Source organism: Humulus lupulus, chromosome 2 (assembly GCF_963169125.1).
Source record: "Humulus lupulus chromosome 2, drHumLupu1.1, whole genome shotgun sequence".
Taxonomy (NCBI): domain Eukaryota; kingdom Viridiplantae; phylum Streptophyta; class Magnoliopsida; order Rosales; family Cannabaceae; genus Humulus; species Humulus lupulus.
The window spans coordinates 62,855,026-62,927,114 of record NC_084794.1 but is presented as its reverse complement, the minus strand read 5'-3'; the positions used below and the strand labels follow the sequence as shown (position 1 = coordinate 62,927,114).

The window sequence follows — 72,089 nt, the reverse complement described above, 5'->3', positions numbered from 1 at the left end:
TGTAAAATAGTTCAAATAGACCCCTAAACTCGATTTTGGTCAAAAAATTTTGAGCTAAAATCACAAATATTCTACCAAACTAACAATTCAAAAGAAACGTACAATCATTATGCCTAGTATCTGCATTGTCATATTCATTTTTTTCTTTATCAAAATTGGATTTAAGGGTCTATTTGAATCATTTTACAAACACATAGTCTAAGAAATAATTTATCAAAATATATGGTCCAAACAAGTAATGAGACAAGATATATGACCCAAAAAAGTATAAATCTAATAATATAGAGAGAGTAATATTTGTAGACTCCCAATACACGCACCTATTTTTCTAAAAGATAGTGAGATTTCATAATTATTCTCAATAAAAATATAAACTTTTAAATCTTTTAATTTCATTTATAAAATTTGATTTTCGAAAAAAAATTTAAGTAACATTTTAATTAAAAAAAATTAATGATAGCATTTTGTTTTACAAAAATCTACCAATATAATCCCTATGCTAGAATTTGGGGTTTTTAAATAAAATTATTTTACCTTTTTAATTATTATTATTAATATAACTTTAATTAATTATAATTTTTTATGCAAAAATAAATTAATAATAATAAAAAAGAAATATTAGTTAAAGTATTTAAAAAAAGTTTGACTAAAAGAATTAATTTTGGTAGGTATTGTAAAATAAATGATTTTTATTAGAATTTATGAAAAAATAAAAGTCAAATTTGGCATATAATTAAAACATAGGTAAGGGACCAATTTAATTTTTTTCATTTAATATAAGCTTCTTTAATCCCTAAAACTCATATTCATCAATAGAATAATACAAAGATTAAATCTCAGTATTGGAATAATCATCTAAGGTGTTAATAAGATTGGTGTATTTTTTCAATTACTTTATATGAATTTATATTTGAATTTGATTAAATCCTGGTATCCATTCACCTCAATATGCCAATTTATTTAGTTAAAAAAATCACGTGTCTTTAAAAAATCTTATTTTTCAATCCTCAATACGTAGAGTGCTTATTTACTTTTCTATTTCTCTCCGGTGATATTAGAATCTCATTATCTCTCATTCTAGCTCCAACTCTAGTGCATATTTTGCATTGATGTAGTAATGTTGTTCATAAACTAGCTAAATTTGCACTTATGACTAAAAATGAGTTTACTCGGTACAATGTTATTTCGCCTTGTATCTTGACTGATGTACTTAACGATTTTTATCAGTGAGCATCAGTCTTTATGTAAAAAAAGGTATAAATTTGAAAATTTGAGATGCTATGTTTCATGCAGCCTCCTAATAAAAGAAAGTACCCCATATGATTCACATTTAAATTATATTTTATTATTTGTGAAATTCCCCAAAATACCCCTCCCAAAATTTGTGCTTGCTCTCTCTTTCTTCACTACTATTCTCCCTTATTCTCTCAATTACCCAGGCCCCAAAGGAGTACCCTATCCCCCAAGCTCTCGGTTTCTTCATCCCTCCCCCGCCTCTCATCTCTGAAGCATTAATGACACCTACAAAATCAAAGCTAACGAAGCTCGAAATCTCAAAACCCCCATATACCCAAGTCTCGATTTCTTCATCCCTCCCCCTCTCTTACAATCACAATCCCACGACGACGCTGTAACAGAAGCCCAGAGCAACATCATAACAAGATCCCAAATCCACGACCATCGCCGTACCTAGAAACCCACGAAATCAAAGGTTAGGGCTTGATTTTTCTTTTTATTTTTGAATGTTTGTAGTGTTAGAATGTATGATTTTGCAGCATTGTTTATGATTGATTTTGATATGGGTTTCGACATTGTTAGGTCTGTGTTTTCTTAGGATTTTTCTTCAATTTTGTTCGATTTCTAGCTCAATGGGCTTGATAAATGTTCAATAAGGGGCTCGATGTTTGTTTAATTAGTATGTTATCTGGTTTTTCTTGAAGAGTTTGATAGATGCTTAATAAGGGCTCGATGGTTGTTTAATTGATATATGTTATATGGTTTTGCTTGATAGGCTTGATAAGTGCTCAATGGTTGTTTAATTGATATGTTATCTTGTTTTGGTTGATGGTTGTTAAATTTATATGTTATATGGTTTTGCTTCATAGGCTAGATAGGAGCTCGATTATATGTTAAATTATTTATATTGTTTTTTGTTCGACAGTGCTCGATGGGGATCTATTATATGTTAAATTATTTATATTGTGTTTTGCTCGATAGGGCTCAATAATATTCCTATTTTTTTTTTTCAAATTTTTTCTTGTTTTTACACTAACTCTTTTTATTGTTGTATTCGTTTTGCCGATGTCAAAGTTGCTAATTCCATTTAAAGATCACTTTCTCAGTCGTGTCACCTATACGGGAAGTGCTCATATGACTACAATTAAAATTAAGTTTCAGGAACACGGTTTGATAGAAAAGGCAAAGGAAACCCATTTCAAACAGTTCTTCATGGCTAGGGAATTACAGTTGATTATGTGAAAGATCAATAAAAAGAAAAAAGACAAAGTTCACTTCTATTTGGGCTTTACTTTCTGTAGATTCAGCAGATGGGAGTTTGCTTTGGTGACGGCTTTGGACTTTAGTGTCAGACCGACAAAGATTTGGACCAGTGATCGCTTAATAAATGAGTATTTCAATGATTCTCCTAAAATTAAGTTGTCTCAGCTAGAGCACAAATTTAAAACCTGCTGAATTGTTGAAGATGTGTATAAGTTGGTTGAAGGGGTTTTATATGCACGAAAGGGAAAGAAAGGCACATGGGCAGATATACTAAAGATGGCTATGGACGTTGGCTTGTTCTTCAAGCATCCTTAGGGGAAGTTGTCTTTCAATAAGTTGATTAATGTGTGTCACAAAGACACGCAACACCAAAATATGATGTACGACTAGAATAAGGAAGTTAAAGGGCAACAAAAAGAATCAAAGTACAAGTTGTATGGTTATATCCCTGTGTTACAGTATTGGGCATATGAGGTTGTTTAGTAGGTTGTCTAGGAGTATGGTTTAAACCACAAATACGAGGTCCCCCAGATGCACAGCTGGTCAAGCAACAACAAGAACCATATTTCAAAGGCCGACATTTCACCATTGTTCATGAAGACGACTGTAAGTTCTTATATATTTATGTCATTTTAAATACATTTTTTACTAGATTGAAACCCACATACACAGAATGAAACTTAACTTAATGCTTTCTATTAGTAGCAGTTGGTTGTGTTACCTTTTTTGAAGCCCCATCTTGAAAAGATGAAATATTACAACAACTTGACTGAGGTTGATGCGCCTCTTTATCCTAGGATAGGTAAAGATGCCTCAGATGGAGAGGTCAACGATGAAAAATCCCCTGATAGTAGAAAAGAGGCTGACAAATTGGCTGAGGTTGCTAGAGCAGCCAATATTGATGATGACCCTAAGGAGGAGACTGCTCTGTTCATAGTTCCTACCCCATCCCTAGGCCCATCCACAACCCTAGGCCTAGCTAAGTATCCCAACTACCAGCAGTAGGTAGATAAGTTGGAAAGGGAGGATGGTCAATGGGTAACCCTCCTCAAAATCCAAAACACAATCTTGAAGAATTAGTCGATGATCATGGATTAGTTAAGTAAGATTGTGACATTGGTAGAAGATCGTCCAACAACATAGTCATCAGATACAGATTCAGACGTTTTACCAAATGATTATGAAGTTGAAGTCGATCTATCTACTCTTTTGACTGTGGTTGTCTCAGGTGCTCCTGATACACCTGGCATAGCTATTGTCGAGCCTAGTGATGTCACTAGGGTTGAATTTAAGCAGAAGAGACGTCGTCCACAAAATTTTGATGACTACACTTACCTTACAAAGAAATGAGGTTGTCGAGATGTAGTTGAGGGGACTTTAGTTCTCGACCCTCTGAAGAAGCCAAATCATAGAGAATACAAGAAATTTTGCAAGTGGTTGATCAGAGACATTAGCTGTGGATCAAAAATCCACAACGAAAAATATATGATCTCGCGTTGAAATGAGTAAGGGTCTGCGAACATGAAATAATTTACCCAACGAGCAACACAAGCTAAGTAATAGAGTTTGAGCTAGCCTAGAGCCTAAGGCCTTAATGCTTATATAAGGATGGGCCTCATTGTGCAAGATAACCTTTGTGGATGCCAAAAGAAAATGTAACACATCCCCGAGGTAGTCCCAGGAGACCACGGGTCAAATGATGGAACCTTCGATCCTCACAATCTTGGCTCCATCCTAGACATGCCCACACCGCGCACATGCAAGACCCTTCACCTCGCGCATGTGCTCCAGCTGCCTCACACCTCGCGAAGCCACACCTCTGTCTCGCGAGTCTCGCGCATGTGCACCATGTTTCACCACGCCTCACGAAGTCATGACCCCCCTAGCGAGACACTCCATCTCGTACATGTGCACCATGCTGCACCACACCTCGCGAAGCCACGACCCCCATCTCGCGAGTCTCACGCATGTGTACCATGCTGCACCATGCCTCACGACGCCACGACCCCCCTCGCGAGACACTCCATATCGCGCATGTGCACCATGCCTCGCGAAGCCACGACCCCCCTCACGAGACACTCTGCCTCGCGCATGTGCTCTAGCTGCCTCGCACCTTGCGAAGCCACGACCCCCATCTTGCGAGTCTTGTGCATGTGCACCATGCCTCACGAAGCCACGACCTCCCTCGCGAGACACTCTGTCTCGCGCATGTGATCCAGTTGCCTCGCGCCTCGCGAAGCCGTGACCCCCCTCGCGAGACACTTTGTCTCGCGCTTGTGCTCTAGCTGCCTCGCGCCTGGAAGGTGTCTCGTGCCTGGAGGGGACCTCACGGCCTCGTACCAAGAAGGCGCCTTATACATGGAAGGCGCCTCGTGCCTGAAGGGTGTCCCGCACCATGAGCGTTTTGCGCATGGAGACTGCGGGGCATTTGTCTCGCGAAGTGAGACCCTTGACTCACACATGGTCATCATGTGTCATCGCATACGTAGCAGGCATCATTGAAGAGGACTTATCTATCTCCCTGATATAAGCGCCACCAATGGGGCACCTCTCTCCCTGTGGGTTTCATGAGATGTAGAGTCAAGGACCTCTTGAACATGCTTTCAAGGAGGGTTAAGGAAGGCCTCACAATGATTCGATATGAAGTCAGAGAGGTGCAGAATGCACTTACAAACCAGGAGGAGTTAGAGTACGGACACAATGCCCATGCCAGACAAGTAGTGGCAGTAATAGAATGGTACATTGCAAAGACTCTCCAAGCACGCCTATGACGTCAAACACCACTACCACCTATAGTATGGATATGTTGCTCCTTGTCTCTTCAGGACCACAATGTACCAAGAGCCATTAGAGCTCACCAATAAATAGAGCCTTACTTCATCATTGAAGGGGGTTGGAAAATTCATTGTATACAGAGGTTATCAAACAATATACAAGTTTTTACTCCATTGTTGATCTCCATTTATCTCAGCAGCAGCTGTTGCAGGAATTAAGGATTTTAGATGAATACATTTATTATAGGATAGATCTAGAATATCTAGAACCTTCCTGCAACTGTTAGGATCACGTTTTACTTAGCCAAAATGATTTAAACAAATTCAAGTACGCTGAAAGTGTGCAAAAACGTGTTTAAAATATCAGCGTATGCCGATATATTACAACTATAGGGGCCGATATGTCGCCTATGATTGATACGGAAAACACATCGACTTCGCACGAACAAAACCACAGACCCTCGGTATAATGGTAGGGGAGATATATTGCCTACCCTAGGCGATATATCAGTTCCAATGGCCAAATTTGAATTTTCGTAGAATTCTGAACTAGAAACAACCCTCAACAACTTTGACTCATTCCTGAACGTTTTTGATCGAGTTCTGGGCATCTGTTGAACAAATAATTCAAATTTATTCAATTTTTAATCATTTATTTATTCATTGAAATGGGAGTTAGTTTCACTCCTTGAACTCTATAAATAAGACCTTTCACTCAGCCATTTTCATCATCATTCAAGCACAGTTCAGAGCCTCCAAGCTGCTAAGTTCATTCTAGAGAGAAACACTAGGGTTTTGGGGTTAAAGCTTTTCAATCTAAGCTTTTCTAAACACTTGGGAAGTAAGTTTTTGTGTGATTTCGGTGTTCGAGGTATAGAATGAGGTTTTAAGCTATCCAAGGTATTCTTTATCTTCAGGTTTAGTTCATTATAGTTTCTATTATTCTTTCATTTTTCTTCAAATCCTAACTTGTGATAGTTACTTTTGGTGTTCAATTTCTTTGAAACATAAGTTTTCGGTAAGTTCTTATCCCGATGGTTTAGATCTTCTCTTCATCTTAATTTTTTTTAGGAAACTTATGGTTTCTTTATGTTTGGTTTTAGGAATTTCAATCCTGCTCTTGTCTCCAATATTCTGGTTTTTGGTAAGGAAAATTAGGTAGTTTAGTATTATGACTTAGTTATTTAGTTTATGATATAGTTTATGTTTGTATGACCTAACATTTCAGGTACAATAAAGGGGTAAGCGTGTCTGGACCTAAGGTGTCCAATGATGTATGACAGACTTATGTCTGGTAGGCTCATTTGCCAAAACTTTATGACGGACCTAAGTGATGTCCGGTGTATGACAAACTATTTTCTGGGGCTTAATTGCCACCCCCTGTATAAGCACCTATCTTTTTATTATATCTGACTTGTTATTATGATCTATGACCTATAGTTATGATTATGACTTATGACTTGTGACCTATGACCTATAGTTATGATTATGAATTATGACCTATGATTTATGATCTATGACTTATGATTTATGGCTATGACTTAGATTATGATTTATGATATGATTTAGGTTATGATATGACCCTAGGGTTTATTGTTGTATGATTAATATTAATAAGTTTTGGTATGACTTTTTGTGAAATTTATGTTTGATTATATGGTTATATGACTAACTTTTGTTTGTATTTTCCTTACTGGGCATAGAAGCTCACTCCTTATGATGTTGTTATTTCAGACAATTAAGGATAGAAAGGCTGATAGCGAGTGGGACCTAAGAGCTTCGTGATGTACTCGTGGGGACCATATAGTCGAGGAAGATCAAGCGGGCCTATTTATTTGTTTTTATTAAAAAATGTTTTCTTTTGAAGGTTTATTAAAATGTTGCTCATTTTAAAGACAATTATTTTATTTTTGTAAAGTCATGGATCCATGTAATTATTTTCAAGTTTTCATTCAATAAAAGAGAAATATTTATGAATTATGATCCAACGTTGTGTTCTCGGTAATCTATGAGAAATTAGGGCGTTACAGGAAATTATGGTTCAACCTAGTTTCCACAACTTAATACACTCCAAGCATGGCTCAATGATGGTGTAAGTTATTTATTCATTTGTAGCATTTAAATGTTGGCTTTTGGGTAGTATTTTTGTGTTTTTTTGGGTTATATGTCTTCCCTTAGGAATCTGCTTGATAAAGGCACAAGATTGTTCGGTAGAGGCTTGCTAAGCATTCAAATTTATTAATATGGGTTGCTCTATAAGGGTTTGGTAGGTATCTTTGACCTAATAATTCAAGTGGTTGCTTGATATGGGGTTCGATAGGGGGCTCGATAGGCACTCAAAACTATTAATATAGGGGCTCGATAAGGGCTTTATAGGTATCTTTGATCTATGGCTGCTTGATGGGCTCAATATATGCTTGATGATACTCGATAAGTTGCTCGATAGAGCTCGATTATAGCTAGATAAGGGCTCGATATATATGCAGTTTGAAATTTTTAATATTTTTTGTAGAATTTTCATGAGTTTATATTGATAACATATTTATTATATGTTTTTCTTTGCAACATATAGATGCGGTTGAGCACATGATGCGGAGGCGTCGCCATTTCCTCCCAGAGATTTATTGCCAGGATGTTGTTGTGTTGATTATTATGTTCTCTCAGGTGATAACTACTCACATTGAGGCGTATCAGAGAAATAAAGATGAGTTTTTGTGGGAGCAAGACATTCTTTCATTGGTCACTGGTATCCCAAAACAGTTTCTTGCATCTTAGGAGGGAGTGGAGGTTGTATACTGGTGACAAAACTATGGCGGGGCTTATTGGTTTGCAATTGAGGTGTCCATTATGAATTGGACATTGTGTTGGGGTTTTATGCCCTAATTAAAACCCAATTTCTTTGTAATCTCATTTTATTATCAATAAAAGAATATAAATCATTTTTTGACTTGGTCAATCACTTTGCTCACATGTTTTATTTTCATGATTATTTGTTTAATATAAACTTCTATTAAATCCCGAGCATATAGCTAATCGTATTTATAGTGAAGTAATCACAATGGAATATAAATATGATTAAATGTTCAAAATAAGTTAGTCCTAAGATTAGTCAGTGCACATGATTTACACTGACTTGCCAATCTACGATATGATCTACTTACACATTAGAGTGTTATGTTCTTTCCAGAACACTAGCAAAGTAGATAAGATTGGATGTATTTGTTACATCAGACAGGACCGATATTGACAGTTGATAAGATAAGTAAACATACTGTTATTATCTATTCTAGTCATATCGTATAGTTGACCATAGGTCAATTCAATCTCAATTCTGAGTGGTTCGTATTCTAACTGATTGTATTATTTGAGTTCTTTGACTTGTTCGTTACTAGCTTACCCTACGGACTAACCCATACTTACATCTTGGGAACTCGGTAGTATAATTTAGTGGGAGTGTTAATCATAGATATGAACAGCTATAGCTTCTGATGAAGAAGTGAAACGATGGTTTCCTTTTAGTTTGGTTCAAGGTGCTAAATGATAGAGATCTCATTTCAGTAATTAATATTTGTTTACTCAAATATCATTTACAAGGAACTAAGCGTTTTAAGGATAAAATACAATGAGGGGTAAAACGATATTTTATTCCCATCTCATTGTAGACTGTCTATAGATGATTAAGTGACAATTATGATTGTATCAATGGATGATTAGTAACGTATCTATATTACTTATAGAGCATTCTATGAATTCAAGAATGCAATTTCGAGTCTTTAGTGGAGTCACAAGGAATTAATAAGTTAGTAAATTTATTTGTTAGATTTATAATAACTTATTGGAGCTTGATTTCATAGGCCCATGGTCCCCATTGTACCTTGGATAAAATCATCTAGACATTCTCAATTTATTGATTTGATTATCAATTAGAATTATAAAAGTTGACCATGTCAATTTTGAATAGTTTCACAGAGTTATGTAATTTAGAGAAGAAAAGAGAAATTAGGGCAGATTTATTAATTAAGATAAATTGGTGTCTAAATTCATAAATAAGTTTAAATTATAAATAATTAATTTGATAAAGGATTTGAATAATTATTTAATTAATTAATCAATAGAAAATAATACAGGCCTTGATTTTAAGTCTAGCGGGCTTATAATAAAATGGGAAATTTCACGGGCCTAAAGCCCATGATAATTTCGACCTAGGGCTGATATTATATATTATTTTATTTATTTTTTAATTAAATTAAATGGCCTAATTGAGTCTATAAAAGGAGTGCTAAGTGAGAGATGACAGAAAAAAGTTTCTAAGAATATCAGAAGATCTAGTAGGTTTTAGATTCTCTCTACAAACATCAGTCCTTTTCTAAGTCTCAATATTCTTTTCTATTCTTTTTTTTGTATCTAACTCATGTGTTGATAATTTCCCACCCTAGTCTAGGTGATTCTTATGGATACTTTTGAAGGATGTGAAGAAAATTAAGGAACGGTTCAGTTTCTTGGTAATACTCTGCAATAGAAAGGATACAAGGGTTAGAGAAACTGAAAGAAAGACTCATCCATTCCGTTGCGTATAATGTAAGTGTTCTTATCATTATTTGTTTTTTAATTCAATTTTAGAAATATGTTCTAGGTTATCTTATATTAAAATGTTTAATATATGATTTACATGAAAATAAACAAGATCCTATATAAGATTTCCCAACAAATAGTCGAATGCTATAAACAGAAAGAATAAATTTATTACTCGAATAGATACCTTCTACTGTAACCAAGCTTAAATCTGTTTACATACTCTTATCCATTGCTTTTTGTATGAATTATGAAATTTATTAAAATGGATGTCTAAATAATCTTTTCTGAATGGCTCACATGACAAAACCGTTTGAAGATCTCAAGCAGAAAGATTCGAAATAAAAGATCAAAAGCAAAGTTTTTTGCAAGGCATATTAAATCCACCTTTGGATTTTAATGAGTCATCAGATCTTAAATATCTTTGATTTAATCAAAGATTCTATTGTGATTTTTATTCTTCATGTTGATAACATTCTGATAATTGGGAGTGATGTAGAGAAATTATCAAAAGTAAAGAAATGGCTAGCTGAACATTTCTAAATATTAGATTTGGAAAAACCAAATATATTCTATACATTCAAATTGTTAGAGATTGAAAGAAAAATCTTTTGGTACTGTCTCAAGCAACTTATATAGATAAAAATCTTAGACACTTCAGTTTGCAAAAATCCAAGAAAGGTTTTTGGCCTTCCTGGTCAGGAGGATGTATTATCTAAATAATAATTTCCATTTATTCTCTTACAAGAAAAGAAGGAGATGAGACAATATTCCTACAACTCAATAATGGACTGTTTAATGTATCGAATGTTATGTGTTCAAATTGACATTTGTTAAACAGTGGGAATAGTCAGCAGTTGACAATCCAATGTTGTATTGAGTCATTGAATAATTATAAGGACTTGATTTTCTGAGTATCTTGAATATAATAGAAATTATATGTTTGTGTATTTAGGCAGTGACCTAAAATCCCAAAAGATGAACTGACTTTCAATCAGATAGAAATCTTCAAAGATTGATATCAGAATCAGTTTCTATAACTGTGGAGGAAACACATTAATCTGGAAATGTGTTGGACATTTCAGAATTGTAAATTGCACCATAGAAGCCGAAATGTAATAACTTTTGAGCAGTTAAATAAGCTATTTGATTTAGATCAGTTCTTTACCATTCTGCAAAGGGTTTTAGACTTGACTAAGTTACAAGTACCTTATTGCGAAAGCAATGGAGATAAAACTATCCTAGAAGATTTGAGAAATTATGAGAGGGGAAAAGCACCTGAAATGAAGTATCATATAATTCGAGACAATATTACATAATTGATGTAACGATTGGAAGATAGCTTCAAAACAATTTCTTACAAAATTGTTTACAAAGATTTTGTTAGACAGTTTCGTTCAGGATAATGTGAGTGACACATTGAGAGAGATGCCTCAACTTTCTTTAGGGCAAGTGAGAGATTGTTGGGAATAGTGACCTTAAAGAAATTGTAGTTGACAAATATTTTAAATGAAATAAATAATTGAATTGAATTATTATATATATAGACTATGTCTGATATTATGTTGATAATATTAAGTAAATATAAAAAAGATTCCAAAGTTCATCAATGTGGTCTTAATCTCATATTGGTATGAGAGGATCGAGATTGAGATAATGAACTTGAAACAGTTCATAGTAAAATAAAGTTATGGAATCTTTAGATTAATTACTGCTAGCACGGTTCACTTGTATTATGAATACAAGTGACCTAGATCCGGGTTAGTAGTGTAGTAGGACACTTTAGTGAATGTACTTTATATATGGTGATATATAGAACTGGACCAGATGTGATTTGTGAATACATGTTTAACACCGTTTCGTAGTATTAATCAAACACATCAAATGATGATCATATACACAATGATCTTAAAAATCCTGAGGTTACTATGAACTCCTATGTATGTCATCTGATCCTTTGATTCATGCGTTAAGGTTTGTCGGAATGATCAGGTTGAGAACAATTTTTTTGGGGACTCAATGATATATATGGTTGGGGACATAGTTTAACAGATTTGGAATCTATACATTCTTATAGATTGAATAATGGTTTCCTATTGGGTTGTCTTTTGGAACTAAAAAGGTTATGAGTGCTCACGTCGCAAACTTGTTGTGACACAACCTTCACTAGTAAAGTCAATGGTACACTAGGAACTAGATATAGTTAAAAGGGTCAAATAGTAATTTTATTCCTTTTTAACCATGAATCATTAATAGAGGATTAACGTTGTATGTAATGATTATATTAATGGACACTTTGTTCTTTAATAAAGTACTCTGTAAATATATGTCTATAATTATTAAGAGTTCAATCTCATATTTATAGTGGAATAATCATGAGATTAATAAATATAATTATTTAATCAAAGTGCGTTAATTAATAATTTAATATTTATTGGAGCTTGAAATTATAGGTCCATAGGTCCCTAGGGTGGCTCTATCAACACCATATCAAGGTAAGAGTTGATACAAGGATAAAAACTGTAATTTATAAATTTGAGAAGAATTTAATTTTTTGGGTAAAATATACAATTATATGATAATTGAGGTTGAATAATTAATTTGAAATTAATTATTAAAATTTGAAAATATATTGATTTATTTAAATATTAAAATTTTGAAATATATATAATAATAAATTAATTATTTTATTTGAGTGGGAGAAAATAAAAATGGTAAGTCAAAATAATTTTGATTTATTAATTTTTAAAAGGATGATGATCATTAATTTGAATTATGGTTGTGATCTTTTCCTTAAAAAGATGATACCATATTTTATGGGAGGGATTTATTTAAATAAATAAATAAAAGAAAATAAGAAGAATGCAACATTACCTGAATGAGAATAGTGCTACACGCATAACACAGTCCAATGACTGTGCCATGCATGCGTGTGGTACTAATAAAGTATATGTATTTGTTTTTCATATTTTTTTATTTATTTAATTAATAATTTGAAAATAGATTTTTCAAATTTGGTAAGTTATATATTACCTAAATCTATTCCCATTCTCATTCCTATTATTATTATTATTATTATTATTATTATTATGAATAATGGTGTAATATACAACCTATATATATATTATGTGATAATAAGAAAAAAAAATAGCGATTCAGAAGAGAATCAGAAAATTGTCAGACAAGAAATTATTCATCTTCTTCTCTTATTATTCCAACATTTCTCAAGCCATAATCCAAGTCATGTGTTGAGATAAACTTGTGAATTCTAAATTACAAACATTTGTTCTTTATATGCCCACCCACATCTTGAGGTGTAGAGAACACTCTGGAAAATTGTGGTCTGAGTACTTAAAGCGTTGGATAGGAAGATCATTATTTATACGAAAAGACTCAAGGACACTTGATAGGCTTCAAAAGGTAAATATTTCTGTCCTTAAATATTTGCATACATGTACATGTAATATATAGTTTTGAGTATATATATATTTATGCGTGTATATCTATGTTTATATATACATGTATGGGTGTGAGTATATATATGTTGCATGATTAATGATATTGTATATTAATGGCTCTTGCATGTATTCTTGAACGTATAAACTGTTTATATGAGCAGTGGAAATTTTTGTTGTTGTTAATCAACGAGGCCACTGTTCAATTTTCCTGCGCACTCTGGATGTTTTTCCAACAGTTTGAAGACTTTGAGATGAATCGGCTGAGTGCATCAATACGTCCAATTAACTTCTTTACATCTTTTATGCATGTTTGAGAGGGGGTCTTTTTGTTAGGAGTGTGTCCTAAAAGCATGTAAAAGTCATTTATTTTTTCTGTGAATAAATAAATACATTAGTTTATTATTATTGTTATATTTAGATTGTTAAATTATTGTTTGAATAATTTTGTAAATATCAGAAAAATTCCATATTTATTATTGAGGATGTGATCTTGTATTAGTACGAGAGAATTAAGATCACATGAATGAATAAAAATTGTCAACAACAACAAATTATAGTTAAGGAATTCTTTAATTGGGGTTGTAAGTATGGTTTGCTGAGTATCATAATGATACAAATAATCTAGATTCGGATCATTGATGTGGAAAGACATCTCGGTAAAGGTGCTTTATATAATATGATTATATATGACATGGACCGATATGAATAAAAGACTTTATCCAAAAACCATTTAACAATAAAGACTTGTAATTCATATCATAACTGATGATCATTTATAGATCAACCTAAATCCTGAGTGTTCGTGAACTCTTGTTCATGTTTATTAAATCTTTTGATTCATTCGTTAAGGTCTCTTCATAGAATGAGGCTAATGACTTTTGTTTTGGAGATTTAATATCATGGATGGCTGGGAGCATGTATCAACAATACGGAATCTAATATTTCCTAACAGATCGTATATTAGTTCCCTTAAGGGTTAATTCTGAAATTGAATGATTTTGAGCTCAAATCTATAATTAGATTATAGATTAAATATTCACTAGTGAATTAATAGTACTTAAGGAATAAGAAGTAAATTAGAAATGTAAAATGGTAATTCTTCCATTCTAATTTATGATCTAATTAATTAGAGGGTTGAACTATTGTAAGATGGTTGTATCAATGGACAACTTAAGATAAGATTTCTGTAAAAGTATATCTATAACATAAAGAGTACAATTCTGAATTTATAGTGGAGAAATATTAGAATTAATAAATTAACTATTATAATTGAAGAGTTTAATTATTTAGTTTCAATTTATTGGAGCTTAATGTTATAGGTCCATGGTCCCGGAAATGGCTCAAACAAACACTGACAAAGGTAAATACAAAAATAGGCAAAATGACTTATTTGATAAGTAAAATATTTTTCTATGTATCAAACATAATTATTGTATAATTATGTGTAATTAATTAATTGAGGATTAATTAATTATTTGATTTAACAAAAATATAATTAATTTTGAATTAATTTATTTTTGGATTTTTTGGTATTTAAATAATAAGAAAAAGTTGGGAAAAATCACATGCCATCCCTGACATGTGGTACACGTGTAGCACAGTGCACAGTCACTGTGCTACACGCATAAGAGACTCTGAGGAGTTTCTCTGTTCCACAATTTTAGTTATTTAAATATTAAATAAATAATGAGATATTGTAATATGATTAAAATATTATTATTTAAACATAATCTGATAACTGATTAGTTATTTTCAAATTGTTTAAAATAACTAGTATTTTATTTTTAATATATTGGATATATTAAATATAGGATATCAGTCTTTTAGAACGTAACTTTTCAGGGATAGAAAAATATCTTGAAATCTCTCTGAGAGAAAGAGAACAGTGATACAAGCAAATGTCAATGTTCTTCACAAACCCTAGGTCCAAACTTTATCAGATCTCATGTGTTGAGAACATCTGATAAATAGATTTTGCCTATTATTTTGTATAGCGAGCCCACAGTCGTTCTTTGTGTGCTGAGAACATTTTGGAAGATCTTGGTGTGAGATCTCAAGGATTTTTTTCATACAAAAAGATAACAGCAAGGAAGGACCTGAGGTAATTTTCTATTCATGTCTTTGATTCAATATATATATATATGCATGTGAAGAAGTAGATCTAGAAATCTCGTGGGATTAAATTAACAATTTGATTGTTGTTTCGCTGCATATAATCTCTGATTTGATCAATAAAAACCAACACTTTTTGATTGACTCTATTTGTGTCGTATCAGCCTTGATCCCCCTTTGAGTTACTAGGTATCCAAGGAAATTTCCTGCAGTCATACCAAATGAGAATTTAGTTGGATTCAATTTCATGTTATATTTCCTAAGTATATCAAATGATTGTTTTAAATGACTGATGTGGTCCTCTACAATGAGGGATTTGACGAGCATGTCATAGATATAGACTTCCATCGTCTTCTCCAGCAATTAAGCAAATATTTTGTTGACTAATCATTTGTAAGTCGCCCCTGCATTCTTTAGTCCGAATGACATGTCCTTGTAGCAAAATAAGCCCAAGTTGGTCATGAAGGCTATTTTCTCTTGGTTGTCTGGGTGCAGTAGGATCTAGTTGTATCCTGAGTATGTGTCCATGAAGCTAAGGAGTTCATGACCAGCTCTGGCGTCTACCAACTTGTCTATGTGTGGTGATGGGAGTGAATCCTCAGGACACGCCTTGTTGAGGTCTGTGAAGTTGATGCAGACTCACCATTCACCATTCTTTTTCTTCACAATGACCATGTTGGCCAGCCAGTCGGGGTAATGCACCTCCCTCATGAACCCGTTATCAATGAGCTTCTTGACTTCTTCATTGACGGCCTTGTTCCTTTCAAGGGAGAATTTTCTTCTTTTTTGTTTCCTTGGTGGGTAATCTGGGTCAACCTGCAGTTTATGAACAATAATCTCTGGGTCAATTCTAGTCATGTCCACATGGGACCAAGAAAAACAGTCATAATGGGCAGAAAGAAAATCAATGAGTTTAGTTTTGATGTCAGGGTCCAATCGTGATTCAATTTGGACTTTGTGGTTTGGGAATTCTGGTGGATCTGAACTTCATCTAGCTCCTCCATGTCTAGTTGGTCTAGCTGGGAGTCAGTCAGTCTTTCCTGTTGTAGTTGTTATAACTAGGCAGGTTTGGCTTTCACAGTGGTCTGGTAGCATGCTCGTGAGTCCTTCTATTTTCCCCTAATTTCCTTTATTCCCCACTTGGTTGGGAACCTAAGCACTTGGTGGTAGGTCGATGGTACGACTTCCATCTCATGTATCCATGGTCGGCCTAATATGACGTTGTAGGCTGAGGGTGAGTCTGCCACCAGGAACTGTAGCGCACCAAGTTTTTTATTTTATTTTATTAATTTTGTGCTTTGTCTTATTAATAATTTTTAAGTGTTAGAAATTATTTTAATTGTTTGAGTTGTTTTGTAGGACTTATGTGAATTTAATTGTTAGTTGTTTTATTTATTAATTAATTTAATTAGTAAGAAAATGAGTTTTGGTTGAATGCACCAAGGTGCATGGTAGGTAGTGATGCACCTTAGCACTTGGGTGTGTGCATGTGCACGATTGCATGGTGAGCATGCAATAGATTTCCTACACATTATTTCCTTTTATTTGATTTATTTTATTTAGTTAAAAGAATTAAAAATAAAATAAAAGAAGAGGAAATAGGATATAGGCGTGTGAATGGGAAAGAAAGAAGAGAAATTACCTTTCTATTCTTAGATTAATTTCTTTTATTTTTAAAGGTTAAGAAAATTTTATAATGGTAATAGATCAAGGGAATTGAATTGCTATACGTTGTTTATGTTATTTTAGTGTATAAATGTCACACATAGTCGTATATAGAGAGAGAGGGAGTGAGAGGTGTGTGTGAATGGAGTAAAAGGAGGAGTGATTTAGTTTCCTTTTCCTTGTTGATTGATTTGATTGCATGCAAATGTTAAGGGAAATATTGGAGGCAATTTTGGGTAATTTGTCTTTAGAGTCTAGCCTAGGTTAAGAGGGAAACAAATGAGCTTTGGAGGCTCATTTGTGGTGTGTGACCGTCGGCCATAAAGAGAGAGAGATAGAGAGAGAGGGGGAGAGAGAGAGAGCGTGAGGAGCTAGAGAGAGAAGGAGAAAAAAAGGAGGAGAAGAAGGACATTTCGAAATCCCTAAGGTATGAGTTTGGGCTTATGATTTCTTTTCGTCCTCTTCTTGGTTCTAAGTTTGATGGAATCCATGGTAAAGCTAGGTCATAATCTCACAAGAACATAGGTAGTGTGGTCTAGGGTTTCAGCCTACAAGGGTAAGTGTGTTTTGGTTCCTTATGTTGATCTATATGGGATTTAGGCTTATTTGGTCTAATGATTTGGTGATGATTATAAGGTGTTGGAGGCTAGCAATCAAGAGGGCAACCATTGTTATTTTGAGTTCTTTGATTTCTATCAAAGGAGGTAATGGAACCTCTATCCTTGAAATGGTTCTTATTGTTGTTGTGATCTTTTTGGCATATGTACTCATGATGTGCGTTTTGTTGATTGATTGTTGATGTTCTTATATGTTGAGAAAAAAATTGTTTTCTATCTTGTAATCCACAATGAGAATGAAAAGGAATATGCATATGGATTAGGTATGAGTGGTTCTTTAAGGGTTTTTCTATGAAGTTTGTATGGCCTAGGTGTGTGGGCTCTATGATTTTATGTGCTTGTGTATGCTTGGGCATGTGGTGTATATAGACAGGCATGAATAGAAATTTTTGGCTATACATAAAGTGTGAAATCTCATGGTTATTTTAATCAATGAATTATGTAACAAGAATACAAGAATACTAATAGACACATGCTAAGGCATAAGTTTGGTTTGGCCTATGTTATGGTAATGTTGTCTTTTTAAATATTCTTGTAAAAATGCAAAAGAAACATGAGATGTTGATCATGAGGGTTTCAATATAAGGTCTTATTTGGTGTTTGATTTTATGTTGAATAAATTTCATGCTAGATGTAATAGTGTGGTGTTCAAGTATAGGTAAATGTTATGGTAAATTGTTAAATGGATAAAAGTATTTTATGAGCATTGTTTAAACATGATTTTGTGAAATTATGCTTGCTTTTTTTTTTTTATAATTTGTGAGTATAATGGAGAAATAATATTTTGAAATGCACATGTGATGCCTCAAGTGATATTTGATTTTTAAGTAAATAAAAAGGCATTTTATTTCACATTTAAATGATGTTTTTATCAAATTAATAAATGCAGATTTTTGTGTATAATTTATGAAAAAATATAGTTTTTAATCCAAGTTTGTGATTTTGAATAAACTAATAGTTGCTGGAATTTTTTATTAAAAATAAGAAATGTCTTTTAAATGAGATAAATAATGTTAGTGCATCAAATAAATTATATCCTAAGCTATGTATATATAAACGTGATATTTTAAAAATGTAAATATGAATTTTTCACATTATTATTTAGGTGCAGTTTTTTTTTATTAAATGGGAAAATATTTCAGTTTAATTCACTTATGATTTTTTTTTTTAAACAAAATAAATAGTTGCCGAAACTTTGAGTTATTAAGCTAAAATAATTATTTTGTTTAAAATTAATGAGTCTTACACCTAAATATTTGAAGTCTTAAATAATATGTGTGAACATACATTTTTCCCACACTTTAAATTATAAAATTTCACATTTAAATATGTAATTTTTTTTATTAATTTAGAAAAGTTATTTTCTAAAGGAAACAAGAAATTTATTAAGTATTTCTAAATGGCTATAGAGTTTGTCATTTTCTATGTTATCTAAAATAATAAATGGAATTAGTATTTTATGAGAAATTAGAAAAGGCTAAATGAATTATTTTATAAAGTAAATATAATGTGTTAAATTGTTTAAACAGACTTTGGGATTTAAAGAAACAAATAATGGTATTGAAATTATGTTGCTGAATTTTATTTGAAAATGGCAAGAAATAAGCATGTAGGCATTATCGTTTTAAACGTTAAATTTTAACAAAGCTCTCACGTATGCATGTCGCATGAAAATGCATTTTCATGTTCAAATATATGCCTATTGTTCAAACATATGGTTTTTACTTTGTAACCATTAGTGGTTAATAGGTAGAATAAGCATTATTCTTTTATGATTTTATGTGAAAATGTGTGTTTGGAATTATTGGGCAACTTGTACCATGTGTGCATGACCCATGCACACGTGGGGTGTATGTGTTGGACATGAGTATTGTTATGTGATTCTAAGAGATGACGTTTGATTATGATTATAGGCTCGTTGTGGAGTTTTCTCATTTTTGCTTTGCTGGGATTTGAGGTAAGGAAGTTAGATAGAATTTCTATGTTTATGCTATGAATGGTAAGATTTGTATGTTATAAGGAAAACGATGTGCTATGTATGATGATAGACCATGTAATATGAGAAATGAAGTTCTATCTTGAAATGTTATGATGAGTATGATGCCACATGTGTTTCCTTTGCTTTGATGTGAAATGGATTACATGTGTTTGTATGATGTATGAAAAGCAAAGGGTTGTTAGCATCCTTAATATGATGCAACAAAGGAGTTACAAAGGATATGACGTAACTCATATGGCGGACGTGTCAAGGTTATCGACTCAGATTCACCCTATTTCAGGCGTACTGGGCCAAAGGTCCCACCCTAATGAGGGTTTCAATCTCATCCTTCAGCTGTCGACAATCATCAGTGTTATGACCGATGTCATTGTGGAACCGACAGAACTTTGAGGGTTCCCTCTTCACCCTCTGGTTCTTCAATGGTTCTGGCTTCTTCCATGGAAGGCGACTAGAATTGGACAAAAAAATAAGCTCATGTGTATCAGTTAGGTCGGTATACATGGCGTAGATAGGCTTGAACTTATCTACGGGCTTATTTTTCTTTGTCCCGCTCTGATCGGGTTCACCATTCCCTTTTCTTTTGTTATTCCCCTCTTGGTTGTTCTAGGTAACGGGTTGGGTCGTAATTGTCGCATCCGTTGTCGCTCCAGTGGGTTAGATAGGGGTCTGGCTGGTTCCTGCAATTAAAGCTCACGCCTCCTCGAGATTTATCCACTCTTGAGCCTGAGCTAAGAATTCATCTACGCTCTTAACTCTTTTTCTTTGGAGTTCCTGCCATAGGTCACCCCCAACAAGGATTCTCGTCCTAATTGCCATAAGTTTGGAGCTGTCATCAGCATCCCTAGCTCGTGCAGCAACATTAGCAAATCTACTCAGATATGCCTTCAGCGTTTCTCCAGGTTGTTGCTTTGTGTTGGCCAATGAATCACCCTCAACTCGAGCTGCCTGTGAAGCTCAAAATGCTTTTTTGAACTCGGAAGAAAACTTCTTCCACGAGCTTATGGAATGTTTCTTGTATTGCTTAAACCACTGCCTGGCCAGCCCGACCAGAGTTGCAGGGAACAAAATACATCTTAGGTCAAGCCTGACATTGTGGGCCATCATCATGGTGTTGAACACTCCGAGGTGATCTGACGGATCTCCATCTCCATCAAATTTCGACACGTGTGGCATCCTGAAACCCACAGGATATGTTGCCACCACAATATTTTGAGCAAAAGGCTCGAGCTCTTCGTCTGAGTCACAATCGTCTTTTTCCTTTCTAGACAAGAGTTTTTTCATTTGTTCTTCCATCAGAGCTTCTCTCGAGGGTTTGGTCCCTAGTCACTAGGTTAGCTAGGGGCTGTTCAACAGCTCCCATCCTATCTTGCGTGTTTGACAAGTTATTCTCCCTCCAATTTCGAGCTTGGTTTTGCGGGGCATTCCCGTTATTGCATACTATGGACGAACCTCATTCTTATTGAGTATAGTTAATATCTCTATCCCGAAATGGATACTTGCTCTGCGAGTTCAGACGATCGTGGAAATCGGGTTATGGATCACACCGAGGGCTCTGTGCTAAACTCAAATGATTCCTTATGTCGCTTTCGGACCTAACGCTATGATGGCTTTCGGTCCAGTAACTCCCGTTTTCGAAGCTTACATCTCACGGCTGAGGTCGAGGACCTGGATTCTCGACACGTGTTTGTGGGACATAAGTATTAGTCGATGGGGGAGGATTTCTCCTACTGTCTCCATGAGCTGGAATATCCCGTTGAGGACGAGGTGGTGTTGGATGCCTTATAGGTGACGGGGGATGCCTTATTGGTGAGGCTATCCTCGTTCCATCAGGACAGACTAAATTAGCCCGCCTCTGTTCTACTCCAATGTCTCTAGTTCTTTGTGCCTGGTGATCCGATCGCGACGTAGGAGGATTTGTTGGAACATTTTGTCTTCGTGAGCCTATTCCAGGCCCTCCCCGTGGATTTTCATGGGCATTCCTAGGGACCTGTAAAGAAGGCACCAAACTTGGGGTTGCAATCCAAACAGACCGACTGACTTGCTGACGACCCCTATGATGATTGCTGGGTCGAGCATTCTGGTAATCTTGCCCCGCGGGTACAGAACTTGGAGTGGTGGTTCTGAGTGATCGACTCGATTTGGATTGATTATTCCTGTGGAACTAATGAGACCCACTTTGCCTCTTTTCGACATTAACATCGGTTGCAAGAGGGGGTAACCGAGCCAAAACCTCCTCGATCTGCTTGTTTACCCTAGCGAGATGGCTCATCAATTGCATGTTCTCCATCTCAACAACAGTTAGGTAGTCTGGGTTCTGGTTTTGCGGTAATGACGCCAAACTCCCAATGTCGCCTTGATCCGCCGATTGTTTTCCCCGATGTTGCTTAATATTAGGGCCACGTTCATCCGAAATAGCAGTATGATGGGCCTCCCGCCCACTAGGTTGTTCGGTCTCATTATCGTGCATTGAGCGAGTGAGCACCATGATGGAAATCAACTGGGATTTTTGTGAAGCACTAATTTGCTCTCAATGAAAGCGCCAAACTATTGACGCGGTTTTTCACCAACAGTGTATTAAGAAATAATAAGGGCAGATTACTGCTTAATGGTAAACCATAATGAAAATATCAAGAATTCACTCAAGAACACAGAAATTTTATGTGGTTCAGTGGTCAAAATCCACCTAGTCCACGAGTCACTATTATTATTGTTTCTCTCACTATTTTGGCAGAGTTTCGGTATTACAGAATCATTTTTCTTTTCTGTCCAACATTTCCAGTATTTATAGGGGAATTCCATGGATAGGTTTGGGTAACAGCGTGAGTCAATCACGCATTTACTTAATGTCTATATATAATTCAAATAATTCCCATTTATATGGGGATATGATTTTAGTACAGAATAAATATGTTCCTGCTATCTCGCATAATAAATATGACAGCCTGGTTATAAATAAACGTATAAACATATGCCGAGTCTCTGGGGATCCCAGAATATGCATTATAGTTGAATCGTCACGAGCTGGATATCTCCTCCGCACTCGTACGTCGACAATTATCTGATTCTAAGCTCATGCTTAACAGTCATCATGTTCTTATTTTGTGATCAACTTAGGACGCCTAACACCATGTCTGATATTTATGAATCCCGAGTTGTCCACATGGATAATAAGTAGATATTCTACTTGGTCATTTTTCTGTGTATTTATCTGTTAGTTGTACCCGAGCTGAGTAAATGAACTCGTGCTAAAAATGAGATACAACAGGTTGTAAGGAAGGAAATCCTTCAATGGTTGGATGCAGGGGTAATTTACCCAATATTTGACAATGCATGGGTTAGTCTTGTTCAGGTGGTTCCGAAGAAAGGTGGCATGACGGTGATTAAGAATGATAATAATGAATTGATTCCAACTCGTACGGTGACGGGGTGGAGAATTTGTATAGACTACTGTAAACTGAATAAGGCAACCAGGAAAGACCATTTCCTCTTGCCTTTTGTAGATCAGATGTTGGACAGATTGGCAGGCCATCCTTATTACTGTTTCTTTGATGGGTATTCGGGATACCATCAAATTCCCATAGCACCGGAGGATCAAGAAAAGACCACCTTCACGTGCCCTTATGGAATATTTTCCTTTTGGAGAATGTCGTTTGGGTTATGTAATGCTCCAGCAAATCTTCTCAGGCATGGTGGAAAAAGGTATAGAGATCTTTATGGAGGCCTCTTTTGATGGATGTTTGGCTAATTTGGAGAGGGTTTCGAAAAGATGTGAGGAGTCAAATTTAATATTAAATTGGGAGAAATGTCACTTTATGGTGATAGAAGGAATAGTCTTGGGCCACAAAATTTTACTCCATGGTATTAAGGTAGATAGGGCCAATATATCTACAATAGAAAACTTATCTCCACCGATGTCTGTTAAGGGGGTTCGTAGTTATTTGGGCCATGCTGGATTTTATAGGAGGTTTATAAAGGACTTTTTGAAGATTTCGAAGCCCTTATCTACTCTACTTATGAATGGTGTGGTGTTTGACTTTGATGTTGAATGTGTAAGGGCATTTAACATGTTGAAGGAGAAATATATGTCTGCTCCTATTGTTGTATCACAGAATTGGGAACTTCCTTTTGAATTGATGTGTGATGCAAGTGATTACGCAGTAGGAGCAGTTCTGGGACAGCGAGTTGACAAGGTATTCTGAATGATTTATTATGCTAGTCGAACCTTGAATGATGCTCAATTAAATTATGCAAATACTGTGAAGGAATTACTTGCAATTGTCTTTGCATTCGATAAGTTCAATCCATATTTAATTAGTAATAAGGTGATTGTCTACATAGATCCTTTCGCTATTAAGTACCTTATGACCAAGAAGGATGCTAAACCTCGCTTGATTCGATGGATCCTATTATTGCAAGAGTTTGATATGGAAATTCGTGACAAAAAGGGGGTAGAAAATCTAGTTGCATATCATTTATCTAGATTGGAAAAAGGATAAGAGCTTACTGAGAAAGAGGAACAAATTGATGAAAACTTCTTGGATGAACAGTTATTTTCCATTGAAAGTGAAGAAAATCTACCTTGGTTTGCTAATTATGTCAATTATTTGGTAGCTAAAGTTGTGCCTCCGAACATGTCAAGGCAGCAACTCAAAAAGTTCTATTCAGAATTCAAGCATTATTATTAGGATGAGCCCATTCTCTTTCGTCATTGTGTTGATCAAGTAATTAGAAGATGGGTCCAGGAAGAGCAGATGATTTCCATTCTTACTCATTTCCATACTTTACATTGTGGCAGTCACTTTGAAGGAGCTAGGACAACAGTAAAATTTTTGCAATGTGTGTTTTATTGGCCTATGTTATTTAAATATGCTAGTGACTTTGTCAAGAGTTGTGATCGTTGACAAAGGACCGGTAACATATCAAGAAGAGATCAAATGCCGATGACTAGAATTCTGGAAGTTGAGTTGTTTGATGTGTGGGGGCCTTTCCCGTCATCTTATAATAACAAGTACTTTTTGCTGGCAGTAGATTATGTTTCTAAATGGGTGGAAGTTGCAGCAACTCCTACTTGTGATGGTAAGGAGGTACTTAAATTCCTTCATAAGAATACTTTTACCTGGTTCAGTACTCCAAGAGCAATTATTAGTGACAGAGGAAGTCATTTCTACAACAAGTCATTCACAGCTCTATGCGCTCATTATGGAGTTCATCATCAAAAGGCTTTGTTCTATCATCTAGTTGCCAATGGTCAAGCAGAAGTATCAAATCGGGAGATCAAAAGTATTTTGGAGAAGACTGTAAATACATCAAGGAAGGATTGATCGAAAAGCCTTGATGATTCACTGTGGGCATATCGCACAGCCTTCAAGACTCTAATTGGTATGTCACCGCATTGACTAGTATTTGGAAAGGCATGTCATTTACCAGTGGAACTTGAGCACCGAGCTTACTGGGCAGTAAAAAATATGAATGTTGATCTATTTATGGCAGGATAGAATAGGCTTCTAGAGTTGAACGAGCTTAATGAATTTCGAAATGAAGTCTATGAGAATGAAAATATTTATAAATAAAAGTCTAAGGCATTTCATGAAAAAAGGATAATTAGGAATGATTTCCAACTAGGAGACAAGGAGCTATTATTTAATTCTCGATTGAAGTTTTCTCCAGGAAAACTAATGTCGAGATGGTCTAGACCATACACCGTTGTTGTCTCATTGCCTTATGGAGTGGTGCAAATCATAGCGAGAAGACGGGACACTTTAAGGTAAATGGTCAGAGATTGAAGCACTATTTGGAAGGACCGGTAGAAAAATGCAAGTATGTGTTGCTTTTAGAACCCCTTTGAATTAGGTATTCAGTGTACGACTAAATGACGTTAACGACAGCGCTGTAGGAGGCATTCCTATAATTTATTTTTTTGTATTTTTGTTTTAATTATTATTAGTTGAACAATTTTATTTAATTTTTTTTTTGGATTTGTAAAGATTCATTCTTTTATTTATTTAGTTTTGATTCAAATGTATGTAAAAACCATGCAATTCGTGAAAATGTAGTTTTCAAATTATTCTGGAGGTCAAGTCACGACAAACTCTTTTAAGTCGCGACCCTAAACAAAGTCAGAAAGCTCAACAAACAAAAAATGAGGTGGGCCACGACTTGAGCTTATAAGTCATGACCCTAATTGAAGTCAGAGAGCATCGGGTTCTGGTGGAGGAGGCGGGTCGCGACTTACTGTGGTTGGGTCACAGCGCCTGCAAAATAGAAATTGGAGAAAAAATGAGGCGAGTCGCAACTTGATAGTGCTGGGTCACGGTGCCCCTCTGTCAGAAAGGGCAAATTTAGTATAAACTCTTTTTTTTCAAGCTCCTCATTTCGAATTTTTCCTCCTTCAAACCCAATTTTTTTTTTTCAGAATCTCTCTCAATTTCCCATCTTCCTCCTTTTTAAAACAACCTTAAAGTCAAACCCATAGCTTCATAGATTCATATTCCCTTCTTTCTTTCTTCTAATCTAAACCCTAAATGGTTTGTGGCATTGAAGATAGGAGGAGCATTTGAAGAATGGGCAATCTCAACAACTCAAAGGCACGTAAGTCTCTAATTTTTAATGTTTTTCAAGTTTTGGGTTGAAGTAATTTTGTGCTAGATAGACCAGAGATTTTATTGGAACTTTGTGTTAGTATATATTGTGTTCTTTGAGTTGGTATTGCTAGGGTGTTATCCAGTTGAGGGAAGTAAGAAAAATTAGCAGAAGTGCTACCGAATTTTTGTAGCAGTATTTTGTGCATTGTGTTATTATGGGACCAAGAAAACAACCTGCTAGGGCTGCTTCATCTAAAAGTGTAAATCGCCCTTCCACATCCCGCACCCAACCACCATAACCACAGACAGCCCCACCACCACCACCACCACCCCCTCCTCAGGAGTTTGACCATGCTCGATTCATTAGTAAAGATGCCTTTGACCATTATCAAAGGTTGTCTCAACGTCAAGTCATTCAAGAAAATGGGATGGAATATGAAGACCAACCATATCCTCAAGAAACATATGAGATAATTCGGGCTGAAATTCAAAGTCCCAATTGGAAAATTTTTGTGGACCATCGAATGACCAAGGCCAATGTCTCCATGGTTTATGAATTTTATGCTAATTTTCTAGGAACGGTAAATAGAAAGGTCTTTGGGAGAGGGGTATTGGTGGAGTGCCATATTGATAATATTGATGCATTATATGGATTACCAATGTTGTCACCGAAGGAGGATGAATATTATCAGATGGCCTATCATAGTGAGATTGATTGGATTGAAGTGGCTGAAACATTAGGCATTCCTAGTGCTAGTTTTGTAATGCAAGATGGACAGCCGAAGCATTTCAGACAGTTTCAAATGAATAAGGTGGCGAAGGCTTGGACTCTTTTTGTGAGTGCGAGGCTTATGCCCAACACTCACTTATCTGAAGTGGGAACTGATCGGTGTCTTCTTGTCTATGCTATAATGGACTCTCTGTGGATATTGAACGAGTTATACGAACTAGTATCTGCGACTTATGTTGAATGACTACCACTGCTGGTTTGGGGCATGGTTCAATGATTACTGATTTATGTGAGGTGTGGGAGGTGCCTAAATATCCTAGTGATATTTATAGGAAAGCAATGGGGCCCATTTCTCGAGCTTCTGTGTTTAAATTCAATGCACCATCTTTGGATCCACCTGCACCACAACCCCGCCAAGTGAGATTTGAAGAAGAAGATGTTGCTAATGCACCCGCCCATGCCAATGTTCCACAAGAAGAACCAAGGGCAGAAGAGGAGGAGAGGAGAGGAGTTTATCCTCAATTTCTGGCAATTGAGGCCCCATCGAATCTGTAATTGGCAAGATTGGATTACATCATCCGGCAAAACCAACATACCCATAATTATTTGGGGAAGCTTCACGATTATCATCGAGCCCAAGCGGATCGACAAAATGAATTGGTTTACCAGTGGTCTAACCAAAAGGAGGACAAGCATTATTTTCCTTATCCACCGCCTTGGCATCCTTTCCAAGACCCACCTCCATTTTGACATGATTCGTAGCTGGTAAGTTTCCTTTCTTTACTTATTTTTAAACATTGGGGACCATGTTTAGCTTAAGTTTGGGGGAGGTAGCTTATTTTCTGTTTGTTTTGTTTGTGTTGTTTTGTTGTGTGTTTGTGTGTCTAGTATGTGTTAGTTATGTGGTGTAGAGTTTTGTTTTAGTGTGTAGTGAGACCAACATGAATGATGGTTGACAACAAGTGTCAATGAGAACAAAGTGAATGTTATGAGTATAATCCAAAGAAAATGAAATCTGAAGAAAAAAAATATGTGTGCTTGATTGAACACTCTGTTAGTTCATTTTAGTTTAGGCAACATTTTTTGAATATCTTGTCATGATGTTTAAATTGATGTTTTCCATATTGATTATGCTTGCTAGAATTGGTTGGTGGATTGATGAATGGAAAGTGGAAATTATTTTCTACAATTCTAGAACTTTCTTAATTGTTATTTGATGTGAAATAATATATCATGTATGCTTAGGAATATGATTTAGGCTATCATTTGGAATGTTTGAGCTTTTCTGGCTGACCCAAAATTATTGTATTTTTTTGTTCTAAGCCACTATTTAAGCATAATATTTGAAACTTGGTTAGATATCCGTCCCTAATATACTATGAGCACATGATTGAAAACAAAAAAAATATGGGGATTGATTTGTAATGGGGTTTATTTGTGAATATAGTGGGATTAGAAAATAAAAAGTGCAAAAGATTTGAGAGAGTATATATTGAAAAAAAAACTACTACACTCCCAATATGAATATCTAAAAGAAACAAGTTTGGGGGAGTGTAGTTATCATATGCAAAAGCAAAAAAATATATATTTTATATCTCTCTCTAAATAAAATCAAGAAAGGGGATTATGGGATTATATATACGATGGGAGTAAAGTCGGTGATTTTTGTTCATGTGCTTAAAGTATAGTGAGCTTAAAAATTACTTTCTCATCTACCTTTACCTAAGCCATCATTGCAAGCCTATATAAGTCCTATTGATTCTTATGCATATCATGATTTATATTGGTGGAGAATAGCAGGTAAGTGAGCTTATGGAATTATTTGGTTTGAATGGATTGATTGGAAAGAATTTGGCTAGCATAATTGATTTCAAATATGTTTTTTTAATGATCATGACTTGGTAATCCAAAATGTTAGTAGACGTGTTGATGGAGTGTTTTGATGGAAATTTTGGATTGCATAAACTGTTGAGTAGTTTTTTTTTAGAATTATATGATTAGCATTCATGATTTTGAGGCATGAGTTTTTTTGTTGGTATAATTCATGTTGTGGGTGTTGTCCGGTGTTGTCTTTGTTGTTAGAGTCTAGGTTCGTTTTGAGTCCTTTGTTCGAGGGCGAGCAAAAAGTAAGTTTGGGGGAGTTTGATAATTCCATTTTAGTGTCATTTTAAGATGTGTTTTTGGTAATCTTGAGTCTTTTTGTTTGTTTTGTGCAAGATTACGCTTGTGTTTGTCTTTCTTGTAGGTAGGTGCTATGAATCATGAGTTAAATGTGAAAAGAAGAGGAAATGGTAGAAAAATGGAGCTTTAGGTGGTTGCTTGACTCAAATTGGCGCTAAGTGTAACGACCCAATTTCGCTAATAAGGCTTAAGGACCTTGATTAGCGTGCCAGGAGGGCATGATGGGATTTATGTGTGACTTTGATGAGTTAAATGCATGATTATGATTTAAAGCATGTTATATGACTAGTTGTTTATCTGAGATGCATGACTATGTATATTAGTATGCATGTAGGCCCGGATCGTGTTAGAAGGGCATAATTGTAATTTGGCCATGTTGGGCATAACTGTATTGATATGTGATGATTGTTGAGACCACAGTGGTATGTGGGCGTATCTGTGATTTGTGACTCGAGGCGATCCCAGTGAGCAGGCTAGCGGAAAGTCATGGCGGGAATTTGTACCCGGCTCGGGGCGAGCCTGGGGTATAAATAGGATCTGTTGAGTTTATTGGCATTTATTTTGATATCGAGGAATATTGTTTTGGTGATTTATCAGGTGTTGGGAAGCAACGGGAAAATGTTAGAGACACTTGAGGATTAGCGGGAATTGGGTAAAATGACTAAAATGGCCCTACTTGGATAATAGGGTTTAGAGTTAATAGGGAGGGCATTTTGGTCATTTGGCTTTTAGAGATTGATTTATGAGGCTTTTTACACTTAGTGGATTTTGTAGAAAAAGGAGGGAAGGCTGAAAAAAAGAAAGAAAAGAAAGGAAAAAGGAAAAAGGAAATAAAGAAAAGAGAGAAAACAGATGGGTTTTCCAAAGGATCGGTTTGGGGTTCTAGCACCTCTTCTCTTCAAATTTCTTGGGGCAAAGCTTAGTGTAGAGCAATGGTAGGCTGAGCATCAAGGGTCTTGGGTTAGACTTGAAGATTTGGCAAGAACACATCAACTTTTGAGGTAAGTTTTAGAGATTTCAGTTTTAAGGGTTTTGATGGTTTGAGCTGTGTTTTGAGCTGAGTTGATGGGAATTTTAGGGAACTTCTGGGCAAGCTTTGATGATGAACAAGCTAAGGAGGTCTAGGGCTGAATCAAGGTCAAAATTTGCATCAATGGTATGATTTCTAAGACTCTATCTTTGTTGTTTGAATGAATTTCTGGTTTTTTGGTTCATTATGGTGAATTTTGAGATTTGGGTTGAATGTGCTTGGGTTTTGAGTTCTTGGGATGCTTGGGACGAGTGTGAGGTGTTTATAAGCTTGATTTTGGGTTTGGAAAAGGTTTGGACAAGTTTCGGGTTGAATTGGTTGAAGGAAATCGCAAGATGCGATTTTCGGGTTCTGTTGGGCTGCAACTAGCGCTACAGCGCTAGTCAGTGGGCGCTGTAGCGCTAGCCCCTGTTCTGGGGGGTGTGTTCTGCTTGTAGCGCTACAGCACCCTCTTTAGAGCGTTGTAGCGCTGCACTGTTCACAGAGGTGGATTTTTGGGTTTTTGATGAGGGATTTTGACCTAGGGTTCGGGGCTCGATTCCGCCACTTTGTTTTGGGGATTTAGGACTTCCCGGGGGCTCGGGATTGGTCCCGAGGCTAGGTATTCGGACTTGGGGTTCGGTGTTGACTTTTACCTATGTTTGTGCCTAGGTGTGCGCTAAGGCTCGTGTGGGATCGTGCTCAAGGAGTCAGGTGATCTAAGCTATTGAAGGGACAGGTAAGAAAACTATAACACCCGTAGGATAGGGCATGGGCCCATAGTGTGATTGCGGGGCACGGCCCTATATTGCATAATGAGATGATTGCAGGGCACGGCCCTATATTGCATTACATGTTAGGGTGCAGATTTAAATAAATTGGTATTTGTTTGAATGTTGCTTGGTTTGTGCTATATATGATTATAATGAAATGTACGGCATGGCCGAGGGCGGCAAGGCCGAGAACGGCAGCGGGGTCGGAAGTAACACTTAGCACATGGGATGCTTATAGTCAGGGCAGGGCCCGGTGGATACATGTGATATCCTTACGGTGAGGACCGATACCCCAGGCTTTGGTAAGGCTTCTGGGGCGGCATGGCCGTGTTTGCTTAGTCTAATGGTTGACTTACTTATCTGTGGATTATCTGATATGATTAACTGATATTTTGCATATGTTATGAAATGCATGAGTTTTATTGCTGGGCTTCGGCTCACGGGTGCTCCGTGTTGCAGGTAAGGGCAAAGGCTGAGTCAACCAACCATGAGTACGGAGAGCGTGAAGCGACGCGTACATGTTTGGCCTGCCCGACTGCTTTGGTTGGGGGTTTATTTGAAAATGGCTGTAATAATCTATGATTTTTAGAACTGATCAACTGTAAACTCATTTCAAGATGTAAATAGTTTTCGAACCTTATTTTGGGATCCCAGATGTTTTATACTTAACGTTTTCAATGAAGTTAAACATTTTAAAAGAGTACAGCCTTAAATTCTGATTTATCCACACTTTTGGTTTTAGAAACCACTTAGAGTCAGTCAAAAGCACGATTTCTATTTTAAACTCACTTGGTAACGGCTCTAAGGTAGTAGGGCGTTACACTAAGGATGAGTTATAATAAGTTTTTAATGAAGGAAGGATGTCAAAAGGTTAAAATTTGAAGAAAAAAATAGAATTAGAGTCGCAGCATGGTCTTAAGGGTTGCGACTCTAGCAAAGTCAGAGGCTGCAGGTTTGTTGAAAGGAATTAGAGTCGCGACTTGGTCAATAGAGTCGCCACGCTAGAAGAAATAGAGGCCAAACCCAGGAGGCACATAAACACGTGGGGCGCGACTTGGGTGAAGAGGGTTGCGGCGCATGAAGACCAAACTAGACTTTGAAGGGCCTTAAAAAAAATGTGGGTCGTGTAACGTCCCAAAAATGCTAATAAGGTTTAATGCCTTGATTAGCGTATCGGGAGGGCATAATTGGATATATATGTGTGATTAATTTATTAAATGCGTGACTATATGGCATGCATGAGTTATATGATAATATGAATATATTTATATGCATGTGTTATGTGTATTAAATATGCATGTGGGCCCGTTCTTGTTTATAAGGGCATATTTGTAATTTGGGCCTGTTGCGGGCATAAATGTGATTATATGTGTTAAATGATTGAGACCACATTATTATGTGGATATATTTGCAGTGTTCGGCTCGAGGCAATCCTAGTGAGCGGATTAGCAGAATAGTCATAACGGGGTCTAATACTCAGCTCAGGGTGAGCATAGGGGTATTTTGGGAATTTAACGTATATTTGGGATTTATTGATTAGTGGGTAAGTATTTGATAATTAGTTAGGCATGTCATGATTAATTGGGAATTTGTAGGACGACTCGAGGAATTAGCAGGAAATGGAGCAAATGATAGTTTTACCCTTAAGGGCAATTAAGGGGCTGAGTTAATACTAGGGGTACTTTGTCTTTTGTAGGGGGGGATAAGCTTGAAAGACCTTAGGAAATGACGAGAACCTAACAGAAATCTCTCAGGTCTCTCTCACACTCACTCTCACGTTCTTTCTCTCCCTATCTTTGGGTGCTTCGAACCTGTTGAGATTTGAGGACTTGAGGCTAAGAAACTAAGGGTAAAGGCTTGATGTGTTTGGGGAATTAAGCTAGGATCAAGCAAAGGAATAGTTGAGGATCAAATCCATTAACTGAGGTAAGATTTAGATCTTGATTCTTCTAGAAATTATGATTGTTAAGATAGGTTTTGGTTGGGTTTTTTGATGTTGTTTGATTGCTGAATTGGGGTGGTAATTGTGGTTGGTTTTTGGGTGATTATAATGTCTAGGTTGTGTGGTTAAGAGTCCTAGACTCAATTCTGGGTTTAGTTTAGGGTTACAAGGAAATTTTGGTGATTTAGGTTGGGAGAAAATGCTTGAAAAGCCCCAGGATTTCTGGGTTCACGAGGGCACGCAGCAACCCAGTTCTTGGGCGTCGCAGCCTGCGTGCCCCCAGAAGCCCTGGGGCCTTGCTATTTCGAAGGCGCACCGTGGCCCTAAAGGGGCAAGTCATGGCCCGCTTACCCTTGGGATTTGGGGCTGGCACCTCTAATTTGGGGGTGCGCCGCGACCCTTAGGTCCAAGTCGCAGCCCGCCTAGGCAGCCTTAGCCAAATTGGGTTTTTGGGCTCGGGAACCTGAACCTAAGTGTTCGGGAAGGGTTCTACTACCCGGTTTGGTAGAATTTGAGGTCCTTAAGGTTGGTACATTAATTGTAAAGCATTTAATTGGATTAGATTTAAATAGTTATCCACTTTCGCTTGTGACTATGGTTACCGTTAAGGCTCGGAATTGAGAATTGTGCTCGGGACCGCTCCACATCCTTTGCTCGGGACTCGAGGTAAGAAAATTGCACCCGAGTTGTGAATGCGGCTGAGATCCCCTATAAACAAATATATGTGAGATTATAAATGTATTTGTGATTGGAAATATCTGGATAGGCAAGTTAGTTCGTGCTGCTTTCGATTACGTGTTTCGCAACCTGTATATCTGCTATGTTTGATGTGAAAGTCCAGCCTAAGGGAGTCGGGGCTGATGTTAAGCATATTGAATGCAGCTCAGCCTAAGCGAGCTGGGATCAACTAAATAACTAAAGGGCTAGGCCTAAGGGCGCCGACACCTAACTAATTGTATTAAGATTGAATTATATGTTTGGATTAACATGTTTACTGTTGCCTAGCTTATCGCTTGTATTTTGCTGTTGATTGAACTGGTTGATCTAAGTTTACCATGCACATCTTGTTATTATCTATGCTTGTTGAATTTAGTTTTCTTGCTAAGCCTTGGCTCACGGGTGCTATGTGGTGCAGGTAAAGGCAAGGGAAAGTTGGACCAACCATGAGTTGGAGAGCTTTAAGGGCAATGTGTACATCAGCAGCTGCTCGACCGCCACGGCCGAGAGATTTACAAGGACTATAGCCAAAATTGTATTTTTCCAATTAGGCTGGCCGTAGTTGTATTTACTTTTGAGGGTTGTAACTGCCTTGTAAACATTATTTTTGGAACCCTGTGTATTAAACTCTTATTTTAATGAAAGTCAACCATTTTATGATCAAAATCTTTTAACCCTAACCTATCAATTGACTTTAGAAATACGTTTATGTTCAAACGACTTGATTAGCAAGTCTTGCACTATTTTAAATACACAGTGTAACGGTCTTAGTTACCCAGGGCATTACAGGCCGCGACCTAAGAAATGCCAAGTTGTGGCCCGCCTTTGGAAAAGAAAAAAAAAAGAATTCGGTTTTTATTTTATATAAATTCAAACTTTAAGTTTTAATTAGGTTTAGGTCAAATTTCTAATTATGAATTTAGAGAGCAAATTTGATTATGAGACATTTTTTTACGTACTTTCATATTTTTATTTCTTCTTCAAGTTTTTTAATTTTATGCTTCTGAATAATTATTTTGTTGTTTTAGTCATGTATGATATGAACTAAATCTTCTATCTAAGGGCTAATGTAGTCACTTGGATTTCTATTTAATGTTATTATGATGTTCTATTGATTGATCTTCTTTATTCTAATCTATATAATGTTTGCTTGTAAATATCTGATCAATATTTGCTTGATTTATGATTTTGATTCAAAATTCGAAAGATGCGAATTGAATATGCTATCGTTATATAGACATGGGTTACATATTGGACGAAAGTACCTGTATGGCTTGTGTAGCAATTCGGTTTCTATGCTTAATGTCCGTTATGTGTTTAAGTTTATCACATAGATGTAGAAAACCTGCATATAGGTTGAGATCTTATTTCTTGAAAAAGAATATGAATTAATTTTTGTTAACTTGCTATTAGAATAGGAAGAGAGAAATTTTGAACTGACTAGTAAAATTAATATAATGAAAAGTTGATGAATTTAATACCCTAGGTCTTTTTATTATTGATTTTGATCCTTTGATTAATAGTTTTGTTTACAGTTATTGAAACTGTGTTTGTAGTTAAATTTATTCATCTTAATTTTACATGCCAAATAGAAAGTAAAGAGCAATTATTGGTAATTGGTTAATAGTTTCTATGAGACGATATTCGTTCTTCCGGAATTTATTACTTGACACATCCACGTACACTTGTGTGCATAATTTACCGATCAATACCTATCGAGCATCTTTGAACACGTACATTTCAAAATATACAAAAAAAAATGCAGAAAACGTTGATTAAGGTTGAATAAAATTACAGAATAACCAAGAAAACACACCAATGCAAATCAATGTAAAGAAACACCCATCACTATATTTAAGACTTATGTACTTGCCCATGGATTTTCTCTTCCAAGAACCATAAAAATGGATCTTGCTAGGGTGTTGGGTTGAACCTTCAAGGAATGTCGAAGATTTAAACGTCTATTGAAGAAAATGTGGTCGTCATGGTGATGGTGGTGTTGTGTTGTAGTTGTTGTTGTTGTTTTACAAATAAAACTGATAAATAGAGAGAGAAAGTGAGAGAGACGCGAGAATAAGAAGAGTTGGGGGAAGATATTATGAGAAGGGTATTTTAAGTAAATAGGGAATTGTTAGTATAAAATTTAAATGTAAATAGTATGGGTTACTCTTCTAATTAGGAGGTCACACAATGCAAGAGTTTCATGGTGACTTTAAACTATGCATAAAAAACACAAGAGTCACATGTCATTTTAAGAATAAAATGACATTTAAGAAGAAAACTAAGGTCTGTTACATTTTTATTCTTTGCTATTTTAAACATAAAAAAAATTGTTTTTCATATATTTTCAAAACTAAAAACACCTTCAGTAAAACTATTTTATGTTTAAAAATATATATATGGCATTCTAACAGTAACTTTTAAAAACTCCATAACTCCCAGTAACTCCATAAACTTCGGCGAACCTTCATCGCCGGGCATAGCAGGATGAACAATCGGAGGTAAGGAGGAAAGCAATAGAGTGAGAGAGTTGTAGTAGAAAAGATCGAAATGTAAAGGAGGAGATGTGAGAGGTTGGACAGGATAGTCGGTAGATCTCTTTGCCGGCAAGCTTTGACGGAATCCTTTTTCCGGTAATGCAAGCTTCGACGGAGTCCTTTCTCCGATTATCTGAGTAGAAAAAATGGCTTGTTCCGCTGAGTAATTGTTGTTGGAGATGAAAAGGGAGAAGATGAATAAAAAATTGAGGTTTTTTCAAAAATATACTTTTTTTTGTATTTTTTTACTTTTTTACAATCGCTGATTTTTTTTTTCAAAAATACTACCTTAAGTTTTAAAAAATACGTTTTTTAAAATTTTATATTTAAAAAAATACAGTGTTAATCAAACAACTAAAAAACAATAATAAGATAACAACTAAGCATTAACCCACTGCGTACTAACATTTTTTTTAAAAAAAAAATCAAATATATCTGCAAACAACTAAACAACAAATAGACATCAATAGAACAACTATAAATAAATTTAAACAACTAAAAACCAATATAAAAAAAGCTATACATAAAATCTAAACAACACAAAAACAACAACCCCACAACAACACAGTGCAACCTATTACATTTTTAAAAAGCAACACACCGCAATACAATATCGAAAAAGCAACTAGAAAATAACAATTGGAGAACAACTAGACATGAACTCACTGCATTAAAAAAATAACTGAAAAACAACAATGAACAACTAGAAGTCAACCCATTACATACTAACACATTTTTTTTATAAAAAAATCAAAATATATCGGAAAACAATTAAACATAAATTAGACATCAACATAACAACTATATTTAAACTTAACAACTAAAAAACAACATGAAAACAACTATACAGAAAACCAAAACAACACAAAAACAAAATGATATTAGACAACAATACATAAACCTAAACCTAAACAATATAGTGTTAAAAAAACAACTTAAAATCAACTAGATATCAACTCCATAGCAATACAATCAATACATTGCATCAGCCCATCATAAGCTAAAAAACAACAACAAAACAATAATTTTTTTTTGACAACCCAACATAAGCTAAAAAACAACAACAAAACAATTATTTATTTTTTTGGAAGAAACAAGAAATATATATACCCATGTACAACATAATTACATAATATATATGAAAAAAACAAATTAAAGATTTAATAACTTAGTATCTATAGTTGTTAACACGTGCATAAAAATAAGAGTTGTAACATATTTATCAAATTTAATTCACCTCTGTTTTTTCACATTTAAGTCAAAGCTTTCAACTCTGTTTTTTCACATGAAAAGAAAGCTCAATTATTATTTTTTTGTCGTTAGAAACTCCAAAAGAAAAAACGACAGAATGGGTTTTCTTTGCAAAATCTCAAGGTATGTTTGTGGAGAGAGAAGAAGAAGAAGAAGAAGAAGAAAAAGTTAATTTTTGAGCTGGCTCCGTCGTTGACTACCCCATCATCGTCGTCGTCATCATTCTCTTCTCGGCTAAACCCGACTCACGTGGCTGGACTCTGCCGCTTATCAGCCCGAGCTGCAACCGCCCCAACAACAAGTACAACCACCACAGCCTCCCTTCCAGTACGAAATGGCCTCCTCTCATTCTCTTCATTAGCCGAGAACATAACCCATCTCCGAATTTCAGGTGTTCAGGTTCAATCGGGTCTCTCCGATGCCGAGTTCGCTCGTACTGAGGCTGAGTTTGGCTTCGCTTTCCCTCCTGATCTCCGAGTTGTCCTTTCCGCCAGGTTGCCCATCGGCAGAGGCCAAGGTGGCTTTGAAGGCGAGTTCGATATGGACGTAATGCACAACAAAAATAGAGAGTCAACCATATAAATGTAAATATAAAATTGAGAACGTAAATTTGAAAAAAAAAAATACCGTGTGTACACCCTGGTTTTCCCACGGGCTGATTAGCAGGTCGAGCCTCGGACTAATCAAGGTTAGTCCGTAAATTTCCCCAGGTCGGAGATCCTGTTTTCGAGGTCGTACCCCCTTAGCTCGAGGTATCCTCAAGGACTCGCCAAGGCTGCCCAAGACTGGGGGAAGGAGTCCTTGAGGCCGAAGGTCGGGTCAGGGAAGCAGCTCGTGGTGCGAGCTTCTCATGGATCTCTGACCCTTTGTAAAGTCAACACACGCAAGATAAACGTGCCTATATCTGACATCACGTGTCCGATATCTCCCTGACTTCTCGGACACGCAGCAGGAACGTGCGTATTCAGACACCCACGGCTGGGTTGGGCCGTGCGGCCCATTATCTCCTTATCTATCGATTTGACCATACTTATGTGTCAGGTTTAGGAATTAATCATGAATGTCACTGAGTTGATATGACAAATAAGAAGGTCACGGGATGACCTCCTTACCAACTTCCAGGTGCCTTCTCCTATAAATATGGAGACCCTGAGAGTTGATAAGGGTTGGAAAAAATAGTCTCGGAAGAGATATACACTTTGTAACCAAATATCCAGAATATATCAATAATATTGACTAGTGGAGTAGAAGGATTTTAACCTTTGAACCACTTAAAAACGTGTCTCGAGTCACCTAGTTCATCCTCTAAGATTTCATATCTGTGACAGTTCTACTTTCAGCACTAATCCCTTTCTCTTCTTCTCTTAATTACCTGTTGGCGAAGAACCGCGTCAACACCGTGCAACCGTAAAAATGAAAATTTTGAGACAAAAACAATGTTTCATGTTAATTTTCCTAAAAAAAATTTATTAAAAAAATTTGAAAAGAAAGAAAAAGATGTTTTCAAAAAAAAAAAATTTAATTAAAATTTTGAAAAATAAAAAACAAAAACCAGTTACAAAACATATTTTTTATTGATATTTTCAGATTTTTTATTAAATAAAGATAAAGCTATTTTTTAATTGTTACCGAGCAGCCACTAAATGACGTTAAGTAGAGTAAATCAATCATTAATATGATAAAAGAAAAAGAAAAACTTACATTATGTAAACAAACGACATGCCGTTTCTTAGAGGATATGTCGTTATTTAATTTAATTTAATTTATTTTTAAATGACGTTATTTAAACTTATTTAAAAGTGGTAAAAGTCAATTCTTATTTTTTTTAGGCGGTAAAGGTTAAGATATAACAATATTTGAACAAGTAATTGGGAAGAGGATGAAGGATTAAATTTCCCAACAGATAGGATTAGGGATCCCAAAAATGTGATTAGTAGTGTTGCTAAGTGAAAATATTATTATGTAGATTTAACAAAACAATCGGGGGTATTTTCGTAACTTCAGCTAGCATTATTAGGCCAGGCAACTATCTCGGCCATAACGGTTGTGAATCAAATCCAAATCAGCCCATTGTCTCCCCTAAACACCAATCAACGGTCAAAACTCAAACAAAGATTTAAAACTCCGATCCAACGGCCCCACAAAACTAGCCGTTACACGAAGAGCGTACAGAACTCAACGTTTTCTTTCTCATTTCTTCTCATCCTTTCTACCATTTGATTCATTCATTGCAGCGGTTCTAACCCAAAAAAAACACTGAGCGATTCCGAAAACCCATTTGTCCCCGGCGAAGTGTCTCCTTTTAGAGTCAGATTCCGATGGATTTGATCGGCAATAACGCCGGAGCGGTGACTCCTGTTAAAGATTCGCACGGGTCTCGATCCAAGAACCCAGAAATTTTGAGATGTTCGGAGAATCTGAACCCCAATGTTTCTCCTGGTCCGAAAACGACGAACTCGCCAGTGAACAAATCGGCCAAGTCTCAGAAATCGGCGTCGAAGAATCCGAACCCGAATCCAGTCTCTTTCTCGCCGCGTAATAAGATCCGGGAAAGGAAGTTCGTAGTGGCGAAAAAGAAGAAGAACTCAAAGAAAGAGAATGTGGCTCCGAAAGTTGCTTGCAAGTGTAAAGAGAAGGCCGTTGGGGGTAACCCCAAGAAGTGTCTTTGTGTGGCTTATGAGAATCTCCGGGCTTCGCAAGAGGAGTTTTTCAAGAGTCGTGATTCCATTAGTGGCGAAGTCTCAGAATCGAACTATTCGAAGGCTGTTGATAGAGCTGAGAGTGAACTGGAAGAGGAAATAGTGAAGGGTTTGATGATTCAAGACCTTCACGTCGATGATGGGTATCAGGGGCAGGCAGGAGAAGGCGAGGGTTCTCTTATGAATGATTTTAATGATGGAGAATCGGGCGAAGTTGATTCACCAAATCAACTAGGTTGCTCAACGGTGAAGAGAAGGCGGGATAAGTTGTTGGAAGAAGCAAGGAACAGTGCACCTGAGTGTGGAAAAGTGATGCATTTGGTTCAGGCCTTTGAGAAACTTCTTTCCATACCCAAGTCTAAGGAGTCCAACGATCAGAATACTGATCAGGAACAGGAATTAGAAGAGAGTAAAAAGCCAACAAAGTGGGCTTTACCTGGATTACCCCCTCCTATAGTTCCTGAAACGCATATTTCACCTTCATCGTTTTGTCCATCCGAGTTATTTTTGACATCTGAGAATCTCGGTTTGGATCCAAGAGCTTCGGTTTCGTCTTCTTGGGATGGCAGTCTTGGAAGGTTGGAATCCATATTTAAGTTTTGTTTTTCAATTAGCATTATATCTGATGTCTTTAGAATTTGCTCATTTTGTATTTCTGAGTTGGTTTATTTGCTTTTCTACACCTATTGTAGTGTTTCAAGCAGGAGCTCCTCTAATGGTGGGCGAAGGAGTCGAAGAAATGTAAGACGTTTTTTTGTTACCGCTTTTAGATTGTTAAGGATAGTGTACATGTCTTTCAAAGTGATGGATTCATTTTTATTCGCGTTTTAATCTCAGAGCTCAGAATCGATTAGCACAATTGGTGGTAGTAGATGGAAGAAAAAGAAGCTCAAAGCCACTTCTCAGAAACCATTCAAGCTAAGAACTGAGGTAAATGCCTGTGTGTGTGTGTGACAATGAGGGTCTGTGTGTGTGTGTAACTGTGAGTTGTTCAGGGAATACCAACATTAAATTGCTTATTAACTTTTAGAAAATTGGTTCTGTGTGAGTTTGTGACTATGAAAGTGCATGTGCTTGTGTCTGTGTTTGTGTGTGACAGTAAATAGGTGTGTATATGTTTGTGAATGTGAGTTTATTCAGGTAATACCAACATTACTAGCATTGAAATTGTTCAAAACTTTCGGAGAAATGCCTGTGTGTGTGACTATAACTGTGAGAGCAAGTGATTGTGTGTGACCGTATATAGGTGTGTATGTGACTGACTGTGTGTGTGTGACTTTGACTCTGAGTACCTCTCTGTGTGTGTGACCATATATAGGAGTGTGTGTGTGTGAGACCGTATATAGGAGTGTGTGTGACTGTGAGTGCCTCTATGTGTGTGTGTGTGAGACCATATATAGGAGTGTGTGTGACTGTGTGTGTGAGTGACTGTGAGTTTGTTAAGTGAATACCAACAATACTAGCATTGAAATTGCTTATAACTTTAGGAGAGATCTCATTGCAGCAAAGGGGAAGAATGAAGGAGGAGGAATTCTTTAAGAAATTACAGGAGATCATAGTTGAAGAAGAGAAGCAGCGGATACCAGTTGCTCAGGGCCTTCCATGGACAACAGATGAACCAGAGGTTAGCTTGACTATCATTAGTACTCCTTATCCTCTTGTTTCCTTGATGTCTATTGCTCTAATCAAATCGATACTGAATTTTTGGCTGGATTTCCCTAATTGGTGTGTGCGCTTGTCATCGCAGTGCCTTGTAAAACCTCCTGTAAAAGAGAGAACAAAGCCCGTGGACCTGAAGCTTCACAGTGACGTTCGAGCAGTGGAACGTGCTGAGTTTGACCACCAGGTTCTCTTATAATTATACTGAACCTTTCTTTCTCTACTCTTATGTCTTGATCCTTTTTAGATCAATATTTAAATAAGCCGGAAATAGCATATAGAAAAGAAGAAAAGTCAGTCGTGATATGGTGTTATTTAGCTCACCGTGTGAAGTGGTGTGTAGTCATGCTTTAACTGGGCACTCTGCTTCGTAACATAACTAGTTATAATATGTTATGGCACTTAGATGAATATACTTATATATTTTACACTTTTTGCACAACCAGGTAGCGGAGAAAATGACCTTGATGGAATTGTACAAAATGGAAAGAGAGAGACAACAAAGGGTAAGCTTTAGCTGATTCACAAGACAGCCTTGGTACTTTTCATCGAGTTTTAATGTGTAATGTTGCTCTGTTTCTTCTTATCTTACTACAGATGGCAGACGAGGAAGAAGTAAGAAGGCTGAGAAAGGAACTCGTTCCTAAAGCTCAGCCCATGCCTTATTTCGACAGACCTTTCATTCCAAGAAGGTAAACAAAAAAAAGTCAGTTTTCTGAGATTTTATATTGATACAGTATATTATATAGTGTGTTCTGAGCTTTTGTTTGGCTTTGTTGGAAAGGTCGATGAAGAATCCAACAATTCCCAAAGAACCCAGGTTTCATATTCCTCAACAGAAAAAGATCAAGTGCTGCCTGTCCTGGAATGATGCCAGCTCCTTCACATTCCAACAACATTGACAATAGCTTGAAGAAAGAAAAAAGAAGAGCATTTTATAGATATTCCCCTCCCACCATTCTCTTCTGTTATTCAATTGTTATCATATGAGATTTTCTATACCAATAAAAAAGTCTTAGAAGAATGAGCTACCTGCCCAATATAGCCCATTCATTGTCCAATTGTTTTTTTTTTTTTTCGTTTGTGTGGCCCCTTCTCAGTACTTGCCACCAGTGGGATTTATGTGTATAAATTTTGTTCAAGAAGAGAGAGAGGGTTTCAGAAGGTGATCACAAATTGTTTGCACGTTCGTCCAAATATATGTATGCCCCAAAAACAAGTTACAACTCCGATGTAGCTTCAAAATGGAAGTTGCGGATACATGATCTTACTTCAAATTTAAAAATATATAATTATTGGCAAAAGCTATGATTACTTTAGAAGCGTAGCTATTATTACTTTAGAAGCGTTTAAAAAGATAAAAACATATTTATGAGTTGGTTTTAGGAACTATTGTTTTAGTAACTCTGGGAACTATTGATGAGTCACTGACTAAATTGTTGACTCATTCAAATCATTAGTTACCAAACAAGGACAGGTGGCCACAGTAAATATATGAAACCATTGTTAATCATATATTTACTGTTAACTCATGACAACTAATCGTTAACTAGTTGAAATTTTTGACAACTCAGTAACAAAATTGGTAACCATCTACTATTTAGGTCATTCTTTGAAATTATGACAAAAATGAATACAAATTGAAACAGAGAGAGACCTGGGAAGTTTCAAGGGGGACTATTGGAAAACGAAGAAGCAAAATACATACGAGGAGAATGGTTGCTTTTTTGCTTTCTGTATTGGTTGAGCAGGATGTTTTTACTTTTTGTAACCAAAACAACTTATGTAATAAAAAATTAATAAAAAAAAACCATCAAAATATACATTTATTGCTTCAAACATTTTATGAACTCCTGAAAAGAACCCTTTTACTTGCTACCATTCAAAACAAAAATCCAATCGATATTTTAAAAATTCCTCTACATTACGTTCTCGAGACAAACCTTCCCAACATTTCTTTTTGAGTAGTACAAACCCAACTTCCTGTAATTTTCACACATAGTAAAGAAGTCGAAATTTAATTCAACACATCTACATGAAATTATACCACATAAACATACCATCAAAATATATAGCATAATTTATCAAGTGCAACAAACATTTTATTAACCATTCAAAACAAAAATCCAATCGAATCTTTTAAAAAAGTCAAATACTTCTCGAACTAGTAGGCTTGAACTTGGCATTCAGAATTCTCTTAACGTTATATAAGACTATGATTTCGAACAAATATTGGTGGAATCACTACAAATCAATTTTACCTAAAACGCAACCAATCAGACAAAAGCTATGATAATTTTACAAGCATTTAAAAAGATAAAAACATATTAATAAGTTAGTTTTAGGCGCTATTATTTTAGCAACTATTGGGAACTATTGATGAGTAACCAAACCGGTGCTGACTAAATTGTTCTCATTCAAATTATTAGTTACCAAAAAAGGACAGATGACCACAGTAAATATATGAAACCATATCTATTGAACCAAAAAATATATATAAAATAAAAATATAATAAAATATATTATTATCAAAAGTGGTATCAGTCAAATTAATGGAAATAAATATCTACACTTTTCTAGGGAATTCTACAAAAGTAAATACTAGGGCTTGCCCCTATTTTTTTTTCATCTTTGTAAGGATCCTTCTTCTCTGGTAATTCTCTTCTTTTGTCTTTGGTCCACTTTAATCTAGGCTTTTTAAGCTATAAAAGGTCTCCAAAAGTGATATAGCCAAAGGAGAAAGAAGAAAATTTTCTATGTAATTATGCTGCTCAAATTCTCCAAAAATTAAAATAGATTTTTTATATTTTTCATGCTCCACTTTGACCTAGGCTTCATTAGCCACAAAAGGTCTCCAAAAGTGAGATATAGCCATGGAAGATGTAATTAATCATAAAATTCATATATTTTTATGCTATCAAAATTTCTTAAAATCTAAATATTAAACAATAAAATAAGACAATGAAATTTCTCAATATCCAATACTGCATTGGAATTCAGTTAGTCTCTATGTTAGGCAAAGGACAAAAAAATATTGGGCAAATTCCTTAATATGTCTAAAAAAAGAGAGTTTTGAAATCGGCATATATAAATATATATATATACCAGGTATAAAATACGTGCAATGCACGTTATATTTTATATCGAGGGCCTTCTCGATATCTTACCTATTATATAAATGGCTATCTAACGGTGTTTGGTATTTAACGGATTTTGGTATGGTTTAACAAAATCTGGTACGACTTTAACAGAATATGCTAAAAAAAAAAATTACAATTTAACAGTAATAGTAAATAACATTTCACACCATTTCAAAAGTACACATCCTTTCAAGAGTACCTTTCAGGAGTACACAACCTTTCGCATTCAGTATCACGTTACAAATAGATAAACATTATATATTATATCGTAAAGCTGAAGGGAAAGAGAACATATTTTCACTTACCCCAAATGGCAAGCAGGAACTGTCTGTCATGAGACTCTGAAAGGTTGTAGCTGTCCTCGAAACGTGACAGAGGCTCTGAACTGTGTTTCTCATATTGCAAACTCCCTAACTATTCTCTCATCCTCGCTCTCTGCAAATCTAAATCCAAGTAAATCCCAGCATTGAGAAAGAAAGTATAAACAATATCAGTAGAAACAAACACATACCCAATTGCAGAAACTTAACAATTTTTTTATTCAAATGATCAAAATCAAACCTTTCCTACGTAATTGTAAGCCCTAATTTGACCCAATTTGTAATAAAACTCAATAGGTATTATATAGGGTACTTAATCTTTGCCATGAAGTTTAAGCTTATAAAGTTTATTACTTCAGCCATGGAAGAAGTTGATTACTCAATATACATGCTTCATTGTAGTGATTATCTTAACAATTCGAAAATTAAAAACAGAGAGAGAGAAAGAGAGAGAGAGAGATAAAAACCTGAAGCAGGAGCATTAGGGAGGCTCAAGAAACCACAGGAAGCTATGGAGGAAAGAGAGTGGAGATGGGTATGTGATGAATTGATGAGACGAGCCAAGCCATCTCCGTACAATACAAGAGCTCGGCTTGGTTTGTCCGCCATTGTTCTTCTTCTGGTATTTGGGTTTGTCGCTTTTGAGATTGAGAGAGTGGGAGAGAAAAAGTGGACTGATTCGGTGAATTGTAGTGAGAGAGAGAGAGACAAAAAAATATTATTTTATCAAATTATTTATATATAATAATTTATAAATTTGTGTTTTTTTTAGGAAAAAAAATCATTAATTTTGTGAGATAAATATTAGGGAGAAGATTGAGAAATATAAGTTACTTTTTTAAATATGATTATTCTAAACTATATTTAAATTTTATTTTATATTTAAAAAAAAACAAATCATTAGAATTCATTATTTTCCATCTGAACTGTGATTCCCAGGTCTATGAGGGCACTCACTTGACCGGACATGTCTTGGACTTCTGGAACAGTACTCTCTATCGTGTTTATACCTACTGACACTTATATGTTCCTCTGAGAGTTCATGGTTATCATGATGGCCTTTTCTTGGTTGCTGATATTGTTTTACCAAAAACCCTTAGAAGTTGTAGCTTGAGTCCTATAATCAGAGTGCAATTGTTGCTGGTAGTAGTTTGGGCTATCTCCACCTGTTGAAGAGTCATAGAAGATTTTTTTAGGCATGTCACCATATGTGGTCGTGTCAGACACATAAGGTGGTTTAAATGGAAATGTATCCTCTCCTCCAGATTCCTTCGCAAAGCACCCAATGCCTCCAGCTTTTCGATATATCAAATCCAAGTCCAAGCAATATTTTCTCGAGTCTAGTTGGTTGTTCCATTTCATTTGTTTCAGTTTCTACTGGGAAAAAGTCTGATGATGTTAGAGAGATTATTGACTTCTCTAAAGAAGTAGCAAAAGCAATTAAACAATTAGATTCCTACATTTTGGCATACAGAAACATTAAAAAGGTTAGTGAGATTTCTTTTCATATAGTAATAGCATAATAAAATTAGATGAATAATCTTGCAAAAATTAAAAAAAAAAACTATATTAGTTTAAACAAACAAAACAAACAGAGAGAAAACTAATTCTTATTTACATAAACATAGAATACTAAATTCAAAGGTAAGAGTTACATCTCATAATATATTTTACAAAATTACAATCATCAATTCAGAAAACGTAATACTCATGCATTGAACTATTTTTCTGAATAATTCTGAAAAATTTACATAACATAAATTAAAATATCCATGGGTTGATCAATTTATTTAATATTATTAAAATTTACGTTATTTTTTTAATAATTAAAATTCTATTACTTGGTCTGAGTAGTAAATTAGGAGTAAGAATTTTAAACCAGTTAAGAAAAACTTTCAATGCTGATAAAGAATATGATGTGGCTAGACATTCATATAGTATTAGAGGAGACCACTCTTTATTTTTACTAAAATCGAAAATAAAATTAGAAATGAATTACCCATAGGCTCACCATCATCCAAACAACCATTTTTAAATTAAATAATTGTTAGTTGTGCTTTTTAAAGTTTGTTACTTTTAAATATTTTTAAAAAATAATTTTTATAAATTACTAATATCATTATTATCGAACACGGTCTAATTTTTATAGATAGAACTTTGAGACGGTAAGACATACATGGTAGTTGAGGATTTGTTTCCATATTGGAATAATATGGAGATTGTAGATTTGATTCTTATTACTTTCATAGTTGGAGAATGTGATGAACAGATAGGGCAGAGCTGTCCTGTGTGTTTGGAGGAATTTGAAGTGGGAACGAGCTATACACATATGCCACAATGTTTACATTTGTTTCATGTCAACTGTATTGTTAACTGGCTTCGTCGAAATCCTTCTTGCCTAATTTGTCGAGCTCAATTATTTTATTTAAGTTGGTTTTAACCAGTTATAGGTTTAATATATTATATCGAGAAGGCCCTGGATATAAAATATAACGTGCATTACACGTATTTTATACCTAGTATATAATATAAGTGCCTATTGGATGGAAATTTGTTTTACTTAACAGATTTGGTTGTGCCAAATTGTTAGTTTTAACCAATTTTGTCAAATATTAACAACTTTCAAGAGATGCAATTGTTTCAAATACTGATAACACTCTTCAATAGATGCAATGGTTACTAATCAATGAATAAGCATGTTTTTTGGTTTACAACTTCTCAAAGAGAGTTATAAAGTAGAAACTATTCAGTGAAGCAGTGTGTATTTTGCTTATCCTATTAATAACATTTGAAAGAAAATAAAAAAAACACCACTCCAATCTTCATCCAAACAGACGACTACTCAAACTTCTACATCCATATTGAATCTTCAAATAAATGAAAATGACTCCTCAATCTTTCATATGTAATTATTTAAATATCGAATTATTTCTACAAATAGAGTTTTTTCCTTCTGTGTGCACTATTTTTGCAATGTAATATTTAAGTTGGTTTCCTCAAACCCACCATAACCGCAACCCCTGGAAGAAATTCAAATGGCGCTCAATAAGGCCAAGTAAATCGTCTCCTCTCACCCTGTCGTCATCTTCAGGTCCTTCTTTTTATGTCTTTTCCTTTTCTCTTAATTTTTGATTTTTATTATCACAAACTTCAATTTTCTTTAATTTAGAACACAACCCAACTCATCAAATATCGTAAATCTTTTAGAAGAAGGGTAAAAAAAATCAATTTTGGCTATTGACCTTGATTCTGAAAATTGGATTTTTTTTTCTTTGTAATTTGCGTGTAAAATATAGAAAAATTTTCACTGTTGTGACTTTGGGGCAAGTAATAATTCTTTCTTCTTTATATCTCATAATAAAAAGAATTATATAAACACTAATTTTGGTTTTAACCTCAATTTATGGTTGTAAAACTTTTTGTGGTTACTGTGAAAGGGTTAAGCAATTGGTGACTCAAGTGGGAGCTTCTTACAAAGTCTTTGAAATGCATGAAGAAAGTACTTATGTCGTTTTCTGTAGGAAAATCCCTATTCTGACCCTACACCAACTCACAAAATCATTAGAACCACAAGGTCATTGATGACCTTTCATAGATATATTCGGACCACCTCTACCACACATGTATCACACATGCACAGTAACAATTAGAGTCAATGTTTACCCTAACTCTTCTTTACTCTTTCAGATTTAAACAAAAAACAATCACAAGCTTCAGAGAAACACAAACCCAAAAGACTAAGGCAACAAGTCAGAATCAAAAATGGGAGAAAAGAAAACAAAGACATAGATCTTATCGAGGTTCACCCTAATATAGTACACAACCATAAAAAATTTCCCTGATTTTGTTTTCATATATATATTTGGTGATTAGCAAGAAGTACTCAATTCATCAAAATCAAGAAGTATGGCCAAGTTGTTGATAATTACTACTGCTGATGATGAAGAGACTAGAAGAAACAATCGTGAAGAAGTGGTTAAGAAAATTATAAGAGATACAATGGTGGTTGTGAATGCATCGATTCGTAAAATACATATGCAACTTGATGAAGATGTTAGAGACGAATGGAATATAGAGGACAGAATGAATGCATACACGTAAGTATATATATGTAAATATAATATTCCCTTTTGATTTTCAAAGTTTAAACATATATTAATAATAGATTGCGTTAATTATATTTTAACATATTACCCATTTCCATGTTATACAGAGTTGTTTACAACGTTTTCTGTACGAAAGACATACATGGTTTTTGGCATTATGTAATTCGTGAGTTTTATGATAAATATGAGAGCATTTTGACACAAAGGATTTCAAACTATGTAAGCTCCGTGACTTAATTCATAGGTTTTTTTTTAAACTAGAATAAAAATGAAATCATATAGATTCTTTATTAAAAACATGATATTATTAAGTTTGTGTGTTGGTGTAGGTGATTCCTTCATTGGAAGATATGTACGGCGAAGAGTTCATGATTGAAATTGTGATACAATGGACAGAGCTAGAACAATACAAAAGATATCTTCAGATAATATTTGCTCGTGTGGAGAAAGTTGCAGCGCATTTACATCTAGAAAATCATTCATTGATTGATATTTGTAAAACTCAATTATGTGACAGGGTATATATATATATATGTTCCAATTATCTTAAAAGAAAAAGAAAAAGAAAAATTATTTGATTTTAAATTTTTTAAGTGTTGATGTTTTTTTTTTCTTTTACTTTTCAGGTCTGGGATAGGTTCCACACTGAAATCGACTTTTCGGTAACTAAGATGGTAAAACAATCATCGCCATCATTTCTTGTTTTTATTTAATTGTTTATATATTTTTAACAAGATAATAATTAATTATATGTGTTATATATAACACAGAAGGAGGCAGGGGTGTTTAGCAATGAAAATCCATTGAAGAATGACCTGATTCAATTCTTCACTGACATGGAGAAAGTACGTCCCAATGAACGATTTCAGACGACTTATGATATTGTCAAACAGCAGTAGAATTTCGATCGTGCCCAAAATTATTGAAGATTTCGTTGGATTTTATATATGATTATGATAATTTTATAATGATGATGATTTTATAATGCTATAGCACGTGCCTTGTACGTGCACATAACAAGGCACCAAATGGAGGCATCATGTTCTATATTTTGCTTCACCGAAATATAACGTGCATTGCACGTATTTTATACCTAGTAATATATTAAACCTATAACTGGTTAAAACCAACTTAAATGAAATAATTGAGCTCGACAAATTGGGCAAGAAGGATTTCGACGAAGCCAGTTAACAATACAGTTGACATGAAACAAATGTAAACATTGTGGTATATGTGTATAGCTCGTTCCCACTTCAAATTCCTCCAAACACACAAGATAGCTCTGCCCTATCTGTTCATCACCTTCTCCAACTATGAAAGTAATAAGAATCAAATCTACAATCTCCATATTATTCCAATATGGAAATCAATCCTCAACTACCATGTATGTCTCACCGTCTCAAAGTTCTATCTATAAAAATTAGACCGTGTTCGATAATAATGATATTAGTAATTTATAAAAATTATTTTTTTAAAATATTTATAAGTAACAAACTTTAAAAAGCACAACTAACAATTATTTAATTTAAAATGGTTGTTTGGATGATGCTGAGCCTATGGGTAATTCATTTCTAATTTTATTTTCGATTTTAGTAAAAATAAAGAGTGGTCTCCTCTAATACTATATGAATGTCTAGCCACATCATATTCTTTATCAGCATTGAAAGTTTTTCTTAACTGGTTTAAAATTTTTACTCCTAATTTACTACTCAGACCAAGTAATAGAATTTTAATTATTAAAAAAATAAAGTAAATTTTAATAATATTAAATAAATTGATCAACCCATGGAGATTTTAATTTATGTTATGTAAATTTTTCAGAATTATTCAAATAATAGTTCAATGCATGAGTATTACGTTTTCTGAATTAATGATTGTAATTTTGTAAAATATATTATGAGATGTAACTCTTACCTTTGAATTTAGTATTCTATGTTTATGTAAATAAGAATTAGTTTTCTCTCTGGTTGTTTTGTTTGTTTAAACTAATATAGTTTTTTTTTTTTAATTTTTGCAAGATTATTCATCTAATTTTATTATGTTATTACTATATGAAAAGAAATCTCACTAACCTTTTTAATGTTTCTGCATGCCAAAATGTAGGAATCTAATTGTTTAATTGCTTTTGCTACTTCTTTAGAGAAGTCAATAATCTCTCTAACATCATCAGACTTTTTCCCAGTGGAAACTGAAACAAATGAAATGGAACAACCAACTGGACTCGTGAAAATATTGCTTGGACTTGGATTTGATATATCGAAAAGCTGGAGGCATTGGGTGCTTTGAGAAGGAATCTGGAGGAGAAGATACATTTCCATTTAAACCACCTTATGTGTCTGACATGACCATATATGGTGACATGCCTAAAAAAAGCTTCTATGACTCTTCAACAGGTGGAGATAGCCCAAACTACTACCAGCAACTATTGCACTCTGATTATAGGACTCAAGCTACAACTTCTAAGGGTTTTTGGTAAAACAATATCAGCAACCAAGAAGAGGCCATCATGATAACCATGAACTCTCAGAGGAACATATAAGTGTCAGTAGGTATAAACACGATAGAGAGTACCGTTCCAGAAGTTCAAGACATGTCCGGTCAAGTGAGTGCCCTCGTAGACCTGGGAATCACAGTTCAGATGGAAAATAATGAATTCTAATGATTTGTTTTTTTTAAATATAAAATAAAATTTAAATATAGTTTAGAATAATCATATTTAAAAAAGTAACTTATATTTCTCAATCTTCTCCCTAATATTTATCTCACAAAATTAATGAATTTTTTTCCTAAAAAAAACACAATTTTATAAATTATTATATATAAATAATTTGATAAAATAATATTTTTTTGTCACTCTCTCTCTCTCTCTCTCACTACAATTCACCGAATCAGTCCACTTTTTCTCCCCCACTCTCTCAATCTCAAAAGCGACAAACCCAAATACCAGAAGAAGAACAATGGCGGACAAACCAAGCCGAGCTCTTGTATTGTACGGAGATGGCTTGGCTCGTCTCATCAATTCATCACATACCCATCTCCACTCTCTTTCCTCCATAGCTTCCTGTGGTTTCTTGAGCCTCCCTAATGCTCCTGCTTCAGGTTTTTATCTCTCTCTCTCTCTTTCTCTCTCTCTGTTTTTAATTTTCGAATTGTTAAGATAATCACTACAATGAAGCATGTATATTGAGTAATCAACTTCTTCCATGGCTGAAGTAATAAACTTTATAAGCTTAAACTTCATGGCAAAGATTAAGTACCCTATATAATACCTATTGAGTTTTATTACAAATGGGGTCAAATTAGGGCTCACAATTACGTAGGAAAGGTTTGATTTTGATCCTTTGAATAAAAAAATTGTTAAGTTTCTGCAATTGGGTATGTGTTTGTTTCTACTGATATTGTTTATACTTTCTTTCTCAATGCTGGGATTTACTTGGATTTAGATTTGCAGAGAGCAAGGATGAGAGAATAGTTAGGGAGTTTGCAATATGAGAATCACAGTTCAGAGCCTCTGTCACGTTTCGAGGACAGCTACAACCTTTCAGAGTCTCATGACAGACAGTTCCTGCTTGCCATTCGGGGTAAGTGAAAATATGTTCTCTTTCCCTTCAGCTTTACGATATAATATATAATGTTTATCTATTTGTAACGTGATACTGAATGCGAAAGGTTGTGTACTCCTGAAAGGTACTCTTGAAAGGATGTGTACTTTTGAAATTGTGTGAAATGTTATTTACTATTACTGTTAAATTGTAATTTTTTTTTTAGCATATTCTGTTAAAGTCGTACCAGATTCTGTTAAACCATACCAAAATCCGTTAAATACCAAACACCGTTAGATAGCCATTTATAAAATAGGTAAGATATTGGGGAATTCTTCTATAGAGGCTTCACTTTAAACCCTACTGGTAGGGCTCTCAATGTTCTCAACCCGTGAACAGTTTTCGGCGCGATTTTTTTTATGACCGTGTATATTGTAGCTATTTAGAGCATCCTGCAAATTTTCAGAAAATTCCGAATAGTTTACAATACCGAAAACTAGGTTCAAACATGTTGCACGCGTGACTAATTTTTTTTATGTGCGTGGAAAACAACATGTTTGAACCTAGTTTTCGGTACTGTAAACTATTCGGAATTTTCTAAAAATTTACAGGATGCTCTAAATAGCTACAATATATACAGTCATAAAAAAAGTCGCGCCGAAAACTGTTCACGGGTCGAGAAACACTGAGAGTCCTACCGAAAACTGTTCACGGGTCGAGAAACACTGAGAGTCCTACCGATAAGGCTTAAAATGAAGCTCCTATAAAATAATTGTCCTATATATATTAATATGGGCGACAAAAAAAAACTCAAACTAAAAATAGATACCATATATGTGTGGGCTTCAAAAACAAAATCTATATACAATATATACAATTATGTTCAATAGAAGAATCATTCAAAGTTATATGTATATATGTAAAATAAGGCAATAAAATTTTTCAATATCCAATACTGCATTGGAATTCAATTAGTCTCTATGTTAGGCAAATGACAAAAAAATATTGGAAAAATTCCTCAATATGTCTAAAAAAAGAGCGTTTTGAAATCGACAAATATAAAAAAATATATATATTAATATGGGCAAAAAAAAAACTCAAACTCAAAATACATATCATTCATGCGTGGGCTTCAAAAACAAAATCTATATACAATATATACAATTATGCTCAGTAGAAAAATTATTCAAAGTTATATCAAACAAATGTCATAGTCATGACTCCAAACTTGGTAGCAAGTGAAAAAATAAGTCTTTATTTATTTTGGTTATTTGAAAAGTCAAACATGGCTATTAATATTTATCATCTTTATTAAAGATTTATATATATATATGTTATAAGTAAAGAAAGAGATGTATGAGGATATATATATATATATATATATATTTATATATGTAGAAACTAAAAAATTATTGGGGTCATAAGTGCTACAGCATGTAAAAAGATATATAAACATGGTGTGGTATGTTATTAAAAAAATGAGATATATATTATATATGTAAACAAAACTTTTGTTTACCGTAATTAAATAAGCAAATAAACAGTGGTCTCCTAAGAAATATATATATATATATATATAAGAGATTAAAACTATACAATTATAATCGTTTATAATATAAATAATTAAGATATAAATAAGGAGAACAAATATACATACCCAAAAATTTACTCTACTTTTTTTTCCTCAAAGTTAAACTATGTGTTTAAAAATTGGAAAATTTATGATGTTAGTATATAGTAGAAACAAAAAATGATATCTTAATTCTATTTCAAATTCAAATTAAATTTTAAAATATAAAATAATAATATTAGCTTATAAATATCTATATCAAATTTTATTCAAAATTCTAAATTTAAATCTCTAAAATAAAATTTAAATTTTAATATATAAATATTATATGATATAAAATTTAATTATTCACTACTAAATTTTAAAATAATTAAATTAACTGATTCTAAAATGTTTTCATCTCTTTATTTTATAAAAAAATAATTTTATATAAATAAAGAGATTTCAACATTCATCAAAATTCTAAAATCATATCAAATTCTAAATGATTCACAGACAACTTAGTTTTAAAACCAAGTGTATTATCATATCAAATTCTAAATGATTCACAGACAACTTAGTTTTAAAACTAAGTGTATTCACATGCATTACAAATTCTCAAAAAATTTATATATCAAATACAATACTCAAAATTCCATAAAACAACAAGTCAGAATATTTCATAACTTCCAAAACACTATATGAATTTATTCATAAAATAATCATCTACCAGAATTTCATAAATTTCTAAAATTTCAATAAATTTCTATAAATGATCATTTACTAAAATTCCTCCACTCATCTAAGTCTGTCAAATTTGCAAGTGCAGTCCTAATTCCAAATTTCTCAAAATTTTCCCAAAACTACACAATTAATATAATAATTGGCATCAAAAGACTTTCTTTTAAATAGTAATTAAGAGGTTATTACTCAAACTAATAAACACTTGGTGCTATATAAAATTGCCAGGTGAAATTGTGTTTGGGATTAATTTTAATATATTAAATTTGAAATTTGTCTAACAATATCAAAATAGTAATTCTCGCAATTCTCAAAAGTCAACAGACATGGTAGCCTTCCCTCAATTTTCAAAAGTCCACAGTTCATGGAGAAACCACAATCCTTCCAGCAACTTGGTCGAGGTCCCGTTGACCGTTGGAAGTAATTTTCCTTCCTCTGTTACAAAAAAAAAGGCCACAGCAAAAAGAATTGAATCATCAGAACACAATTGCAACTTAAAAAAACAATCAATACAGAACTACTGAAGACGTCATCAACGGCTAACTTGTTGAAATATGAAAAAGAAACCCCATACCCACCAAGACGAAAATGAATTGCTTGAACATAAGATGAAAAACATAATCATCTAATCTAATGGGAATTCTGCATTAAAAATGAGATAAAGTGTGAAATCAAGGTAATTGTAGCTCTCACCCCTTGGGGTCAACATCCACGATGTTCATGTTTTGAAGCTGTTGGAGTATGTGCCGAAGAATGGCCCCACTGCTTCTGCAGAAATGTGGGGGACGACTTCCATTCCTCTTGCTGCCACCATAGATCCTACGGAAGGCACCAACACCAAGGCCCCCTCTCAAGTAGATCTTCCGAGCTACAGAGGCTGCATAAAAAATAAGATACAAAACACGCATTAGAGTGTTAAAGAACAGAAAAGAGCAAGGACATATTATCCTAGTACCCCAAACACTTAACCCCAAAACAATAGTCCTCAAGTCATTTTACCACAAAAGTGTCAAAACTAAAAATAAAATCTTCCTGATCAAAGGAAGCGTTCATGCAAGGAGACCGGCCCAGCCCCATTAAAACTCATCATCATCACAGAACTATTATTTATCTCAAAATTTTGTTTAAAAAAACATACATAACAAATTAATTGCAAACACAAAATGGGAGGAAAATTCAGATTTATTTAAATGTCTTTACCCAACACAAAATAATATTGATTGTCTCATTATATACGTTCCACATTCTTGATGCCACGAAGAATTTTAGTAGCTCCAAAAAATAAAGATTTAATCTACGTGATCTTACATGAACATAAGATGATTTATGCAAAAAAATACAAGGGATCTTTGCCTCTTTGACCCCACTTGGGTGGGCCAAGATAAACTCTGTAATCCTTACGTCAACCCAAACAAGCATTAAAACAAGTTAAATCATATGAGAAGAATGCTTAAAGAGTTAAATCAGGTCGGTGCCAGAAGTTTGGTTCAGGGTGGGCTACAATAAAACTAAGTTCAGACCCAATATACTACAGTATATATCTAGCATGTTCAAAATATCGATATATATTAATATTCTTCTCATTAGGTGCCTCGTGTTAGGATCCTACATGTCTCTATTTGGGATCATCGATTGTCTCCTTCCTTTAAACATCAATCAAAGTGACGACACTAATTTGCAAAAGAGAAAACCTGGGAATGAAGGTGAAAATGTTAAGCATCATCAACAACTACCCCTGTTAACAGAGTCTTCGTCAAACAAAGTTGAAAGCCTAAAAATGATTCAACACCAAAGATATCTAAAACATGTTACATCAGGTCAGAGAATGAACCTCAAAGAATAATCCAAAAAAAATTTCGGGTATTATTTTTCCAGATGCTTCAGAAGCATCCGCTTTCAGCGTTGCGTTCCCCCACCCCATTTGGCTGAAGAATTTTTTATATCTTTTTTGAATGATTATTACCCCATTCTGCTGTGATATTAGTTTTAAATTAATTTGGAAGAGTGAAGGGACCAACACATACCAGCTCGGACATAGTACCAATCGGGGTCGTATGGAGCCAACTCCTTGAATCTTGCAGTCTTCACCAGATCCGTGTACTCCGGAAGCTCGACCTGTGTACAGAGTAAAACAATAAACAGAAGAGGCCTAAGCCCTGGGACCAATGAAACAAAATAAAGCAACACTAACCCAGAAAAAATGTTTAACATAGACACCACACCAGTATAGATCACCTACCTTGCCGGAACGCTTTAAATGCGCGGCGTAGGCTTTAACGAACTCGTGCGGACTTACATCCTTAACAGTCTTAGCAGTCGCCATAGCACGGGCTCAAGGAGGGATGGGTGGGAGAGCAAGGAGGCTGATCCGAGATCAGTGATGCGCTTGTAGCTTCTGCTAGGGTTTATGCGTTTTCTTTCTATTATATATGGGTGGCTCTGGCTCACTTAGGGAACCTTTAATGGGCCTTGCCACAACTTTTAATTTGGGTTGGGTTTCATAAAATTTGGGCTTAGTTTCGGCTAGAGACATAATTGTTTTTGGATTAATTACATAAAACACAAACACTGCATGTTTAAAAAAAGTTTGAAATATACAGTAAATATAAATAATTACAGATATCTGGTGCTTTTAAAAAAATATATAGAGATTAGTAAAATGAAATAAATTAAGAATACAATTCATTAATGTATCAATTTGTTCTCTAATAGGTAATGAATAACTTTTTTTATGTCACAAGCATGTTGAAATTTTATTTTGTCTTTTACTCATAAAATAAGAAACATCATTAATTAATGTAATTTAATTATATTGATGTGATATAATAATATTCAATCATTTTCTTTTCAATTTTTGTATTTTATTTATTTAAAATGAATGTATTATTAATATTAAATAAATATTTATGCTTGCATAAATTATAATATTTTTAATAAATATAATCTATTTCTATACTAGTAGTTATATATTTTTTCTAATATTTGTTACTTATATTATGTAATCTAACATTTTTTTATATATTAGTTACAAAATAAAATAGTATCTTTTAATAAGAAATTTAGTTTTATAAATTTTTTTACAAACGTGTACTAAATTCACAAGTTAATTTTATAAATTTTTGTAACAATCATGTTAAATAAATTTTATAAATATTTATGTAGATGTTAGTTACAAAAATAAATTTTTTGGTTGTGAAATTAGTTTCGTAAATTGTTGTTACAAAATGTAAAACTTGTTTAAAAAAATATTGTATTTCACCGCTATATATATTCATTAAAGTGTTTTATAAGTAATGAATATCTTAAATTTATATTTTTAAGTTGTATAACATAAATATGAATGTTCCTATAATTATTTGGTACAATATTGTAACAATATGGAAAAAAATATATAATATTTTTATGTATATTTTGGTTATGATTTCTTAACTATAAAATATTTTCGTAAATGTTAGTTACAAAAATATATTTCTTAGTTGTAAAACTAGATTTGTAAACTATTGTTACAAAAATAAAAAATTTAGTTACAAATTTGTTTGTAAGTTTTATCTACAAAAAAACAAAAAAAAAATCTACAATTCTAGAAATGATTTTGTAAATATTATTTACAAACACGTAACAGATATTTACAAGTTTGTAACAGATATTTACTAGTTTGTAAACGTTGTTCACAAAAAATTGTATTTTACAGCTTTTATTTATGATTTTGCCACTCCGTATTTACAATTTTGTCATTCCGTGTTTTTATCTAAAAATTCCGTATTTTTGTAATGCACCATATTTTTCAGATTTTTTTTAACTTTTAGTGCATTTTTGTAGATTTCCCATTGTTTTTTGAGATACATATATGGTGACGTGGGGTAGGGATGTAAATGGGGCGGGTCTGCCCCGCCCTGCTTCCGCCCCGCCCTGCAAATATTTTGCCCTGCCCCGCCCCGATTAGTTTCTTGGAGCGAGGAGGGTCTGCCCCGCCCCATTTGCCCCATTTAACTTTTTTTTTTTAAGAAACATTAAATTATAATTTTAGAATTTTCCCCAAGCCTAAATATTATTTTTTATTGTAATCTTTATATTTTATACTTGGTATCAACTACACCATCAAATATTATATTTTGTTTTTTTATTTTAAAATTTACAAAATAAATACAAGAATAAGGATGAATTATATAAAACATAATTTTCAATATTTATAATTCTTTCTAGTCTATATAGAATTAAAAATATTCTAAACCACATATAAAATGTCAATTTTACGTACTATGTATATAAGTAGCATGAGAGAATTGAGTTAGAGTATACAAAAAAAAAAAATTGAGGCGGGGCGGCCCTGCCCCGTTTAAATTCCTAGCGGGGCGAGGCTGCCCCACCCCGAATTCCGCCCTGTTTTTATCGGGGCCTCGCCCCGCCGCCCCATTTTGCCATGCTTAGGGGTGGGGGAGTACACGCTGAAATGTGCAAGGGAAATTTGACTTTAAATGCATAGAATGGATTGTATTTGAAAAATACTCTATCACTATATGAGTCTTATTTTTTTCCTATTATTTACTTTAGTTCCCAAAATATTCCTGCCATTTGTTCCCACTCTCTCTCTCTATTTTCTCTCGGTCTCTCTATATTCCTTCTCACTCTCGGTCCCGAACCAAAAAACTCTCAAAACTCATATTTGAATTCGTCGCAACCCAACAAAATCAGATAAGAGAAGCATTGTCGAAGAAGGTCTTCAGTCGTTCAGTCGGAACCAACACTTAACCATTGGACTGGAAGCACCCAGAGGCAACGAAACAACTCCCAAGTACGCGAAGGTGAGGGTTTTCTTTTTAATCTGCAATATCTGGTTTTGTGTTGATGTTTTGTTCATAGGATAGATCGGGGCTGGGTAACTGAGAAATCTGAGTTTTTTTTCAAAAATTTTGACCCACCTCGATAGGCCTCGATAAAGCTCGATAGAACTCGATAGTATATGTTAGGTTCTATTTTTGAATGTACCTCGATTGACATCGATAGGTCTCGATGCTATTAGATATATTTAGCTTTAGTGTGCCTCGATAGAATAAGACAAATGGTTGATTTAGCACCTGCCACGATAGGCCTCGATGATATTAGATATATTAAATTTTAGTGTGCCTCAATAGGCCTCAATAGAATAAGACATATGGCTGATTTAGCACCTACCTCGATAGGCATCAATAGGCCTCGATAGAATAAGACTTATGGCTGATTTAGCGCCTACCTCAATAGGCCTCGATAGAGGTAGATATATTATGATTTTACATTGCCTCGATAGGCCTCGATAAAACTATGCATTTTCTGATTTTGCATGGGCCTCGATAGTTACTAGATTGTTTAAAATTATATTTTTAACATTTTTTTTCATATGCCTGAATTAATTGTGCCATTGGAGAAGCACTTTCCTGGTCATGTCACCTATAGGGGTAGTGCTTACTTGGAAACCCTTATAGAGCAGTTTAAGAGGCACAGGCTAATCGAACGGGCACAGACATGCCCGTTGGGATAGTTCTTCAAGGCTAAGTCGTTTAGTTTTTCTAGGGCTCTGTTGCATCAACTTATGTTGCGGAAGGTGGAAAGCAAGAAGGTTGAAGAGGGCCAATTCTACTCGGGCAACAAATTTGGGATTACAGAGTTTGTCCTAGTCACCGGGCTAAATTTTGGGAACACCCTGTCCCCAAACGAGTTGAGAGAGCATCTTTCAAGTGATCGAATCATCCAGTAATACTTTAATGGTGACTCGAAGGTTAGTTTTGGCCAGTTGGAAGATGCTTTGAAGGCCTCGACAAACCCAGAAGATGCATTTAAGCTGGGTTTGTGCTATTTGATAGAGGGGGAATTGAATGCCCTAAAGAAGACAACGACGATATGGGATGATTTCCTGAAGATGGTTGAGGATATTGACTAGTTTTTAAGGTATCCGTGGGGGAATCTTCCCTTCAAGAAGGTTATTAGAGGAGTTCACAAGGACATGTAGAAGCAATTGAAACATTATGAGGAGAAGAAGAAAGAGGGTTCGAGCAAAAAACAGAATGAGTCAAAGTATAGATTGTATGGCTATGCCCCCGCACTTCTGTATTGGGCTTTTGAGGTCATGCCATCTATCAGGAGTAAGTTCAGTGGGAACCAGATTCCCAGGATGCTTAGCTGGGCTACGAAGACCGATATCACTATTTCAACAGCTAAGTTGGTTCCTATGCTCGCCAAGCATCGAGTAAGTTCCATTTTATCTTGTTAAATGTCACAAATTAATTGATTAACGGTTTATTTTATTAAAGTTTTTCTAACACATGTTATTCAACCATGCAGTTAGTGGTATTTTCCATGCTGAAGCCACATCCCGGTAAGGTAGTCTACGATCATGGCTCAGTTGGCGCAGCTGCTTTCATTGGTCTCAGGACAATCCACCCACTTAAAATCAGATATAGAGTCTGATACCTTGCCTGAGGACTATGAGCCCGGTGATCCAGCCTCCACTCCACTGGCCCAAACATATGTAGTTTCCAGTGACGCCGACAGTCCCAGTGTATGAGTACTACAGCCTAAGGAGGCAGCTAGGCTTGAAGTTGTCAGGAAGAAACGCAGGGCCAAGCACTTTGATGACTTCACCGACCCAACGAAGAGGATGAGAGTAGATAAACAGGGGCTAGTTACTAAACCTTTAAGGAAGTGTGGTCCACAATAGGAGAAAGGCTTCCATAAGTGGATCATCAGGAGGATCGACAATAAGTGGCATGGTTCTTGCAGTTGCACACAATCCATACTTGGCTTTGGGATTCGGTATGTAAATTACATTTATGTTTTCAACTCAATCTTAAAATTTATTGATGGTACTAATGAATTTTCATATTTTTTCAGCATATTGATGCTGGTCTGCACATGCTACGCCACCGACAGCCACGCCATCGACAACCACTTTTATCATGCCGCATTTCGGCAGGATGCTGCGATCATGAACACCACCTTCCCCCAAGTGTGCCTAGGTCATTGGAATCATTTCAAAGAGACCAATACTAAGTATACATGGGGCGATGATGTGCTGAAAATGCTGAAGGGCGAAGATAATCAATTCCTCGTATCCTGGCAAAATGTGAGTGAAGTATATTTTTCCTTGCACGACGAGAAAGTCGCACATTGGATCGCCATTGAAGTCTCCATTCCAACGTGGTGCATCAACATTTATGATTCCAACCATAGTGTGCTTAGTCCGACTTTATTGGAGGAAGTGATCAAGCCTTGGTGCTTATTGTTGCCTTCGTTGTTGTGATGTTTTGGCATGTTTGACGACCATGACGACCTCCAAACATATCCTAAGCACGCAAAGCTATTGTCGTATTTTTTCTGAGGAGTGTCCTCAAAATAAGACAAGGTATTCCCTTATTTAATTAGTGTATTTTAAAGTCTGAATATTAAAGTTATTTTTATCTTGTATTGATACAAAATCGATTATATGCAGTGGGGATTATGGTTTGTTTGCCATCAAACATATCGAGCATTTGGTTTCCAGGCTACCACTCGATACCATTATCGATGAGAACATCCAACATTTCAGGACCAAGTGGTGTGTGGACCTATTCTATCAGAATTTGTCACTGTGATGCTCTTTATATTTTCTTGATACACCTCTTGTATAGTATAGTATATAGTTAGTTTTGTATATTGTTTTTTATCAAACATTATTTTTTGAAAAAGTTATTAAATAAAAAACTATTAAAGTCACATAATGTGTCTGCCTCGACAAACTCGATGGGTCAAACGAACTGCCTCGATAGGTAAAAAACAATACTAACCAAATTTGCCTTGATAGACATCGATAGGACTCGATTGGCTTTGATAGGTAAAATAACGCTTAAACAAATCTGCCTCGATAGACATCGATAGGACTCGATAGAGGCCTATCGAGGCAGACATGAATTTTTTTGTGAAAAGCTATTTATTTAGATCAAAACCAACAAAGTATTAGAAGAGGTATTGAATATAATAAATGCAGCAAAATCAATTGAATAATTACAGACTTCCCATTGTGCCCACTACCACCACATCTGCTACACTTACGTGGCTTGACGATCTTTTCTCCACGTGAAGCATAGCGATTTGTCTTTCGCCTACCCACTTTCTGCTTCCTGGGCCTTCCTACAGGGGTTTTCTCAACGGGGACGCCAACAACCATATTTCTGATGTGATTAGGGATTACCCATTCATCCTCATTCCCAACAGGGTAAATAGTTTCTTTATAAGTGTCCATCAATGCCTTGATTCTATAGTAAGGGGAACACAATGAGTAAATGTTTATGCTTCTTTTTCTGTCTGCAGCAAAAAGCATGTAAACAGGGTATTCCAATGGTTTGGAACATGCAACAAGAGCATGATTTTGTGGCCAAGTTCACCTCACCATCACCATTACCCTCGACCATAAGAAATTCATGATGACCAATGACTTAGACATCCAGGAAAATTACTTTCTCACCTATTTGCTTCAAATCATTTTCCATCTTAGGTGATAACATAGTTGTTGTTTTTGCAGCTCTTTCACGTCTATCTGCAAACCAAGATTGAAGAGTGAATCTTATGAATTCAAGAAAAGTGGCGACTGGAAAGCTCCTTGCCTCATTGGTTTTATTGTTAAAGCTTTCTGCGTAGTTACTCGTCATGATATTGTATCGATTACCAGGAAAAAAAGCGCTACTCCATCTTTCAAAACTAATTCCCTCAAGATATTGAGCAATGGGCAGATCAATTGCCTTAATCTTGTCAAAGAACTTGTGAAATTCCGTTCTTCGAAACGCGTACGCTGCACACCCCATGATGTCTTAACAATGGTCGGTTTTGAATTTTGCCACCATGTTCATACAGATGTGGTGGTAACATGCACCGTGATAGGCATATGGGAACACAAGCTCCAAAGCATGATTAATGCTTTTATTCCTGTCTGATACAAAAGCTAGGTTCTCAACGTCCCCTATGGTTTCCTTCAATTTTCACATGAAATAAGTCCAAGAGTTATGGTTCTCACTGTCCACCAATGCAAACGCAATTGGAAACAACTGGTTGTTTGCATCCAACGTAACAACACAGAGCATGTGGTCACCATACTTATTCTTAAAAAATGTGTTGTCCACACAAATTACATGACGACAGTACTAGAAACCACGCCTAGAAACACCGAGGGAAATGAAGCAATACAAGAAACGACCATCTTCTGCTACAAAATCAGTAATTGTACCTAGCTTCTTATGCTTCAACTAACACAGGTATCCATGTAACTTGGAGTATGATTCCTCAAGTGTCTCTCTGACATACATAAGAGCCTTTCTCTGCATCTCCATGCCTTCTCATAGCTCATTTCGACCCCAAAATGGTGCTTCATGTCCTCCCTTATGTTGTTTACCATGTGCCGAGTACCACCGGTAGCAAAATTCCTCTTGATTAGGTGCCCAACAACCCATGGTGATGCTTGACGGTGGTCCTTATCCTAAATTTCTTGTGAGCAAGTGTGTACTCTGTTGTATACAGTAATCTCAAACATTTCAGATCGCATTTTTTTCTTACCCCTCATTCTCCAACTACAATTAGGATCCTTGCAGGTAATGTACCACACATCAGTCCCATATTTCTTCACCATAAACTCAAAATTATTCTTCATCGTAAATATGGATGCATTGGTTTTCAATTCACGCTTGTTCTGAAATAACTTGCCAAGGTGCAATTCTCCTGAAGCTTTGCTGGTTGAGGAATTATGTTGATGTGAGGCCTCTATATCCTCTTTGTTGAACATGGGAGCGCTCCATGTTTTACGATCTTCACCTAAGTCCAATGGTGTAATGCCCTAAAATCCCTAATGCGGTTTAATGGTTGGATTAGTAGGCTGGGAGGGCCATAATTATTTTATTATGCCATTAAATGATTATATGCGTGTTTATGTGAATTATATTATAATATGATGTTAAATGCATGCATGTGGGTCCACATTTCATTATAAGGGCATTTTGGTAATTTGGCCAGTTGAGGGCATATTTGTGTATTTTGGTGCATGTTTGTGATTTATGGATGAGATCCCATCATTATGTGGATATATTCGAGCTATTCGGCATGAGATGGTCTTAGATTGCAAGTTAGCGGTTTTGTCATAACGGGGTCAATTATTGGGATATTGGATAATGAGAATGTTTATTTGAGGATATATTGGGAGTTATTGAGATCAGGAGGAAATTCTAGGAGTTTTGACTATTTTGTCCCCGGGGGTGTTTTTAGGGCCCCGAGCATTAAGATTTATTTGAGGTTACTAAAGCCTAAAGTAGTTTGTCAGAAAGAACCTTACGTTAAAACACCTTTCTCTTTCTCTCGTTAGTTCTTGTTACCGTTCGTTGCATTTTCAAAGAAAACTTGAGTTTTAGGAGTCTGAATCAAGCGAGGATCGAGGCATAGCGATCCTAGGAAAGATTAGAAGCTTCTTAACCAAAGGATTTAGTGAGAAACAACCTAATCAAAGGTAATCCAAGCTTTAAGTTTTGAGTTTTAGAGTTTCTAAGCTTTGATTTGGATTTTGTGTGTTGATGAGTTTTTGATTCGTTTGAGCCTCGGGATTTGATGATTTTGGATCATTAAGATGTTTGGGAACTTTGATTTTTGGATTTGGAGATGTTTAAGTAGGTTTTTGGAAGGTTTAAAAAGTGAGAAATCAGAGTTATGGCAGGTTTTCCAGGTGGGGTCGCGGCCCTGTTCTTGGGCGCCGCGGCCTGAGCTTGAAGCTAAGGACGGTGGAGTTGAGGAGGACTGGGGGCCGCGGCACTGGGAAAGGTGCGTCGTGGCGCTTGCCCCTGGTGCTCCTGTCTTAGATGGGGGCCACGGCTCAGGGTTTTGGGGCCGCAACACTTGAGGGTTTTTGAGGCCAAATAAGTGTTTTGATCATGGGAACTCAAACCTTAGGCCTCAGGATCGTTCCTACTACCCGGTTTAGTGGGATTCGACATCCCAGAGGCTAGTTCTTGGTTCGGGAACCTTGGTTATTCATTTTATTGATGGAATCCCATATTTGGTTATGACTAGGTGACCGCTAAAGAACTAAAAGACAAATCGTTCTCAAGGGTCGTTCTTTTACTAATTCCGCTCGAATCAGAGGTAAGAAAATTGCACCCCATATGTGACATGCATGGCTATTCATGAGGCATGTTGAATGTTTAAATGTGGACATGGATTGAATATTGAATGCTTAGCAAATCTTGCTTACTTGTGTATGGCACTGACTGAATAGTCAGAATTGGCAATGGTGTCAGTATCAACTGTGAAGCTGTGACTCATTAGTCAAGTTCGGTAGTGGTACTGAGCACTGGTCACATGGTATTGACTCATAAGTTAGGAATGGTCTTGGCGTGTTAACACAAGCCGACAAAGATTAGATCTAATCGACATCTGCATTGAATGACTCAAATGAGCATTAATGCGGGACCGACCTCAAGTTCGATGAAAACTAAAAGCGCTTGTCTAGCCAAAGGCTAGTCATTTAGAGCTAGGACCAGCGAGCCCCGATGACTGTTTAGTCACATGGCTATGGGTCCTGAGTCCCGTAGTGGCTTACCCATCAGTCACTCATCTGTTTAAGCTAGTGACTTACCCATCAGTCACTCATCTGTTTAAGTTAGTGACTTACCCATCAGTCCCTCATTTGTTAAAGCTAGTGACTTGCTCGTTAGTCACTCATTATGGTTTACCAAAACCTCAAGTGTTGAATCACTCATCTGATTAGAGCTATAAGCTCCTTCATGGTTGAAGTAACCACAAAGTCTCATATGTTTTGGGCTATAAGCTCTGTATGATTATAATGATAATCATTTGATAATATTTATATGCATTATTGTGTTTTCTTGCTGGGCTTTGGCTCATGGGTGCTATGTGGTGCAGGTAAAGGGAAAGAAAAGCTCACCCAGCCTTGAGTGGAGAGCTTAGGTGGTGATGTGTACATATGCGGCCGCTTGACCACCACGGCCAAGGAGTTCTCAGGGGAACTAGGGGGTTTACCCTATTTTTGTTGCTTAGATCGACGAGTTGTAAATTTTACACAGTAATGACCATTTTGCATTGTAAACAACTTGTAAACGTTTTTTTATGGGCCCATGAACATTTTAATGTCTTAAATAAAATATATCCTTTCCTTTTGATTGATTTTCCACCTTAACCTATTAATAACACCTAGAAGCACATTTTTAACCAAAGAACTCGGTTAGCGAGTTAAATTCACGGTTCAAAGTTCACCGTAACGGTCTTGGAGTAACCAGAGTGTTATAAATGGAGAACTCCATCTAAAACTATCATCGGCTCTACTTGGACCTGGACAACTACTGCTTGTCCCAGGTGTTTGCCGATCTTCTATTTTGCGCTCCTCAGCTACCATAACATCTGAACTCTGTGTTGGAAAATCTACCTTAATATCTGGCCCACCAAGATCTGTTGCATCAACAACATGATCGTCATTGACAAATGATTGTAGCCATAGGGATCGTACTCTGCTGTGTCATGCAAATATGGCAGATCTCTAACAGGGATATCATCATGGACTATAACGTCTAGATTTGTCTCGGGAACAAATGTCCCAACCTCACTTTGAGTTCCTTTGAAACCATGACATGGGGGAGAAATGTTCTCTTCAAATCAAACTTCTTTATTAATGCTGGGAGAGGCCGATGCATTTCTTATACCTCCCTTCTTAACCAATGTCACACATAGAGGAATCCGCTTCTCTGCAGATTTCGATGCTAACCCAATGAATGTACGCACATGCCTATCATTTTTTATAACGGTAGGTTTGACGGATTGTGATAGATATGTGTATGGGACCTCAATTTTCAAGTCATGCACACATTTATCCACTTCAAGCTCATCGTACAGAATGTCAAGCAATTGCTCATATGTCACACCCTTCTCCAAAGGCAAAACTTGATTTTCAACATCCCTGAAAATCCGATCCTTATTTTCCAGTTCCCAAACACCATTGAATGTAACAAATATGGAAATACACTAATCTGTATCAAAAAAACAAAAAAAATAGGTCAAAAATTAAAACTATAACATAAAACAACAACAAAATTAGGAGTAATAGTTTTGTAACTGATTTTGGTTAGCTTTTTCTGTTGGGTTTGTTAGATTTATAACTTCTTGGGCCAATATATTATGGTTTAAATGTTTAAATAAAGCAGGTTTTTTCCTTTATTGTATTTGGGCCTTTGTTGTGTAATATGGTATCAGATGTTACCGTTTTTTCTCTAACATCCCATTCCCTTTCTTGGTCAAGAAACAACCTCTTTCCCTTTTTTTCTCAAGAAACCCTACCCTCATTTTCTACCTCTCTTCTTTGTCTTCCATGGCTCGCACGAGACAATCCCAGCCGCGAAGCTCGTCAGTCTCCAGTCAGCTTCCTGCGCCAGTGATCGTTGTTGCTGCTTTTCCCTCGGCTCCGGCCATGTTGTCTGACCCTTCTACGAATCCAGGTGTGGTTGCGCCTCCTGAAGTGGCTTCTTCCTCACCTCCTCGTGAAGGTCTCTGTCCAGTCGCTCCATCTCCTCCCTCTCAGGGCCATCAACCACCTCCTCTACCTGCCTCTTTCCCGAGAAGTTTTGCTCCTCCCACCGGTGTTCCCGCTAGTCTCGGCATTCCATGTGCCTCAACAGCCCCCCTCTGTCAACTTTCTCAATTGGATCATACGTACCACTTGGGAACTGGAGACAACCCCAATTTTCTAATATCTACTCAGATTCTAACGGGTGAAGAAAATTTTCAGTCATGGAAGAGAGCTGCTTCCATTTCCATTGCTGCCAAGAACAAAACCCAGTTCATAAATGAGTCTCTGCCTCAACCCCATCCTTATGATCCTTATTTTCATGCATGGGTTCAATGTAATAATATGGTTATGGCTTGGATATTACAATCTGTTTCTCGTGAAATTGTAGCTAGCATTATGTTTCAAGATTCGGCCACTGCTATGTGGAATGACCTCCATGAACAATTCAATCAAGGCAACTTCGGTCCACACCATCAAATAAGGAGACTCGGATATCAATTCCTACTTTACCCGTCTCAAAGCTATTTGGGATGAGCTCAAAGAATTTCAGCCGATTGTCCCTTGCTCATGTGGCTGCAAATGTGCTGCTGTTGAGAGATTGCTTGGATATTATCACAGAGATCAAATTATGCAGTTTCTTGCTGGACTCAATGACTCCTACTCTTCAGTGAGAGAACAAATTCTCCTCTACGATCCTCTTCCTCTGCTGTCCAAGGTCTTCTCCATGGTGTCTCAAGAAGAAAGACAAAGGAGTCTCGGCCACACCACTCCATTCATTGCTACTGCTGGGGGTTCAAACACTTCAACCAAGCCTCCTACATCAAGATCAAAGAAACTAAGACCCACTTGTTCTCACTATCTCAAACCGGGTCACTTGTTGGACAAATGTTTCTTTCTTCATGGATTTCCTCATGGGTATGGTGACAAGCATCGTCAAGATGAAGCTCTGAAACCCTTAGTTCATCAAGCTTTCGCTTTTCCCGTCTCTACTTTGATTTTGGGCAAACTGCCTATGCTGTCCCAAAATGAGCTCAGTCAGCAGCTTATCTCCCTTCTAAGTTAGAATCTCCAGCACACTTCGGCTGCCACTAACACCAATGTGCCGATTGCCTCACAAGTTTCTGGTAATCTCGTTGACTTCCCTTCTTGTTTGTGGATTGTTGATAGTGGAGCATCCCACCATGTGTGTTACTCCCTTAAATGTTTTAAAACTATTGATAAACATCCTACTGCTACCTTAGTCACTTTACCTAATGGGCATAACATTCCTATTTCTTATTCTGGCACAGTCATCTTTCTAGCTGTATTACCTTGACTGACGTTTTATTCATACCTGATTTTTTGCATAATCTATTCTCGGTTAATGCTTTTTTACAACATAGTCCTAACTCTTTAATTTTTTATGCTTCTGAATGCTTTATTCAGGCACCCTCTCGGACTTCCAAGATTGGGATTGCTAAGAAAATAGGCAGGCTATTTTACTTTGAACAAGATCGTCAATTCTTGCATTTTGTACATTCTAATAGTACTCTTAATACTTGTACTAGAATGGACCAATGGCATTTCCGCCTTGGCCATCCTTCTATGTCAATTTCAAATTCCATAAATAAAACTCTTGTTTTTTTCTAATAAATCTTTTGTTCTATTTGTCACTTAGCAAAACAAAAAAGGCTCCCCTTTGTGTCTAATAATAATAGGGCTTCTAAGCCATTTGATCTTGTTCACTTTGACATTTGGGGGCCATTTCATGTTCTTAGCATAGAAGGTTACAAATATTTTCTTACAATTGTTGATGATCACACTCGGTTTACATGGGTATATTTACTTAAAGCAAAATTTGATGTGCAAAGTATTATTCCTCAGTTCTTCTCTTTAATTGCTACTCAATTTTCTATTTCCATTAAAGTTGTTAGATGTGATAATGCAAAAGAACTTAACCTATATTCTTTCTATGCTTCCAAAGGGATTGAACAATTTCACTCATGTGTTGATAGGCTTCAACAAAATTCTGTGGTTGAATGAAAGCATCAACACATCCTCAATGTCGCTCGGTCATTGTTATTTCAATCTCATCTTTCTCTATCTTATTGGTCTTATCTCATTCATACAGCTGTTTATCTCATTAATAGAACTCCATCATTACTTTTAAAGAAAAAGACTTCATTTGAGCTTCTTTATAATAAAATGCCCTCATATGAACATCTTAGGAATTTCGGCTGCCTTGCTTATGTCTCCACTTTAGATAGGACTAGACATAAATTCTCTCCTCGATTTAAAGCTTGTGTTTTTATTGGATACCCGCATGGAATGAAGACCTATACTTTGCTTGATATTGAAAGTCAACAGATACTTCATTCTAGAGATGTCATCTTCTATGGGCATATTTACCCTTTAAAGCATGACAAGTTTACTGTGTATACTGATTCTCTTTTCCTGAAAAAAGTGTTTGATACAAGACCCCATCATCCTCAAGTGCCCTCTTCTTCCAATAACGCTCTTGAGGATCCCTCTCCTACGTTACCTACGGTTACCACTTCAAAAAGTGGAAGGCCTATTTCTCGCCCCTCTTATCATAAAGACTATGCTTGTAACTTTGATATTTCTAAGCCTTCTACTAATTATCATTTATCTAATGTTCTATCTTATGATAGGTTAAGTGATCACTTTCGGGCTGCTATTTTGTTCGCCCATATGGTAGTAGAACCATCAAGTTACAAGCAAGCTTCAAACATTCCAGAGTGGCAACAAGCGATGAATGATGAACTTCATGCGCTTGACCGAAATAACACTTGGGAAATTGTCTCTCTTCCTCCTGGACAACATGCTATAGGATGCAAATGGCTCTACAAAACCAAATACCAACCAAGTAGAGCCATTGATCGCTACAAGGCCCGGTTGGTGGCCAAAAGCTACAACCAAAAGCAATGTATTGATTATTCTGACACTTTTGCACCTGTTGCAAAGTTTAACACTCTTAAATTACTACTTGCTGTAGCTGCCATTAAAAATTGGTCTTTATGCCAATTAGATATCAACAATGCTTTCTTACATGGGGACTTAAATGAAAATGTCTATATGACAATTCCAAAAGGGTATCAACCCAATATTCCCATACAAAAAAATGTTGTTTGTAAATTAACCAAAAGTCTATATGGCTTAAAACAAGCCCCTAGACAATGGTACTACAAACTTAGCACATTTATTCTCTCTAGTGGTTTCCGCCAATCTCATTCAGACCACACTTTATTTATCAAGAGCACATCTAATATCTTTATCGCTCTACTAATCTATGTTGATGACATTATTATTGCTTCAAATAATGATGTCGCTGTCTCTAACTTTAAAGGCACGTTACACT

General features: G+C 35.5%; 2 protein-coding genes across 3 annotated transcripts; one reads left to right on the top strand and one right to left on the bottom strand.

The window, feature by feature from the left end:
- Window positions 1-39,414: 39,414 nt before the first annotated feature.
- On the top strand, window positions 39,415-43,004 carry LOC133817911 (microtubule-destabilizing protein 60). 2 transcript variants are annotated; one of them, XM_062250551.1, is made up of 8 exons: window positions 39,421-40,694; window positions 40,809-40,857; window positions 40,954-41,046; window positions 41,621-41,740; window positions 41,864-41,962; window positions 42,222-42,281; window positions 42,373-42,467; window positions 42,560-43,004. In XM_062250551.1, exons 1-8 carry the CDS (start codon window positions 39,736-39,738, stop codon window positions 42,675-42,677), a joined length of 1,593 nt encoding a protein of 530 aa, XP_062106535.1. In that variant the 5' UTR covers window positions 39,421-39,735; the 3' UTR covers window positions 42,678-43,004. The 2 variants fall into 2 exon arrangements, with proteins under 2 accessions (XP_062106536.1, XP_062106535.1); XM_062250552.1 differs by lacking the exon at window positions 42,560-43,004 and having other exon boundaries at window positions 39,415-40,694; window positions 42,373-42,471.
- A 12,403-nt stretch (window positions 43,005-55,407) lies between these two features.
- On the bottom strand, window positions 55,408-57,623 carry LOC133817910 (small ribosomal subunit protein eS19x). Its single transcript, XM_062250550.1, has 4 exons — window positions 57,413-57,623; window positions 57,198-57,288; window positions 55,867-56,050; window positions 55,408-55,608 (listed from the first exon to the last, which is right to left on the bottom strand). The coding sequence occupies exons 1-4, from the start codon at window positions 57,494-57,496 to the stop codon at window positions 55,536-55,538; spliced, it is 432 nt and encodes a 143-aa protein (XP_062106534.1). The 5' UTR covers window positions 57,497-57,623; the 3' UTR covers window positions 55,408-55,535.
- Between the last annotated feature and the right edge of the window lie 14,466 nt (window positions 57,624-72,089).

Excerpts from the sequence above, each read along its gene's own strand:
- LOC133817911 (XM_062250551.1), top strand. The coding sequence starts at position 39,736 with ATGGATTTGATCGGCAATAACGCCGGAGCGGTGACTCCTGTTAAAGAT. Across the intron at positions 41,741-41,863 it reads GGACAACAGATGAACCAGAG|TGCCTTGTAAAACCTCCTGT; the intron begins GTTAGCTTGACT and ends TTGTCATCGCAG. Across the intron at positions 42,282-42,372 it reads AAAGAGAGAGACAACAAAGG|ATGGCAGACGAGGAAGAAGT; the intron begins GTAAGCTTTAGC and ends ATCTTACTACAG.
- LOC133817910 (XM_062250550.1), bottom strand. The coding sequence starts at position 57,496 with ATGGCGACTGCTAAGACTGTTAAGGATGTAAGTCCGCACGAGTTCGTT. Across the intron at positions 57,289-57,412 it reads ATTTAAAGCGTTCCGGCAAG|GTCGAGCTTCCGGAGTACAC; the intron begins GTAGGTGATCTA and ends CTCTGTACACAG. Across the intron at positions 56,051-57,197 it reads TTGGTACTATGTCCGAGCTG|CCTCTGTAGCTCGGAAGATC; the intron begins GTATGTGTTGGT and ends TTTTTTATGCAG.